Source organism: Salmo salar, chromosome ssa17 (genome assembly GCF_905237065.1).
Source record: "Salmo salar chromosome ssa17, Ssal_v3.1, whole genome shotgun sequence".
NCBI lineage: Eukaryota > Metazoa > Chordata > Actinopteri > Salmoniformes > Salmonidae > Salmo > Salmo salar.
In genome coordinates, this window is record NC_059458.1 from 63,794,744 (window position 1) to 63,866,832 (window position 72,089).

General features: G+C 47.1%; 3 protein-coding genes and 1 pseudogene across 18 annotated transcripts in view; 1 reads left to right on the forward strand and 3 right to left on the reverse strand.

The window, feature by feature from the left end:
* Positions 1-11,748: 11,748 nt before the first annotated feature.
* Positions 11,749-16,224, reverse strand: LOC123728084 (E3 ubiquitin-protein ligase TRIM21-like; annotated as a pseudogene).
* Positions 16,225-19,181: 2,957 nt separating this feature from the next.
* On the reverse strand, positions 19,182-55,234 carry LOC106576014 (inactive histone-lysine N-methyltransferase 2E). 16 transcript variants are annotated; one of them, XM_045699953.1, is made up of 23 exons: positions 54,913-55,233; positions 47,116-47,369; positions 45,279-45,463; positions 37,760-37,874; positions 34,860-35,089; positions 34,345-34,499; positions 33,432-33,640; positions 32,953-33,192; positions 32,670-32,800; positions 32,240-32,357; positions 31,967-32,076; positions 29,173-29,440; positions 26,042-26,146; positions 23,541-23,612; positions 22,846-23,019; positions 22,334-22,669; positions 21,876-22,169; positions 21,502-21,643; positions 21,127-21,362; positions 20,426-21,040; positions 19,956-20,320; positions 19,792-19,868; positions 19,265-19,406 (listed from the first exon to the last, which is right to left on the reverse strand). In XM_045699953.1, the coding sequence occupies exons 3-21, from the start codon at positions 45,347-45,349 to the stop codon at positions 19,976-19,978; spliced, it is 3,966 nt and encodes a 1,321-aa protein (XP_045555909.1). In that variant the 5' UTR covers positions 45,350-45,463; positions 47,116-47,369; positions 54,913-55,233; the 3' UTR covers positions 19,265-19,406; positions 19,792-19,868; positions 19,956-19,975. The 16 variants fall into 16 exon arrangements, with proteins under 16 accessions (XP_045555905.1, XP_045555909.1, XP_045555911.1 ...); XM_045699955.1 differs by lacking the exon at positions 47,116-47,369 and adding an exon at positions 53,890-53,943 and having other exon boundaries at positions 37,760-37,871; XM_045699951.1 differs by lacking the exon at positions 47,116-47,369 and adding an exon at positions 53,890-53,943.
* A 3,609-nt stretch (positions 55,235-58,843) lies between these two features.
* Positions 58,844-60,291, forward strand: ndufb2 (NADH:ubiquinone oxidoreductase subunit B2). Its single transcript, XM_014153479.2, has 4 exons — positions 58,844-59,064; positions 59,467-59,611; positions 59,748-59,848; positions 60,180-60,291. Exons 1-3 carry the CDS (start codon positions 58,979-58,981, stop codon positions 59,820-59,822), a joined length of 306 nt encoding a protein of 101 aa, XP_014008954.1. The 5' UTR covers positions 58,844-58,978; the 3' UTR covers positions 59,823-59,848; positions 60,180-60,291.
* The window catches only part of LOC106576355 (lysine-specific demethylase 7B), a 21,263-nt gene continuing 9,436 nt past the window's right edge, over positions 60,263-72,089 (reverse strand). The window contains exons 3-16 of the mRNA XM_014153477.2: positions 71,979-72,089; positions 71,572-71,732; positions 69,681-69,822; positions 69,140-69,326; positions 68,325-68,487; positions 66,077-66,271; positions 65,879-65,970; positions 65,518-65,604; positions 64,994-65,236; positions 64,452-64,743; positions 64,112-64,206; positions 63,852-63,994; positions 63,157-63,536; positions 60,263-63,020 (exon numbers count right to left, since the gene is read on the reverse strand). The exon at positions 71,979-72,089 is cut by the window's right edge and continues 7 nt beyond it. Coding sequence (XP_014008952.1) covers positions 62,932-63,020; positions 63,157-63,536; positions 63,852-63,994; positions 64,112-64,206; positions 64,452-64,743; positions 64,994-65,236; positions 65,518-65,604; positions 65,879-65,970; positions 66,077-66,271; positions 68,325-68,487; positions 69,140-69,326; positions 69,681-69,822; positions 71,572-71,732; positions 71,979-72,089 — 2,380 coding nt within the window. The 3' untranslated portion in view covers positions 60,263-62,931. The remainder of the gene's footprint in view (positions 63,021-63,156; positions 63,537-63,851; positions 63,995-64,111; positions 64,207-64,451; positions 64,744-64,993; positions 65,237-65,517; positions 65,605-65,878; positions 65,971-66,076; positions 66,272-68,324; positions 68,488-69,139; positions 69,327-69,680; positions 69,823-71,571; positions 71,733-71,978) is intronic.

Below are 72,089 nucleotides of genomic sequence, written 5' to 3' on the forward strand. Positions count from 1 at the left end.
TACACTGCACCTATCATACTACTATGGCTGAGACTGTAAAACAACACATTACACTGCACCTATCATACTACTATGACTGACCCTGTAAAACAACACATTACACTGCACCTATCATACTACTATGGCTGACCCTGTAAAACAACACATTACACTGCACCTATCATACTACTATGACTGACCCTGTAAAACAACACATTACACTGCACCTATCATACTACTATGACTGACCCTGTAAAACAACACATTACACTGCACCTATCATACTACTATGACTGACCCTGTAAAACAACACATTACACTGCACCTATCATACGACTATGACTGACCCTGTAAAACAACACATTACACTGCACCTATCATACTACTATGGCTGACCCTGTAAAACAACACATTACACTGCACCTATCATACTACTATGGCTGACCCTGTAAAACAACACATTACACTGCACCTATCATACTACTATGGCTGACCCTGTAAAACAACACATTACACTGCACCTATCGTACTACTATGGCTGACCCTGTAAAACAACACATTACACTGCACCTATCGTACTACTATGGCTGACCCTGTAAAAGAACACATTACACTGCACCTATCGTACTACTATGGCTGACCCTGTAAAACAACACATTACACTGCACCTATCGTACTACTATGGCTGACCCTGTAAAAGAACACATTACACTGCACCTATCATACTACTATGGCTGACCCTGTAAAACAACACATTACACTGCACCTATCATACTACTATGACTGACCCTGTAAAACAACACATTACACTGCACCTATCATACTACTATGGCTGACCCTGTAAAACAACACATTACACTGCACCTATCGTACTACTATGGCTGACCCTGTAAAACAACACATTACACTGCACCTATCGTACTACTATGGCTGACCCTGTAAAACAACACATTACACTGCACCTATCGTACTACTATGACTGACCCTGTAAAACAACACATTACACTGCACCTATCGTACTACTATGGCTGACCCTGTAAAAGAACACATTACACTACACCTATCGTACTACTATGGCTGACCCTGTAAAACAACACATTACACTGCACCTATCGTACTACTATGGCTGACCCTGTAAAACAACACATTACACTGCACCTATCATACTACTATGGCTGACCCTGTAAAACAACACATTACACTGCACCTATCATACTACTATGGCTGACCCTGTAAAACAACACATTACACTGCACCTATCGTACTACTATGGCTGACCCTGTAAAACAACACATTACACTGCACCTATCATACTACTATGGCTGACCCTGTAAAACAACACATTACACTGCACCTATCGTACTACTATGGCTGACCCTGTAAAACAACACATTACACTGCACCTATCATACTACTATGGCTGACCCTGTAAAACAACACATTACACTGCACCTATCGTACTACTATGGCTGACCCTGTAAAACAACACATTACACTGCACCTATCATACTACTATGGCTGACCCTGTAAAACAACACATTACACTGCACCTATCATACTACTATGGCTGACCCTGTAAAACAACACATTACACTGCACCTATCATACTACTATGGCTGACCCTGTAAAAGAACACATTACACTGCACCTATCATACTACTATGGCTGACCCTGTAAAACAACACATTACACTGCACCTATCATACTACTATGGCTGACCCTGTAAAACAACACATTACACTGCACCTATCATACTACTATGGCTGACCCTGTAAAACAACACATTACACTGCACCTATCATACTACTATGACTGACCCTATAAAACAACACATTACACTGCACCTATCATACTACTATGGCTGACCCTGTAAAACAACACATTACACTGCACCTATCATACTACTATGGCTGACCCTGTAAAACAACACATTACACTGCACCTATCATACTACTATGACTGACCCTGTAAAACAACACATTACACTGCACCTATCATACTACTATGACTGACCCTATAAAACAGCACATTACACTGCACCTATCATACTACTATGGCTGACCCTGTAAAACAACACATTACACTGCACCTATCATACTACTATGGCTGAGACTGTAAAACAACACATTACACTGCACCTATCATACTACTATGACTGACCCTGTAAAACAACACATTACACTGCACCTATCATACTACTATGACTGACCCTGTAAAACAACACATTTCACTGCACCTATCATACTACTATGGCTGACCCTGTAAAACAACACATTACACTGCACCTATCATACTACTATGGCTGACCCTGTAAAACAACACATTACACTGCACCTATCATACTACTATGGCTGACCCTGTAAAACAACACATTACACTGCACCTATCATACTACTATGGCTGAGCCTGTAAAACAACACATTACACTGCACCTATCATACTACTATGGCTGACCCTGTAAAACAACACATTACACTGCACCTATCATACTACTATGGCTGACCCTGTAAAACAACACATTACACTGCACCTATCATACTACTATGGCTGACCCTGTAAAACAACACATTACACTGCACCTATCATACTACTATGACTGACCCTGTAAAACAACACATTACACTGCACCTATCATACTACTATGGCTGACCCTGTAAAACAACACATTACACTGCACCTATCATACTACTATGACTGACCCTGTAAAACAACACATTTCACTGCACCTATCATACTACTATGGCTTAGACTGTAAAACAACACATTACACTGCACCTATCATACTACTATGACTGACCCTGTAAAACAACACATTTCACTGCACCTATCATACTACTATGACTGACCCTGTAAAACAACACATTTCACTGCACCTATCATACTACTATGGCTGAGACTGTAAAACAACACATTACACTGCACCTATCATACTACTATGACTGACCCTGTAAAACAGCACATTTCACTGCACCTATCATACTACTATGACTGACCCTATAAAACAACACATTTCACTACACCTATCATACTACTATGACTGACCCTGTAAAACAACACATTACACTGCACCTATCATACTACTATGACTGACCCTGTAAAACAACACATTACACTGCACCTATCATACTACTATGGCTGAGACTGTAAAACAACACATTACACTGCACCTATCATACTACTATGACTGACCCTGTAAAACAACACATTACACTGCACCTATCATACTACTATGACTGACCCTGTAAAACAACACATTTCACTGCACCTATCATACTACTATGGCTGACCCTGTAAAACAACACATTACACTGCACCTATCATACTACTATGGCTGACCCTGTAAAACAACACATTACACTGCACCTATCATACTACTATGGCTGACCCTGTAAAACAACACATTACACTGCACCTATCATACTACTATGGCTGACCCTGTAAAACAACACATTACACTGCACCTATCATACTACTATGGCTGACCCTGTAAAACAACACATTACACTGCACCTATCATACTACTATGGCTGACCCTGTAAAACAACACATTACACTGCACCTATCATACTACTATGGCTGACCCTGTAAAACAACACATTACACTGCACCTATCATACTACTATGGCTGACCCTGTAAAACAACACATTACACTGCACCTATCATACTACTATGACTGACCCTGAAAAACAACACATTACACTGCACCTATCATACTACTATGACTGACCCTGTAAAACAACACATTTCACTGCACCTATCATACTACTATGGCTGAGACTGTAAAACAACACATTACACTGCACCTATCGTACTACTATGGCTGACCCTGTAAAACAACACATTACACTGCACCTATCATACTACTATGGCTGACCCTGTAAAACAACACATTACACTGCACCTATCGTACTACTATGGCTGACCCTGTAAAAGAACACATTACACTACACCTATCGTACTACTATGGCTGACCCTGTAAAACAACACATTACACTGCACCTATCGTACTACTATGGCTGACCCTGTAAAAGAACACATTACACTACACCTATCGTACTACTATGGCTGACCCTGTAAAACAACACATTACACTGCACCTATCGTACTACTATGGCTGACCCTGTAAAAGAACACATTACACTGCACCTATCGTACTACTATGGCTGACCCTGTAAAACAACACATTACACTGCACCTATCATACTACTATGACTGACCCTGTAAAACAACACATTACACTGCACCTATCATACTACTATGGCTGACCCTGTAAAACAACACATTACACTGCACCTATCGTACTACTATGGCTGACCCTGTAAAACAACACATTACACTGCACCTATCGTACTACTATGGCTGACCCTGTAAAAGAACACATTACACTGCACCTATCGTACTACTATGGCTGACCCTGTAAAACAACACATTACACTGCACCTATCGTACTACTATGGCTGACCCTGTAAAACAACACATTACACTGCACCTATCATACTACTATGGCTGACCCTGTAAAACAACACATTACACTGCACCTATCGTACTACTATGGCTGACCCTGTAAAACAACACATTACACTGCACCTATCATACTACTATGGCTGACCCTGTAAAAGAACACATTACACTGCACCTATCATACTACTATGGCTGACCCTGTAAAACAACACATTACACTGCACCTATCATACTACTATGGCTGACCCTGTAAAACAACACATTACACTGCACCTATCATACTACTATGACTGACCCTGTAAAACAACACATTACACTGCACCTATCATACTACTATGACTGACCCTATAAAACAGCACATTACACTGCACCTATCATACTACTATGACTGACCCTGTAAAACAACACATTACACTGCACCTATCATACTACTATGGCTGAGACTGTAAAACAACACATTACACTGCACCTATCATACTACTATGGCTGACCCTGTAAAACAACACATTACACTGCACCTATCATACTACTATGGCTGACCCTGTAAAACAACACATTACACTGCACCTATCATACTACTATGGCTGACCCTGTAAAACAACACATTACACTGCACCTATCATACTACTATGGCTGACCCTGTAAAACAACACATTACACTGCACCTATCATACTACTATGGCTGACCCTGTAAAACAACACATTACACTGCACCTATCATACTACTATGGCTGACCCTGTAAAACAACACATTACACTGCACCTATCATACTACTATGGCTGACCCTGTAAAACAACACATTACACTGCACCTATCGTACTACTATGGCTGACCCTGTAAAACAACACATTACACTGCACCTATCGTACTACTATGGCTGACCCTGTAAAACAACACATTACACTGCACCTATCATACTACTATGGCTGACCCTGTAAAACAACACATTACACTGCACCTATCGTACTACTATGGCTGACCCTGTAAAACAACACATTACACTGCACCTATCATACTACTATGGCTGACCCTGTAAAACAACACATTACACTGCACCTATCATACTACTATGACTGACCCTGTAAAACAACACATTACACTGCACCTATCATACTACTATGGCTGACCCTGTAAAAGAACACATTACACTGCACCTATCATACTACTATGGCTGACCCTGTAAAACAACACATTACACTGCACCTATCATACTACTATGGCTGACCCTGTAAAACAACACATTACACTGCACCTATCATACTACTATGACTGACCCTGTAAAACAACACATTACACTGCACCTATCATACTACTATGACTGACCCTATAAAACAGCACATTACACTGCACCTATCATACTACTATGGCTGACCCTGTAAAACAACACATTACACTGCACCTATCATACTACTATGGCTGAGCCTGTAAAACAACACATTACACTGCACCTATCATACTACTATGGCTGACCCTGTAAAACAACACATTACACTGCACCTATCATACTACTATGACTGACCCTGTAAAACAACACATTACACTGCACCTATCATACTACTATGGCTGACCCTGTAAAACAACACATTACACTGCACCTATCATACTACTATGGCTGACCCTGTAAAACAACACATTACACTGCACCTATCATACTACTATGGCTGACCCTGTAAAACAACACATTACACTGCACCTATCATACTACTATGGCTGACCCTGTAAAACAACACATTACACTGCACCTATCATACTACTATGGCTGAGACTGTAAAACAACACATTACACTGCACCTATCATACTACTATGACTGACCCTGTAAAACAACACATTACACTGCACCTATCATACTACTATGACTGACCCTGTAAAACAACACATTTCACTTCACCTATCATACTACTATGACTGACCCTGTAAAACAACACATTACACTGCACCTATCGTACTACTATGGCTGAGCCTGTAAAACAACACATTACACTGCACCTATCATACTACTATGGCTGACCCTGTAAAACAACACATTACACTGCACCTATCATACTACTATGGCTGACCCTGTAAAACAACACATTACACTGCACCTATCGTACTACTATGGCTGACCCTGTAAAACAACACATTACACTGCACCTATCGTACTACTATGGCTGACCCTGTAAAACAACACATTACACTGCACCTATCATACTACTATGGCTGACCCTGTAAAACAACACATTACACTGCACCTATCATACTACTATGGCTGACCCTGTAAAACAACACATTACACTGCACCTATCATACTACTATGACTGACCCTGAAAAACAACACATTACACTGCACCTATCATACTACTATGACTGACCCTGTAAAACAACACATTACACTGCACCTATCATACTACTATGGCTGACCCTGTAAAACAACACATTACACTGCACCTATCATACTACTATGACTGACCCTGTAAAACAACACATTTCACTGCACCTATCATACTACTATGACTGAGACTGTAAAACAACACATTACACTGCACCTATCATACTACTATGACTGACCCTGTAAAACAACACATTTCACTTCACCTATCATACTACTATGACTGACCCTGTAAAACAACACATTTCACTGCACCTATCATACTACTATGGCTGAGACTGTAAAACAACACATTACACTGCACCTATCGTACTACTATGGCTGACCCTGTAAAACAACACATTACACTGCACCTATCATACTACTATGGCTGACCCTGTAAAACAACACATTACACTGCACCTATCGTACTACTATGGCTGACCCTGTAAAACAACACATTACACTGCACCTATCGTACTACTATGGCTGACCCTGTAAAACAACACATTACACTGCACCTATCATACTACTATGGCTGACCCTGTAAAACAACACATTACACTGCACCTATCGTACTACTATGGCTGACCCTGTAAAACAACACATTACACTGCACCTATCATACTACTATGGCTGACCCTGTAAAACAACACATTACACTGCACCTATCATACTACTATGACTGACCCTGTAAAACAACACATTACACTGCACCTATCATACTACTATGGCTGAGACTGTAAAACAACACATTACACTGCACCTATCATACTACTATGACTGACCCTGTAAAACAACACATTTCACTGCACCTATCATACTACTATGACTGACCCTGTAAAACAACACATTTCACTGCACCTATCATACTACTATGGCTGACCCTGTAAAACAACACATTTCACTGCACCTATCATACTACTATGACTGAGACTGTAAAACAACACATTACACTGCACCTATCATACTACTATGACTGACCCTGTAAAACAACACATTTCACTGCACCTATCATACTACTATGACTGACCCTGTAAAACAACACATTTCACTGCACCTATCATACTACTATGGCTGAGCCTGTAAAACAACACATTACACTGCACCTATCATACTACTATGACTGACCCTGTAAAACAACACATTGCACTGCACCTATCATACTACTATGGCTGACCCTGTAAAACAACACATTGCACTACACCTACCGGGTGTGTGACAATAAAACATATTACCAAGTCACATGAGGAAAGTTTTGTTTGTGAAAAAGAACATGAGATTCTGTCCCACCATTCAAGGCCCTACCATAGAAAAACACAAATTAACCCAGCATATCCCAAACTCAGTCCTGGGAACCTCAAGGGGTGCACGTTTTGGTTTTTGCCCTAGCATTTGACCCAACTGATTAAAATAATTAACAAATCATCAAGCTTTGAAAATTTGAATCAGCTGTGTAGTGCTAGGGCAAAAACCAAAACGTGCACCCCTTGAGGTCCCCAGAACCGAGTTTGGGAAACGGTGAACTAACTCATGACCACACATAACAGCTAGGCTACAGCATTGGATTGTTCAGACGTCTGATCAAACAGAGGAAACTCACCTCTGGACCACATGTACCTGACCTGTGGATTCCTTCTTGACTTGTGTTCCACTCTTTGCTCTTCATTGGACTCATCATTGTAAGACTGTTTACAGTGGGTGAGCATGGGCCATGAGAACTGTCTGGCTTGCTGAGCCACGTTACTGGACTCTGTGGTGGAAAGGTTAGCGGTACCCGGCAACCTTTGGATGTCCCTACCCAAAACCTTAACCTTTACCCTTACCTTAACCGTTTTAAATCTAATCTTCAACGGGGTGACATCAGAGTTGGGACGTCCCAAGGATCCCTTTTCCACACTGGAAGACAACGGCTGAACAGAGAATGATGCTCCACCGCTGTCACCACATTAAATGTGACTAAGTTGAAGGTAAAGAAGAAATCTTGTTGCTGTAATGAATGACTGTTGTGATAGAATCAGGGAGGTAGAGATCAGAGCCATGTAGGACCAGAGGTCTAGAGCAGGCTGCCAATCACAGTGTCCTCAGCAACCCAGGAGAAAACCACGCTGAAGAACAATGTATTAAGTAGAAGAATAGGCCTATTAACAAATACAAATAGCTGTTCTACGTGTTGGAATATTATCTCGTCTCGACTATGATATTTACAATCGATGCAGTATGTTAAAGTTATTGATTCACTTCAGATGTGTGTGCCATACAATGTATACCGACAGTATTGTAGTGTATTGCCATTTTACTATGGGAAGAAGTGTTTCCATAAAATGTGGCTCAGTGTCTTGAATTGTATTATCTGGGATTATAACCTTAGAATCCATCTGCAACTTTATCACTAGTAGAAATGTGTCGTTAACAGAAAGTCATTCTTGCTCTCTGTCCAGCACATTTTATCAATGAATGAAAATACAATTTCTTGAAGGTCAAAATGTGGATGTTATGGCCATTTTAAAGGAATAGAAGTGTTTGAAAAGATCAGTAGCCTCCAGAGCCCATGTAAACTCAAGTCACGTAGCTTTCCACTGCCACACAAACAGGGCTGCAACACAACTTTCTAACTAGTATGTCAGCAGTCTACTGCCAGCAGCATAGCTTCCTGCATCCCACTGCTGGCTTGCTCCTGAACCAAAGCAGGGTTGGTCCCGGTTGGAAGACCAGATGCTGCTGGAAGTAGTGTTGGAGGGCCAGTAGGAGGCACTCTTTCATCTGGTCTAAGGAGATCCAGGGCAGGGAAGGGGATGTTGCCCTGTGTAGGGGCGCTGTCTTTCAGATGGGATGTAAAATGGGTGTCCTGACTCTCTGTGGTCATTAAAAATCCCATGGCACTTATTGTAAGAGTAGGGGGTTAAATTCCCAACCTGGCCACCTGATCATCCTCCTAACTGGCATATATCACTTTCCATCTGATAGCTGGTGAGTGTAAAGTGCTTTATAAATGCACTCTCATTATGTCGTAAATGTGCCTAGTGTTCTTCTAGGGCTTCTGGGCTGAAACAAGCTCAACTTAACATGTGAACCACAGGAAGCTGCTGAGGGGACGGCTCATAATAATGTACGGAACGGAGTCAATGGAATGGCATCATACCATTCCTCTGATGCACTCCAGTCATCACCACGAGCCTGTTATCCCCAATTAAGGTGCCACCAACCTCCTGTGATGTGAACTAATCAACATGCGAACATATTCATTCAGTCCAAACCCCACGACCTTATTATACTGGCTAGTCCAAACCCCACGACCTTATTATACTGGCTAGTCCAAACCCCACGACCTTATTATACTGGCTAGTCCAAACCCCACCGACCTTATTATACTGGCTAGTCCAAACCCCACCGACCTTATTATACTGGCTAGTCCAAACCCCACCGACCTTATTATACTGGCTAGTCCAAACCCCACCGACCTTATTATACTGGCTAGTCCAAACCCCACCGACCTTATTATACTGGCTAGTCCAAACCCCACCGACCTTATTATACTGGCTAGTCCAAACCCCACCGACCTTATTATACTGGCTAGTCCAAACCCCACCTACCTTATTATACTGGCTAGTCCAAACCCCACCGACCTTATTATACTGGCTAGTCCAAACCCCACCGACCTTATTATACTGGCTAGTCCAAACCCCACCGACCTTATTATACTGGCTAGTCCAAACCCCACCGACCTTATTATACTGGCTAGTCCAAACCCCACCGACCTTATTATACTGGCTAGTCCAAACCCCACCGACCTTATTATACTGGCTAGTCCAAACCCCACCGACCTTATTATACTGGCTAGTCCAAACCCCACCGACCTTATTATACTGGCTAGTCCAAACCCCACCTACCTTATTATACTGGCTAGTCCAAACCCCACCTACCTTATTATACTGGCTAGTCCAAACCCCACCGACCTTATTATACTGGCTAGTCCAAACCCCACCGACCTTATTATACTGGCTAGTCCAAACCCCACCGACCTTATTATACTGGCTAGTCCAAACCCCACCGACCTTATTATACTGGCTAGTCCAAACCCCACCGACCTTATTATACTGGCTAGTCCAAACCCCACCGACCTTATTATACTGGCTGTCTGGTCTGCAAGCAGTGACAGGATCCAGGCGGTTTCCAAGTGTAGCTGGAGGAGTTGACTGCATGAAAAAGTGTATTTACGGGTAAACACGGGAGTGCACAGTCCGAAAATCTCTGCACACATCCCGTACATATCCGATAACAGACCACTTTTGTGTGTGGACATTTACGGACATGTATATGTAATCAGAGATGTACGGGACAATGTTAGACCCGTAAATGTGCCTTTTCATGCAGTGTGTGAGTGTGTATAAAAGTCTGGGATAAATGAACAAAAGGGGTGAGGAACCAGGGAAATGAGTTTGTCCCAACCATTCCCATGTACATAAAAACATGTAAATATTACCCTAAGAATACAAAACAATTTAGAGGGTCAAAACAGGGGGAAATAAATAAACTTTAAAACATACTCACTGCTTTTGTGTTTCTTTCAAATGTAATGACATGTGAGGAGTTTTTGTGTTACAAAGACAGAACAAACAACACGAGAAAGGCACTTCCAAATATAGTCGTGTGTTGTGTTGTAAAGCTTTGTCCCCATGCACGATGGGGACAGGAGAGCACTTGTAACCATGAAGAGGCTGCTAAATCATTGATATCAGAGATTACATGAAATAAATCACAATACAGTCACATCAGCACGACATTATTACATAAATACACCTTATGTATATGTACATCTAAGAAATGACCACATAGAAGAGACTGGAACAATTTAATCTAACATTAAACAAAATATTTGCAGGGCGTTTTTTTTTTAATATGTGATTCATGTGATGTATTTTAAACTTAATGGAATCAAGGTCTATGCTGAGTATTTGTCAGGATACCATTATGTTTGGCAACATCGCCACACTTCTGCAATGTCAAAACGTCATCCTCAGTCTGTGTGATTGACAGGAGAGATAATCAGAGGAGCAGAGTTTTCATCCCCAAAATGAGCACAAGGTCCTAAGTATGGATATAGTTTCTTAGCGAAGGTGCAGCCAGTGAAAGAGTAGATGTGAGACCTGGCCTCTACATCATAAAAGGACACCTGACCATCCTCATAATCCACAAACACCCCCACCTTCTGGAGCTTTTCCCTCAGGGAGAGGAGGACAGGTGTGGAGGTACAGGCTAGGTACTTATACCTCTCCCTCAGTGCCACAGTCCAGTATCCATCCTTAGGGCTCAGTGTGATATTTCCCTTCCTGTTGATGGACTCTCTAGCCACTCCTAAATCCCACTTAGTCTTTCCCTTAACAGTCACCTCATAGTAAAATCTTCCTGAGGAGACGCCTTTATTTCCAAGGACATAGGGACAGGTGGAAAACTTCTGGGTTGTCAAGGAGATATTGTTGTTTCTGTTGATATCTCACTTCTTTCCCACTTGTAGACAGGATGATATAGGGTTTTGCTGTATCAGGGTCCAGAGTCACATCCACTGCATCCACAACATGTTAAATGTGCAACCAGAGGGAAAAACAATTCTAGATCACCTGTACACCACACACAGAGATGCGTACAAAGCTCTCCCTCGCCCTCCATTTGGTAAATCCGATCACAACTCTATCCTTCGGATTCCTGCTTACAAGCAAAAATTAAAGCAGGAAGCACCAGTGACTCGGTCTATAAAACAATTGTCAGATGAAGCAGATGCTAAACTGCAGGACTGTTTGCTAACACAGACTGGAACATGTTCCGGGATTCTTCAGATGACATTGAGTACACCACATCAGTCACTGGCTTTTTTCAATAAGTGCATCGAGGACGTCGTCCCCACAGTGACTGTACGTACATACCCCAACCAGAAGCCATGGATTACAGGCAACATTAGCACTGAGCTAAAGGGTAAAGCTGCCGCTTTCAAGGTGCGAGACTCTAACCCGGAAGCCTACAAGAAATCCCGCTATGCCCTGCGATGAACCATCAAACAGGCAAAGTGTCAATACAGGGCTAAGACTGAATCATATTACACCGGCTCCGACGCTCGTCGGATGTGGCAGGGCTTGCAAACTATTACAGACTACAAAGGGAAGCACAGCCGCGAGCTGCCCAGTGACACGAGCCTACCAGACGAGCTAAATCACTTCTATGCTCGCTTCGAGGCAAGCAACACTGAGGCATGCATGAGAGCATCAGCTGTTCCGGACGACTGTGTTATCACGCTCTCTGTAGCCGATGTAAGACCTTTAAACAGGTCAACATACACAAGGCTGCGGGGCCTGATGGATTACCAGGACATGTGCTCCGGGCATGTGCTGACCAACTGGCAGGTGTCTTCACTGACATTTTCAACATGTCCCTGATTGAGTCTGTAATACCAACATGTTTCAAGCAGACCACCACAGTCCCTGTGCCCAACAACACAAAGGCAACCTGCCTAAAAGACTACAAACACGTTGCACTCACGTCCGTAGCCATGAAGTGCTTTGAAAGGCTGGTAATGGCTCACATCAACACCATTATCCCAGAAACCCTAGACCCACTCCAATATGCATACCGCCCAAACAGATCCACAGATGATGCAATCTCTATTGCACTCCACACTGCCCTTTCCCACCTGGACAAAAGGAACACCTATGTGAGAACGCTATTCATTGAGTACAGCTCAGTGTTCAACATCATAGTACCCTCAAAGCTCATCACTAAGCTAAGGAACCTGGGACTAAACACCTCCCTCTGCAACTGGATCCTGGACTTCCTGACGGTCCAATCCCAGGTGGTGAGGGTAGGTAGCAACACATCTGCCACGCTGATCCTCAACACTGGACCTCCCCAGGGGTGCGTGCTCTGTCCCCTCCTGTACTCCCTGTTCACCCACGACTGCATGGCTAGGCACGACTCCAACACCATCATTAAGTTTGCTGACGACACAACAGTGGTAGGCCTGATCACCGACGAGACAGCCTATAGGGAGGAGGTCAGAGACCTGGCCGGGTGGTGCCAGAATAACAACCTATCCCTCAACGTAACCAAGACTAAGGAGATGATTGTGGACTACAGGAAAAGGAGCACCGAGCACATCCCCATTCTCATCGACGGGGCTGTAGTGGAGCAGGTTGAGAGCTTCAAATTCCTTGGTGTCCACATCAACCAGAAACTACAATGGTCCAAACACACCAAGACAGTCGTGAAGAGGGCACAACAAAGCCTATTCCCCCTCAGGAAACTAAAAAGATTTGGCATGGGTCCTGAAATCCTCAAAAGGTTCTACAGCTGCAACATCGAGAGCATCCTGACCGGTTGCATCACTGCCTGGTACGGGAATTGCTTGGCCTCCGACCGCAAGGCACTTCAGAGGGTAGTGCGTACGGACCTGGGGCAAAGCTGCCTGCCATCCAGGACCTCTACACCAGGCGGTGTCAGAGGAATGCCCTAAAAATTGTCAAAGACCCCAGCCACAGACTGTTCTCTCTACTACCGCATGGCAAGCGGTACCGAAGTGACAATGTCTAGGACAAAAAGGCTTCTCAACAGTTTTTACCCCCAAGCCATAAGACTCCTGAACAGGTAACCAAATAGTTACCCGGACTATTTGCATTGTATTTGTTCTTAACTGACTTGCCTAGTTAAATAAAGGAAGAAAAAAAATAAAGATGTACATACTACCTCAATAAGCCTGACTAACCGGTGTCTGTATATAGCCTTGCTACTGTTATTTTCAAATGTCTTTTTACTGTTGTTTTATTTCTTTACTTACCCACACATACCTACCTTTTTTCCCCGCACTATTGGTTTGAGCCTATAAGTAAGCATTTCACCTGTTGTATTCGGCGCACGTGACAAATAAACTTTTATTTGATTTGCATAGCGCTGCACCCTCTTTCATGACTTTATCCATCTCTTTATTCAGTGTCTCCTCCAGTTGGGACACAACTCTCCTCCCAGTCCCCACATACAGATCACTGATCTTAGACCAGTCTTGGTGGGTGGAAGGGTGCAGAGATGGTAAGCTCTGTAGGAGGTGGTCCTCAGTGTGTGAGCTGCTCCAGCTTAGTGCTTCTCCTCTGTTGCTCATTCATTTCCTGCTCCAGCTCTTCAATGAGCCTTTCAGCCTGCCTCTCCACTTTTTTATGCTTCTCTTTGACCACCTCAATGAGCTCAGCCTGACTTTTCTCAATTGAGCGCACCAGAGCAGCAAATACCTGCACACTGTCTAATATCTGTCTCTCTGCAACTCTCTTTCTGAGCTCTACAGAGTGTTTGATCTCCTTAACCTTTCTAGATTTTGTATGCATCATCTGCTGTACTGCTGCCATCATCTTCCCCAGTTCAGCAAGCTTCTCTCCATACTCTTCCTCTAGAGGGACTGTGTTGTGAGCCTCAGTGCAGGTCTGACACACACACGTCTGATCACTCCTACAGAACAGCTCCAGGAGTCTGTCATGCTTCTTACACATCCTGTCTTCCAGGTTTTCCACAGGGTTGATCAGCTTGTGTCTCTTTAAGGCTGGGACTCTCTGATGAGGCTCCAGATGAGTCTCACAGTAAGAGGTCTGACACACCAGACAGAACTTCAGGGCCTTGAGCTTCATCCCAGTGCAGATGTCACAGCAGACTTCTCCAGATTTGGCAGTTGGTCTGAGTTGCTGGTGGCTTTCACTTGAACTGATTTCCTGAACTGAGCAGCCATCTCAGAAATATTTGTATTGATGAGTAGATCTGGTCTCCTATAAACAAATTTTTTTTTTTTTTTTTTACACACGGGACACTGGCACATGTCATTGCCATCCCAGTACTTCCTGATACAGGCCATGCAGAAATTGTGTCCACATTGAATAGAGACCGGCTTAGTGAACACATCCAGACAGATGGAGCACAGGAACTGCTCTTCAGCAAGGACACTGCTGGAAGACGCCATATCTAGACAGAGACCAAGGTAAAACCATAAAACATTTCCTGGAATCAGTCAGCTCTTGATAGTTAACGTTGGCCTACTGTAGCACAGAAAAAAAGGAGAATACACTTAATTTAGAGCTGATTTTCAAATGTCCATGTTAATCTCTACTCACCTGCATGTGTTTGTGGATAAGATTTGTGTTGTTCTTTCTGTTAGTGTGGTTAAAAGAGGTCCAAAGAAATAGGAGACTGAATTTCACTAACAGTTTTCGAAAGAGCTGGGGAGTTTGGTCTCATGCACAATTTACTGTGTTTTAGCTTCACTTCAGAGAAATGACGTTGAAAATGCACTTTATCTTCCTGGAACAATTAACTATACACAACCCAAGAGCACTCACTTGCCCAACCCTTATAGCCCTATTCTGATTGGACCATTTCGTTTTGCATGGCCCGGTGCCCCGGGTGGGCGGAGAATTCACTTAAGGACCGATGGAATGATCTAAAATATGCAAACTCCACCCACCCGGGGCACCGGGCCATGCAAAACGAACCGGGCCAGGCATTGAACTGCAGACTTCTCGTCAAACATGTCCTCTCTAGACCACATGTCCCTGAACTGTGGATTCTCTCCTTGTGAACATGGGAGAAACACTCCAAAGCCACGAGTGGTGTGTTGTTGTGAAGCTCATTTGTGCTGGTTAGTCATGCATAACGGGGACAGGAGAGCACTTGTAACCATGAAGAGGCTGCTTAATCATTGTTCATCAAGAGCGGAGTGTCCGCATTGATATGCACACAGCATCCCAGATCAAAAAGAGGTGTGTCGCACCATCTGCTTACCAGTGATGAACTACCACTACCCAACATGCACCCCTGTCAGGAAGAGAGGCAGGCACTCATTAGATGCAGTTACTATTGCTCTCCTGATGTTACTGTCTACAATCTGTTGTGATAAGTAAGATGGGAGGCAACCACTAAAGAAATATTCATTAATGGGCATATCTGTTGCTGGCATGATGGTACACGTTCCTTAAACCTGAAAGGTAATTCACTCGGTAAAGGAATTCTCAGGGGACATGCTGAAGATGGTTCAGGTCTCTATGGTTCCATGATATGGTGAAGTTGGTTTTCACAGGAGTTTTATTTGGAGGCGACAGGCAGCTTGCTGGTGGCTTGTCAGGTAGGTTAGTGCTACCCGGGGTTCCTTGGGACATCCCTACCCTAAACTTAACCATAATCCTTACCTAACCCTTTCCTTGACCATTTTCAACGGTAACTTCAATGGAGTAGGGACGTCCCAAGGATCCCGGATAACAAGAACCACGTCAGGTAGGAGGCATCCGTTAAACCGTTTGAAAGTGATGCCAACATATCAGCCTTCCTTCTCCCAGACAGACAGAACATACAGACAGAAAACACCACCAGTGGTATAAAACTGTCATTACAGTGATTTATTATAATGAACCATGAAAATAGCCAACCAGTGCAGTGTTTGAGTCTCTCTCCTCTGCACAAACATACTCACACACACACACAAATAATAAAAAAGACTACACTGAATAGTCCAGAGAGGAAAAACTAAATAAAAAGTGCTATTGTCACAGAAACATTCATCTTTGCCAAGAAGAGCGCTCGTATTTACAACCAGATTCCAAAATGGGATGGGAGCCAATTGTACAAGCATAGGAAAGAAAAGAAGCAAATATATACAACCTGTTTCCGGAGAAAGCTGGAGTAACCACCTATACATTAAATTACAATTTCTACAAATAACCATTGATATTGAAAAATAAACCGCTAACGTCCTACCTACCGGTGAGACCTCACTCTGGCTACCTCAGAAGACTACTGCACTCCTTTCACACTATCACTCCCCTTTCTCCCACTGACACACAGCACAGACACACACATACAGTCCATACACCTCCCCACACACACACACACAGCCTCCTGGGGCAGTGAAGCGGTCTCCCAGAAGAGCATTTTCTGAATCACTGCAGCGGTGCACAGATATTTGTTACACAGAGGAATAAAAATAACTCTGTATTTTTTCTCTATACAAAAAGCTTTCTGTTTGCTATAATGAGCCACTAGATAAAACAAATAAACGGTGTAGAAGAGAAGACAATAGACAAAGAGAGGAAGAAGTGAAAGGCAGACTAACTGACAAAGGGGGGTGGAGGCTGGAATGTACATTGATACAGAAAGTGCGGGACCTTACAATAGAAGTCCAAAACAGACAGACAGACGGTCAGGCACTCTCTCCGCCACAGGAGGGAAATTGAAAAGAAAACGGAGGGAGGGAGGGACGTCGGAGAGAGTGGGATGAGCACCGGGGGAATCGTCCATCTTCATTTCAAACACAAAGTCTCTTAATAAGATTGTTTCACAGTCCTTGTTTTCAGTTTGTCCTTTAAAAAGCACCCCTTTATCCCACGTTCTCCTGTTTTTCCATTGGCCATGTGTTCAGGTACATAGAAAATATTTACAGCTTTTGTTGCTTGTTGTGTTCCGCTGTCTGTCGGTCTGTCGTCAAGCTCCTCTCAGAGTGAGTTCACAGGGGCTGGCAGGGCCAAGCCTGCATGGAGGCGGTCAGTGCCACCCCGTGCCCAGGTACCCAGCGTTGTGAAAGGGGGCGGGGGACGCAGGGGCCCCACGTGTTCCGCTGGGCATCTGAGTGGCGGTGGGCACGGCCAGGGCCGGCTGAGTCTGCTGCTGGGGAGGGGGAGGAGGGGGGGCAGTCCAGTCTGCTGGTGGGGAGGGGGGTAGGTGGAGGGGGGCACAGAGGGGTTAGCTGTGCCGCCGGTGTGCATCAGCGGGGTTGGAAAGCCCCCCAAGTTCTGAAAGTGGTGAGGGGCCTGCACTTGCATGGGGACACCGGTGGAGGAGGCAGGAGGAGGGGGTGGGGGTGGAGGAAGAGGCAGGCCATGGTTGAGTGACAGGAGGGTGCTGGCACTGGGCTGCTGCAGCTGGTGGGTCTGGCCCTGTGGGGAGGGGGCGGAGGGGGAGGGAGGGAGGATTGGGGGGCTGTGGTCAGGAGGAGCTGGTGCTGCTGGACAGGAGGAGGCTGCAGGTTAACGTGCAGCAGGGCTGGGCCGGGCCCAGGGTGTTGTGGTGGGGGAGGGGGAGGAGGAGGGGGAGTGGTAGAGCTCTGGTAGTGCAGGGCGTGGGGAGGAAGAGTCTGCAGGAGGGGCTGGGCTCCAGGGGGGAATGGGGACGTCACGGCAGGCTTGAACCCAGGGAAGGATCCCACGGCGGGGGCTGACTGGCTGGGGAAGTAGGCCGCTGAGGCTGGAGGTGCTGGTGGAGGAGGGGGAGGCGGAGCGGACTGTGGGCTGTACTGGGAGAAGGGGGGCGGCCCTGGTTGAGCCTGTGGCTGGGACTGAGGAGGAGCAAAGAGGAAGGCCCTCTGGCTGCGGTAAGGGGAGCCCTGGGCCTGGGGGTTGGGGGAGTGGAGGAGGGAGGGAGCAGCAGGGTGCAGCTTGGTGGGGGTCAGGTGGGTTGTCTTGGGTACGGCAGGCTTGCTGGGCTGCTGTGGGGCGGCCTGGGAGGGGGTCCGAGGCCGGCTGTCACTCTCCTCCTCCTTCACTGGGCGACTGCCAGGCTGGGACGGGCTGATGGGACCAGGAGAACACGGCTAGGGAGGAGAGAGAGACTGAGCGAGGGAACGGGTAAGTCATGAACAATAACAGCCTACATCAGGGGTAGGCAGCTACATTCAGCCGCGGGAGGATCTTTGTTGGAACGAATGGTCAGGGGGCACACTGCAAACTGACTACAAAAAGAGATTGTATTTGAAAAGAACAATCATGTCATACCTTGATTACATTGAGACACCATCACGTCTCTTATTCTTTGTGGGAATACTTGAGAACAGATTTCCTGAATTAAACACATTTTTTGCAGAATTTTACAGACCAAAAACTAAAATCAAAACTTTGCTGACCCCTGGTCTACACTATAAGCTGTGTGATGGCTGTGTTTGGCAGCAGCATGTACTTCACACTACTGTTTGAGCCAGAAAGCAGAATGTTTCTTACCGTGTGGGTTGGGGTCCTCTGCAGGCTAGGAGATGAACAATCTCTGACTGGGGCCTCACTGCCCTCGGTCTCTCCATCTGTAACAAGCACACATTATTACAATTAAACTACCATCAGTAAAGAAGTTATGTCCAAGTGGTGTGTGTGTGTGTGTGTGTGTGTACCTTTGTCCTTGCTGTGGTCACTAAGCGACAGGGCTCTGTGGTAGCCACGCTCTCTTGCCTGCTCCACCGAGGTGGACGAGGTCCACTGTCCCTCTCCCCCCCTCTCTCTCCCCCTCGACGGGGGGCTCTGTGTCCTCGCTGGGCTGGAGGGTATTTGACTCAGGCGAGGTGGGGGCCACTGCAGCAGGGGCCACTGGGGCTTGGGCCGGAGCAGGAGCCAGGGGTGGGGGCTCTTGGGTGGTCTCCAAGGGCAGAGGGATCATCTCCACCAGGGTAGGTGTTGTAGAGACAGGCGAGCCGCATTCCATTTTGGAGCCACTGCGCCGCGCCTCGCGCTGACGTTTCCTGTACTCCAGCAAAGATACCTGGGAAAACACATGACATCACACGAAAACAGACATACCTTTATCAGTCCAGCAACCGTAACACAGCTTGAATGGGCAGGCTGAATAGAGAATATAGCAACTCACCTTTTTCTTCTGTGGGGGATTCTGTCCTGACCCTCCCTCTCCGGTGCTGTCTCCACTCAATGAACGAGAGAAGGCCAGGGTTCCCCCCTCCTCAGGGCAGGGGTAGAAGAGAGACCCTGCAGCCTCTGTGAAGGGTCCTGCTGCCAAGGGTACTGGTACTGTCACTGCCACAACACCAGCCCCAGCCACAGCCACCGCCTCAGGCCTGAAGGCCAAGATGGGCTCCAGGGTGTGTGAGGGGGTAAGGTCCCTCAGGTTAGAGTTGATGGGGGAGAAGGACAGACCCCCTGGCCCTGACAGACCCACTCTCTCTGGACTCTTCATCCAGGGGGGGAGGAGGGAGGAAGAGGCTGGATCTGTGGAGGAAGAAGGGGCCTCGCTGCTGCCCTCGGCCTCCGTCTCTGGCCCCTCCTCTCCCCCACAGTCCTGGGACTCGGCGGTGGGGGGCTGGGGGCTCAGGGGGGCGCTGGTCTTGGCCTCGTGGGGGGGCAACGCGTCCAGACTGGGAGCCCTGACCGCTACACAGGGGGAGGAGAGCAGCGAAGGTGGCCACTCAGCCTCTTGGGGGCTGGGTCTGCGACTGCCCTCTGGTGAGCTGTCCAGAGAAGACTCGCTCTGTGGACACAGGAACAGGGATATTAACACATCGTTCACTTCCCTCTATGAGTGTGGGTGTTTGTAGGTGAGAGTGTGTGTCTTACTTCCTGCGGGGCACTGAGTGTGTGTGTGGGGGTGCTAGGTAGAGGCTCGGGGCTCGGCTCCTCCGTACGGGTGATGCGGGGTGGCGTGGCCAGCAGCAGGGGTGTACCCGGAATCTCTGATAGGTCGGCCCGGGTTGGCGTGGCGCAGGGAGAGCCGTAAGGGGTGGAGCTCTCTGACATGCAGGCATCCAGCGGACACAGACCCAGGCGCCGCTTCTTCAGAGGAGTGGGCAACTCTATCACACACACACACACAGAGAGAGAGAGAGAGGAAGGGTTACTCACATGCAAAAAACCAGACAAGTCTTGCATACAAGACAACAGACAAGTCTTGCACACTTCTAAGTGATGAGAAACACATTCCTGAGTCCTCACCTGGCAAGGTGCAGCTGCCGTTGTAGGGGAGGGGGCTGTCAGAGTCCCCGTTGATAGGGGGGCTGAGAGGGCCCTCGCTGGGCATGACCAGGGTGGGTGGAGGGGTGGTGGTCTCCTCCTCTAGAGCCTGCTTCAGCCAGCGCTGTGGGAGAAGACAGGGAGGGAGAGGACTTAGACATGTCAACCACAAATACAAATCACATTCACTGATCTCCAAGGCAGCTACATCTTAGAAAACCTAAGTCTCTTAGAAAACCTAACCCCGTCAGCCTGTCCCTCTGCCGGTTAACCCCGTCAGCCTGTCCCTCTGCCCTGCAGCTATACCTGACAGTTAACACTCTCTCCATTCCCCTGTGAGCTGGTGAACAACATACCTTCTTGCAGGAGCCTGAGGTGGGCGGCGTGTCGGGCAGCTCGCGGGAACGCCGGCGTCCGGTGGGCACCCCAGGGGTGGTGGGGCTGCGGTTGGCCAGGAAGGGTGAGGAGAAGCGGACGTAGTGTTTGGGCGTGCTGTAGACATGTGGGCTGGGGCCCATGCCGGGCAGGGCGTTGAGCTGGGTGGCCAGCACCTCCGGGTCGCTGCTGATCCTCAGGGGCCTCTCCGGGACCGGCTCTGGGGTCCGCAATGACCGCTCCTGCTTGTCGACGCACCACTCACTCACTAAGTGCTGTAGAGAAACAAAGAGAGCGAGAGAGCTTAATCACAAGCACACTGCATTTGACTAAAGTATTGAGTAACATTTCACTAGAAGGAATAGAACATTCCTATTAGTCTAAATAGAATAGTGACTAGACGTGTTTAGGGGTGAGCACTGAGCAGTGGCTAGGGTACCTTTTTAGTTTTGGGGTACTTCTGCCCGGAGCGGTTTCTGTCAGGGGCCAGGGAGCCACTGTAAGGGGGGCTGGTGTCGGGGGCATGGGAGGAGAGGGCCTCTGGTTCAGGGTCCCTGGAAGCCTCTACGTCTGGGCTGTCATTGGCCAGGGGGTCCAGGAGTTCCCCGGGCGAGCCAGGAGGTATGTCAGAGCAGGTGCTGATGGTGCGCGCTCGCCGCCGCTGCTGCCCGATGTGGGTGCGGCTCCGCGAGAAGCTCTTCCTCTGCTTGCTGCCTCGCAGCTTGGCCGGCGTGGGCTTGTTGAGACCCGGCTCCTCCTTCACCTCTAGCAGGGGCTGGGAGAGACAGGGTTAGGATAGTACAGTAGCGTAGTTTTGGATGGGTTTATAGTCACCTTCTGCTAACCCTTCAGATTATTGACAACATCCTCTTTTATACTAACGACCTGGTGGAACCAATGTGTCAGAGAGAGTGCAGGCATAAAGAACATGTTGAGTCAACTATCACTTACCGTCATGATACCAGGAGACTGCATGTCGGCCTCGGGGGTGGCAGGGGGCTCCTCCTTGATGCCCCCCTCTGACTTGGTGCCGATCTTCTCCAGGGCCTGCTCCCGCCTCTTCTCCCTCTTCTCCATGCGGGCAAAGGCCTGCAGGATGGCCTCCATCTTCCTCTCTTCACGGGTCTGTAGAGGAGAGGAAGACAGAGCGGTAAGCGTTAGTCCACGTGGCCTAGTCTCCTGCCCCACTGGGCCTAGAGGGGGAGGGACACGTATTGCAACACAGGACAGGCAAGAGGCAGTCTGGCTGGCTAGCTGGCAGAGAAAAAAACAGCGGCGGTGCAGAATGACAGAAAAAGGACCACCATTTCCCCTTCCAGTGGAGGGAAAAAACCAATGGAGATGGAACAAGTAAAAACCCTGTTGATGTGAGACCAAACTAACTGAATCTGGGAGGTGGGAACGTAACATTAGCCCTTACCAAACCATTCAGGGTGTGTGGTTTATAACACCACGGCTGCCCCCACCAGACTAGTTTTACCACCCCCAGCAGCAGAGACACACTGGGGTCTGCCACAGGGCCGGTCAGTGGAGAGCAGATGGAGGTGGGGGGGGGTTAGTATGTTTGTCAGTCAGTGGGGTCCCCTATGAGGTGGAGGGGAAGGCAGGCAGTGGGGTATGTTTGGGGGTTGGTGGGTCAGGTTTACCTCCGGTTTACTCAGTCCCAGACAGCTGGAGGCCCCCACGCCTTGCAGATGGGACTCCTCCGCTGGGCTGGCCTGAATGGTTTACAGAGAGACAGCCTGGTTTAGAAGACAAGAGGCCCGGCCCCCCCCCAATAACACACATAGAACATACACACTCCACCACGGTTCCCCACTCTAGGGGTGTGTCGCCGACCCTCAGGGATCCTCTGAGACAGGTGGGGGTGTGGAGAGGTGACCTGGCCACTACAGGGTTATGAAAGAGGGGAGAGAAGAGGGGCAGACAGGGAGAATGGCTGCCTTATGCCTGTAGACGCGTGTCAAGTCAGGGCTTCTTCACCTTGTCTGCTTACACCAGCATATCCAGTAGGAAGACTTTATTTGGGCTGAATGAATGAACAGTGATTTCAACACAACCCACCACCACTGGAACTCAGCCACATGTTCACCACCTCACCACAGTGTCATAAACCACATACTGAACCCACGACACATGGAAAGAAAACAAAGACAATAGCAACCAACCCAATCACCAACTTTCACCAAGATCGATGACAAGCAACTGCATACCATCTGCAACACCCAAACCAGACCTTAGTGCAACCTTCAACATATTAACTGTGTGTTCCATGCCGTGTCTGTATCTTTAACATGAGTGTGGGAGACATACCATGCCTAACACACAGACATCACCAGTGTTAGGAGCCCATGGGGACAGGGCATTGTTGTGGATGTGTGGTTGAACACCGTACATACACCAGACCAGAGGGCGACGGTTACGCCCGCACGCCAGGGGGCGACGGTTACGCCCGCACGCCAGGGGGCGACGGTTACGCCCGCACGCCAGGGGGCGACGGTTACGCCCGCACGCCAGGGGGCGACGGTTACTCACGCCAGAGGGCGACGGTTACTCACGCCAGAGGGCGACGGTTACTCACGCCAGAGGGCGACGGTTACTCACGCCAGAGGGCGACAGTTACTCACGCCAGAGGGCGACAGTTACTCACGCCAGAGGGCGACAGTTACTCACGCCAGAGGGCGACAGTTACTCACGCCAGAGGGCGACAGTTACTCACGCCAGAGGGCGACGGTTACTCACGCCAGAGGGCGACAGTTACTCACGCCAGAGGGCGACAGTTACTCACGCCAGAGGGCGACAGTTACTCACGCCAGAGGGCGACAGTTACTCACGTCAGAGGGCGACAGACACTCACGTCAGAGGGCGACAGACACTCACGTCAGAGGGCGACAGACACTCACGTCAGAGGGCGACAGACACTCACGTCAGAGGGCGACAGACACTCACGTCAGAGGGCGACAGACACTCACGTCAGAGGGCGACAGACACTCACGTCAGAGGGCGACAGACACTCACGTCAGAGGGCGACAGACACTCACGTCAGAGGGCGACAGACACTCACGTCAGAGGGCGACAGACACTCACGTCAGAGGGCGACAGACACTCACGTCAGAGGGCGACAGACACTCACGTCAGAGGGCGACAGACACTCACGTCAGAGGGCGACAGACACTCACGTCAGAGGGCGACAGACACTCACGTCAGAGGGCGACAGTTACGTCAGAGGGCGACAGTTACGTCAGAGGGCGACAGTTACGTCAGAGGGCGACAGTTACGTCAGAGGGCGACAGTGCATCCAGAAGCTCTTTCTTCCACAGTAGAGGGGAGGGTTCCTCCTCCTGGACCAGCTTGCAGCTTCCCTTGGAGGGAGGCAGGCCATTGGATGTCCCAGACTCAATAAGGCCCTGGCAACAGAGAAGTGTCCCCCCCCCCCCAGGGCTATTTAGCAGAGAGCAAGCCAGTCCATTGGCCAGAACGATGAGTCAGCGCTTTACAGCTTGGGCCTCGTCGTGTGAAAGGGAGCTGACAGCAGGGTAATTTCCAGAGTGTGTGTGTGTGTGTGTGTATATATATGAAAGAGGGAGAGCGTGCCAGAGTGTGTGTGAGCCCAACTCTCTGGGTCACCAGAGCGCTTTAGCAGGGGAGAGGAGAGTAATTGGTCATTTCAAAACAGTTGGCCAATTCTGTACGTGAGGGTCATACTCAGACACACAGGGAGTGTTCCAGTGCTTACGTGTGTTGAGGCTAGGGCTCTTGTTTACTCAGCTAATAAGAGGGGAGGAGGAGGGGGTAGGGGGGGCCTGTGGCTCTGGAGGGCCCGGAATGGTGCAATGTGTGATGGTTTAGCAAATTAACTATTAAATAAATGAGGAAAATATGTATAATGATGACCAAAACACAGAGCCTCAGTGTGAGGGCTCTGCCAGAGGAAGTGAGTGAGCGACAGAGAGCAGGGGGGGGGCGGGCTAGACTACACAGCAACAGGATGAGGCAGAGACAGCAGCAGAAGCGGGGGGGGGGTCGTGGGGAAACCACCACCACACAAACAGTGACCCATACCAGCAAGGATGAGCTTTTTCCTATGGGGGGGGGTTATGGGCTGCACACAGCAGGGCGCGCTGCAGCCCTGGCTCACGGAACTTACCATCTTCCTCTTTCTCTCTGCAATGGTCTCCTCTGACTCCATCTCTACTTCACTGTTAACGGAGTGATCAGGCTGGTCTTCTACACCCTCTAACTCTGTAGGATCCTGTTAGAGGGGGAGAGGCGCTTTATCATGGCACTGACCAACCACAGGCAGTCTGGCTACAGACTACAGGGTCTAGAGTAGTGAGGTGGTAGGTGGGGGGGGAAGGGGGGGTCTGGGGGAGAGTGACAGTTGGGGGCACTGACTGGGGACGTTGTGGTTTTGTCTGTGCACAAACTTGCTCAGAGCTTATATTCGGTCCTAGGCAGTCAGAATAACAGCGAAATGCAATCGTACCCCTTATCAAAGAGGAGCGAGAGACCAGGCTCACTTCTGTAGTGCCTTGTGATATATTGTTTTGAGCCCACTCCCAACAACTACCCAGTCGCCAACAACAACAACAACTACCCAGTCGCCAACAACAACAACAACAACAACTACCCAGTCGCCAACAACAACCACCCAGTCGCCAACAACAACACACCCAGTCGCCAACAACAACAACAACCACCCAGTCGCCAACAACAACAACAACCACCCAGTCGCCAACAACAACAACAACCACCCAGTCGCCAACAACAACAACAACCACCCAGTCGCCAACAACAACAACCACCCAGTCGCCAACAACTACAACCACCCAGTCGCCAACAACTACAACCACCCAGTCGCCAACAACTACAACCACCCAGTCGCCAACAACTACAACTACCCAGTCGCCAACAACTACAACCACCCAGTCGCCAACAACTACAACTACCCAGTCGCCAACAACTACAACCACCCAGTCGCCAACAACTACAACCACCCAGTCGCCAACAACTACAACCACCCAGTCGCCAACAACTACAACTACCCAGTCGCCAACAACTACAACTACCCAGTCGCCAACAACTACAACTACCCAGTCGCCAACAACTACAACTACCCAGTCGCCAACAACTACAACTACCCAGTCGCCAACAACTACAACTACCCAGTCGCCAACAACTACAACTACCCAGTCGCCAACAACTACAACTACCCAGTCGCCAACAACTACAACTACCCAGTCGCCAACAACTACAACTACCCAGTCGCCAACAACTACAACTACCCAGTCGCCAACAACAACTACCCAGTCGCCAACAACAACTACCCAGTCGCCAACAACAACTACCCAGTCGCCAACAACAACTACCCAGTCGCCAACAACAACTACCCAGTCGCCAACAACAACTACCCAGTCGCCAACAACTACCCTGTCATATGTCAAGTTGTGGCTCGTGGTACACGAAGGTCTGTTTGCGCACAATGACAGATGTGGACAGCTTCCCTATTCAGCGTGTTCAGTTCATGGTTTGTGCGTGTTGTTCCGATAGAGATGCCTCGCACTTCATCTCTGACGTCAGAGCCTCTCTTCACCGTTCCTCATTCTAGACCAGGCCTGAGCAACTCCAGTCCTCGGGGGCCTGATTGGTGGCACACTTCTCCCCCATCTTTAGCAAACACACTTGATTTAAACTAATTGCATTCTAAACTGAAGATCACGATTAGTTGATTATTGGAGGCAGGTGTGTTAGCTGGGGGGAAAGTGTGACACCATATCAGTCCCATGAGGACTGGAGTTGCCCAGGCCTGTTCTAGACCATACATCAGTCTAACCAGTCTCCATAAACCATGCTTCTGTGTGCTTCCCTCAGATCAGTCCTTAAAAAGGGAACTAGCAGTCCCTACCACAGAAGCAACATGCTTGCCGATCAGACCTATGGCCTGGGGTTATTAGACAACGCAACAAAATGTTTTGCAATGGAATAGGACAGACATTTCTTACTGGACAGGTTCAGATTGTTCCTCTCAGTTTCATCTAGTGAACACAACGTTGGGGACCACCGTAGAGACAGAGGGCTTTCTCTGTGTGTAACACTGAGTAGAGGGATGCCTAGTGGTGCATTCAGGAGCTACTGCAGCAGGACACAGTGTGACAGCATGTCTCATCTGCCACTAGCGTGACACGGCATGGTGAGAGATGGCTGGGTGTAGGAGTGGGCTTTGGGCCAGGGAGAGGGGGAACCAAGATGGATGATAAAGGAATACAAGTAGTCTACTAATGGATAACACAAATAAAACAGAAACGCAGCAAATATAACAGAAACATTGAAAAACGGCTACACGCATGGACATTGGACGCTAACTAAATGGAAAACAAGCTAAATATGATAACACAATGGTCTTTAAGGGGAAAGCCAACTTATAGACTCCTATGGGGCAATCCATCACAGAGAGAGTGATGGAGAAGTGGGAGTGGGTGAAGGGTATGTGATGGGGACGGGGGCTGTGTGTGATGAGGACGGGGACGGGGGGCTGTGTGTGATGAGGCGGGGGGGGGCTGTGTGTGATGGGGGGGGCTGTGTGTGATACGGGGGCTGCGTGTGATGGGGACCGGGGAGGCGGCTGTGTGTGATGGGGACGGGGGGAGGGGCTGCGTGTGATGAGGACGGGGGGGGGGGGCTGCGTGTGATGGGGACGGGGAGGCGGCTGTGTGTGATGGGGACGGGGGGAGGGGCTGCGTGTGATGAGGACGGGGGGAGGGGCTGCGTGTGATGAGGACGGGGGGAGGGGCTGCGTGTGATGAGGACGGGGGGGCTGCGTGTGATGGGGACCGGGGGCTGCGTGTGATGGGGACGGGGGCGGCTGTGTGTGATGAGGATGGGGGAGGGGCTGCGTGTGATGAGGACGGGGGGGGGGCTGCGTGTGATGAGGACGGGGGGGCTGCGTGTGATGAGGACGGGGGGGGCTGCGTGTGATGAGGACGGGGGGGGCTGCGTGTGATGGTGATGGGGGGAGCGTGCGGTGATGGGGGGGAGCGTGCGGTGGCGGGGGGAGCGTGCGGTGGCGGGGGGAGCGTGCGGTGGCGGGGGGAGCGTGCGGTGATGGGGGACGGGGGGGAGCGTGCGGTGATGGGGGGGAGCGTGCGGTGATGGGGGACGGGGGGGAGCGTGCGGTGACGGGGGAGCGTGCGGTGACGGGGATAGGGGGAGCGTGCGGTGATGGGGATAGGGGGTGCGTGCGATGGATTGAGGTGAGTTGTGTTGCCAGGGAAATCTTACCTGGTTGTTGGAGATGGAGAGGCGGAGGGGTGATAGCTTCCTCTGCTTGCCGTCGGCCCCCAGGCCCTTGGCCCTGCCGTCACAGTCCAGGGTCATGTTCTGATTCTGGCCCAGGTCCAGGTGGTCCCCTCTCTGCATCATGGGCTCCTTGTCCTTGCGGCCCCGCCGGCGGCTGCTGGCCTCTAGGTTCTCGGTGGGCTCCAGGTTGTGCTTCAGCACCGGGCACTCTGGGTTCCCCCTCACACATGCACAGTCCACCTTGTATTTACTACAGAGAGGGGAGAAGAGAGAGTGAGAAGGGGGGAAGACGGAAAGAGAGAGAGGGGTGGAAGGATCGAGGGAGAAAGAGAGAGGGGGACAAAAAAGGTAGGAAGACAACATGGTTGAGGTTGACCAATCTTGTCGTGTGTATATATAAACTCAGCAAAAAAAGAAATGTCCCCTTTTCAGGACCCTGTCTTTCAAAGATAATTCGTAAATATACAAATAACTTCACAGATCTTCATTGTAAAGGGTTTAACTTTTTTGGGATAGGGGGCAGCATTCGGAATTTTGGATGAAAAGCGTGCCCAAAGTAAACTGCCTGCTACTCAGGCCCAGAAGCTAGGATATACATATAATTATTTTGAAATGGCTGTTTTTCCATTGAAAGCCTATCCACCATACAAAGACTTATGACCCAGTTCACGATCCCTATGGCTTCCACTACATGTGGCCAGTCTTTAGGCATTGTTTCAGGCTTTAACTCTGAAAAATTAGGGAGAAACACCACTTTCAATGAGAGGACAGTGGAAATTTCCAGACATGAGTCCAGCGCGTGACCGGGAGCATGCCTTTCGTGTTTTTCCTTTTCTTTTGATGAAGCTATTGTCCGGTTGAAATATGATTGATTATTTATGACAAAAACAACCTGAGGATTGATTATAAACATCGTTTGACATGTTTCTACGAACTTTTATGGTACTTTTTAGATTTTTCGTCTACCTGCTGTGACCGCGCTTTGTTCCAATGGATTACTGAACAAAAAGAGCTAACAAAACTGAGGTTTTTGGATATAAAGAGAGACTTTTTCAAATAAAACAAACATTTATTGGGTAACTGGGAGTCTTGTGAGTGCAACCATATGAAGATCAAAGGTAAGTGATTAATTTTATCGCTATTTCTGACTTTTGTTACTCCTCTACTTGGCTGGTTACTTACTGTTTAATGTTTTGTGTGCTGAGCGCAGTCCTCAGATAATCGCATGTTATGCTTTCGCAGTAAAGTATTTTCGAAATCTGACACGGTGGCTGGATTAAGAACAAGATAAGCTTTATTTTGATGTATTGCACTTGTGATTTTATGAAAGTTAAATATTTATAGTAATTTAATTTGAATTTGGCGCTCTGCAATTTCACCGGATGTTGTCCATAAGAAGTTTTAAACACTGTTTCCCATGCTTGTTCAATGACCCATAAACAATTAATGAACATGCACCTGTGGAACGGTCGTTAAGACACTAACAGCTTACAGACGGTAGGCAATTAAGGTCACAGTTATGTAAACTTAGGACACTAAAGAGGCCTTTCTACTGATTCTGAAAAACACCAAAAGAAAGATGTCCAGGGTCCCTGCTTATCTGCGTGAACGTGCCTTAGGCATGCTGCAAGGAGGCATAAGGACTGCAGATGTGGCAAGGCCAATAAATTGCAATGTCCGTACTGTGAGACGCCTAAGACAGCACTACAGGGAGACAGGATGGACAGCTGATTGTCCTCGCAGTGGGAGACCACGTGTAACAACACCTGCACAGGATCGGTACATCCGAACATCACACCTACGGGACAGGTACAGGATGGCAACAACAACTGCCCGAGTTACACCAGGAACACACAATCCCTCCATCAGTGCTCAAACTGTCCGCAATAGGGTGAGAGAGGCTGGACTGAGGGCTGGTAGGCCTGCTGTAAGGCAGGTCCTCACCAGACATCACCGGCAACAACGTCGCCTATGGGCACAAACCCAGCGTCGCTGGACCAGACAGGACTGTCAAAAAGTGCTCTTCACTGACGAGTGTTACACCGAGGCCTGTACTCTGGAATGGGATCGATTTGGAGGTGGAGGGTCCGTCATGGTCTGGGGCGGTGTGTCACAGCATCATCGGACTGAGCTTGTTGTCATTGCAGGCAATCTCAACGCTGTGCGTAACAGGGAAGACATCCTCCTCCCTCATGTGACACCCTTCCTGCGGGCTCATCCTGACATGACCCTCCAGCATGACAATTCTACCAGCCGTACTGCTCGTTCTGTGCGTGATTTCCTGCAAGACAAGAATATCAGCGAAGAGCCCGGATCTCAATTCCATTGAGCACGTCTGGGACCTGTTGGATCAGAGGGTGAGGGCTAGGGCCATTTCCCCCAGAAATGTCTGGAAACTTGCAGGTGCCTTGGTGGAAGAGTGGGGTAACATCTCACAGCAATAACTGGCAAATCTGGTGTAGTCCATGAGGAGGAGATGCAGTACTTAATGCAGCTGGTGGCCACACCAGATACTGACTGTTACTTTTGATTTTGACCCCCCCTTTGTTCAGGGACACATTATTCAATTTCTGTTAGTCACATGTCTGTGGAACTTGTTCAGTTTATGTCTCAGTTGTTGAATCTTATGTTCATATAAATATTTACACATGTTAAGTTTGCTGAAAATAAACACAGTTGACAGTGAGAGGACGTTTCTTTTTTTGCTGAGATATATATATATATATATTGTGTGTATGTATGTGCGATACTAGGTGATCAATTCCACCCTGCTTACCAGCAGCCATAGTCATAGTCGAAGCCTATGGTGATCTCGGTGCCTTTGCTGATGGACCTCAAAGAGTAAATGTACAAATGGAGCATACCATCCTCTATGACATGTCGCACCTGAGACAGAGACAGACAGAGAGGTGGAGAAAAGGGGAGAGAGAGAGAGAGACACCTCTTGAAACTCATGAGGTTACATTAAGTTGAAGTTAGTGGCTCTGGGGGGTGTGGTCAGGGTTTAGAGCCGTAGATTTTGTATCGTGGTCTGCGATTGGCCACTCACCTCAGAGTTGGGGGTGCAGGAGCGTCGGATGAAGCGGGCCTCGTTGCCAAAGCTGCGGGCGTCCACACACATCTCCAGCCCGTCAAACTTTGAGTAGAACAACACAAAGGGGTATGGCCTGGAGAGAGAGAGAGAGAGAGAGGAATGAAATGCAGTGCTGGGCACAAACATAGTAACAGAATGGGGATGTCCATATGGTGACCAGGGGAAGATAGCCAGGAGCTCAACAGGAGCTGAGAAAGAGAGTGAGGGACTTCACTGCCCACTGCCAAGGAAGGACCACAACAAACACACCCCTTCCTTCTATCGCTTCCTCCCTCTACCTCTCAAATGTCTCAGACAAACGACTATGAAAAGGAGTAGAATTCCACTTTTAAATTTGAGCTGAGGATTCTACTTGAGCTCAGGTTTCCACCAGACGGGACCTCACCTCTTGAAGAAGCATCCGTTGGCCTCAAACTGCTGTCGCAGCATGAACTTGCCCCTGTACTCTATGATGAGGGAGTCTGGAGCCAAGTCCCTCACTGCCTTCAGGATCTTCTTGTTCTTCTGAACCTGGCTCTGGAGAGGGGAGAGACAACAGGACATGAGGAAAGAGGCTGGCTGACACTGATATTTGCAGAGGCAATATGTGTGTACAAACTGTGTGTATGCTGCCTGCTCAGGCAATTTGAGGACAAATGTTTGTAGGTCACTGTGTCGGTTCCAGCTACCTCCACGGGCGGTTTGAAGGTGGCCGTGTGTGTGTTGTAGGCCAGGGTCTTGCCGTCGCCGGCCTCCTTGACGCGGAGCAGGATCTGGACGTCCTCGCTGTACTGGTTGCTGCCGGCATCCTCATAGGCCTCCATCCAAGCCTTCATCTTGTTCTCCCACAGAGACGGGTGCTCCCCGGGCTCCATTTCTGGAGCTCCACCCTTCACTCTGGAGGACTTCCTGGAGCCCTCGCGGAACGCCTGTTAGACAACAGACTCCGGTAAGCAGACAGCATAAAACAACAAGGTTTACCATCCGTTTAAGAGCGTTACAGAGTGCATAACAAATTGACAGATTTCTGTTCAAATAAACATGCCAAAACTTTTTGGGGGGTGAGTTGCTCCACATACAAATACATGTAACGCTCAGAGGTACAGTTGGGGTCAAGATAAGAAACTATTGAGTGTCAATAGGATTGAATGGATGTTTGAACACAGACCTTCTTGGCTCGGGCCGAGGAGGCGACAGGCTCCTTGTCTCCGCTCCTCTTGCGTTTCTTGTCGGCCTGCTTGTTGCCCGCCAGGCGGCCGGTGGTGAGTGTGATGCTGGTGGGCGTGTGCTGAAAGGCCGTGTACAACTCCAGCGGCACCTCGTCCCCACTCTCTGTGGCACTGGTGTCCCCGTCTGCAGAGATACATACCGGTATGCCTTAATAAAGCATTGGTAATAAAGGTTTATTTGGGCATCTTGTACAGAGGGTCCAACCAAAGCAAAGTGTTCCTGGTTCTAACCTATTTAGACAACTTATTTAAAAAAACAAGATTTTCCATAGCAGTCTGCCATTCTAAATGTCTGCAATGTAGTATTACTCAATGTGACCAGCAGGTGTCAGTGTGCAGCCAAATCAGAAATGTGGTCCTGGGGGCCGTGTACATTTTGTTTCTTGCTCTAGCACTACACAGCTAATTCAAATAACCAACTCAGCATCAAGCTTTGATTATTTGAATCAGCTGTGTAGTGCTAGGGTAAAAACCAAGTACAAATTACCTTGACTAACCTGTACCCCAGCACCCCCTGTATATAGCCTCGTTATTGTTATTTTATTGTGTTACTTTTATTACATTTTTTTACTTTATTTCAGTAAATATTTTCTTAACTCTTTCTTGAACTGCATTGTTGGTTAAGGGCTTGTAAGTAAGCATTTCACATTAAGGTCTACCTGTTATATTCGGCGCATGTGACAAATAAAATGTGATTTGATTTGTGGCCTGGGTCTCTCCAGACCCACAGGGGGAAGAGGCTGCAGTAGTGAGCAGAGCAGCCTGACTTACACAGCCTTCATCACACTGCCATCTGATCTGAGAGCTGTTTACTGGAGCGCACTGGGAGGGACTGGAAAAGGTATATCTCACCATCTCTCCACTCACCGGACATGTTCTCCCTCTTCCGGGTCTGCAGCACGATGGCCCGGTCTCTGTCCAGGATGCGCGGCTGACAGCGCTCACACAGGTACGTCTCAGGAATGTGCTGCCTGTCGATCCCCATGCAGTCTATGTGCTGCCACACACTGAGAGAGAAGAGAGAGGAGAGGGCAGAGAGTCAGTAACAGCAGCCATTCACAATGCAACAGGGGATCTAGACAGGGGTCACTAATCCCAAAGAAACGTTGAGATGAGACATGGACACCGTTTGATGGCTAGAATGTTCATAAATCACTGCCAGGACAGTATGGACTCTGGTCTAAATCACTGCCAGGACAGTATGGACTCTGGTCTAAATCACTGCCAGGACAGTATGGACTCTGGTCTAAATCACTGCCAGGACAGTATGGACTCTGGTCTAAATCACTGCCAGGACAGTATGGACTCTGGTCTAAATCACTGTGACCTGTGACCTGATGAAGGAGAGGGTCTATCCCAGTTCCTACCTGCACTTGTCGCAGCAGATCATGTAGCCATCGTCATGGGTGAAGCCACAGATGCAGCGTGTGATGTCGGCCCCGTAGCTGCCGTCCTCCGAGGTGCTGAGTGTGGTGCCCCTGGAAGCCTCGTCCTGCAGACCCCCCGGCACAAACAGCCCCTCGCCTGGCCGGATCAGCATGGAGGGGGGAGGGGAGGCCGGGGGAGTGGGCGGGGGGCGCGCCCCATAGTTGTGGTCCTGGGGAGGAGGACAGAAAGGTGTTTAAGGTGACACATACAAGCCCCAAAATTAAAGAGAGTAGCACACTATATATAAACTCCCAGTAAATCACCAACTTTTCAGCATCACTGTGCCTTCTTCAGGATGACACACACACAACAGGTTTATACCAGAGAAAACGAAGGCGTTCTCTCATTCTCTATGGTTTATAGTATATGTTAAACATTGAAATTCTGATTCAACAACTGCAAACGGCCACTTATTTCCAATATGAATTGTTCAATTGACTTGAATTGGAATTTCCTTTTCGTTATTCACTAAGCTAAGACTGCATTGTGATTGACCCTAACCCATATCCACAGTCTCCTCTCCCAAGTGAATGAACTAGCCTGGAGGAAGCTAGCTACCCTTACTGATGATTAACCAGGAGGGAGAGAGTTCAGGTATATTAGGTCTGGTAGCGAGTGAGACAGAAAGATAACCAGAGAGAAGTATGCTGTACAGCCAGTACTGTAGTCTTGTAGCACTGTATTATAGTGTACGGTAGTGTCAGTGTATTGCATTATAGTGTACGGTAGTGTCAGTGTATTGTAGTGTACAATAGTGTCAGTGTCCTTTATTATAGCATACGGTAGTGTCAGTGTACTGTATTAGTGTACAGTAGTGTCAGTGTATTGTATTGTAGTGTACGGTAGTGTCAGTGTATTGTATTATAGTGTACGGTAGTGTCAGTGTATTGTATTATAGTGTACGGTAGTGTCAGTGTCCTGTATTATAGTGTAGTGTACAGTAGTGTCAGTGTCCTGTATTATAGTGTAGTGTACAGTAGTGTCAGTGTCCTGTATTATAGTGTATCGTACAGTAGTGTCAGTGTCCTGTATTATAGTGTATCGTACAGTAGTGTCAGTGTCCTGTATTATAGTGTATCGTACAGTAGTGTCAGTGTCCTGTATTATAGTGTATCGTACAGTAGTGTCAGTGTCCTGTATTATAGTGTATCGTAGTGTCAGTGTCCTTTATTATAGCATACGGTAGTGTATTATAGTGTATGGTAGTGTCAGTGTACTGTATTGGTGTACAGTAGTGCCAGTGTATTGTATTATAGTGTAGTGTACAGTAGTGTCAGTGTCCTGTATTATAGTGCACGGTAGTATACTATATTATAGTGTATGGTAGTGCATTATAGTGCAGTGTACGGTAGTGTCATTGTTTTAGTGTACGGTAGTGTCTGTCTACTGTATTATAGTGTACAGTAGTGTCAGTGTATTATAGTGCATTATAGTGTACGGTAGTGTCCGTGTACTGTATTATAGTGTATGGCAGTGTACTGTATTAGTGTGCAGTAGTGTCAGTGTATTGTATTATAGCGTACGGTAGTGTATTGTAGTGTACAGTAAAGTCAGTGTTTTGTATTATTGTGCATTACAGTGTACGGTAGTGTCAGTGTACTGTATTCCACTGTACGGTAGTGTACTGTATTATAGTGTACTGTATTATAGTGTACGGTAGCATCTGTACTGTATTATAGTGTACGGTAGTGTCCGTGTACTGTATTATAGTGTACTGTATTATACAGTACGGTAGTGTACTGTATTATAGTGTATGGTAGTGTCCGAGTACTGTATTATAGTGTACAGTTGTGTACTGTATTATAGTGCACGGTAGTGTACTGTATTATAGTGCACGGTAGTGTACTGTATTATAGTGCACGGTAGTGTACTGTATTATAGTGCACGGTAGTGTACTGTTATAGTGTACGGTAGTGTAGTGTACAGTAGTGTCAGTGTATTATATTATAGCGTACGGTAGTGTATTGTTTTATAGTGTATGGTAGTGTCCGTGTACTGTATTATAGTGTACTGTTTTATAGTGTACGGTAGTGTCAGTGTACTGTATTAGTGTACAGTAGTGTATTGTACTATATTATAGCGTACGGTAGTGTGTTGTAGTATAGTGTACGGTAGAGTCAGTGTACTGTATTATAGCGTACGGTAGTGTCATTGTACTGTATTATAGCGTACGGTAGTGTGTTGTAGTATAGTGTACGGTAGAGTCAGTGTACTGTATTATAGCGTACGGTAGTGTCATTGTACTGTATTATAGCGTACGGTAGTGTGTTGTAGTATAGTGTACGGTAGAGTCAGTGTACTGTATTATAGCGTACGGTAGTGTCATTGTACTGTATTATAGCGTACGGTAGTGTGTTGTAGTATAGTGTACGGTAGAGTCAGTGTCCTGTATTATAGCGTACGGTAGTGTCATTGTACTGTATTATAGCGTACGGTAGTGTGTTGTAGTATAGTGTACGGTAGAGTCAGTGTACTGTATTATAGCGTACGGTAGTGTCATTGTACTGTATTATAGCGTACGGTAGTGTATTGTATTATAGTGCATTATAGTGTACGGTAGCGTCAGTGTCCTGTATTATAGTGTACGGTAGTGTCAGTGTCCTGTATTATAGTGTACGGTAGTGTCAGTGTCCTGTATTATAGTGTATGGTAGTGTATTATACTGTACTGTAGTGTCAGTGTCCTGTATTAGTGTCCTGTATTATAGTGTACGGTAGTGTCAGTGTCCTGTATTAGTGTCCTGTAATATAGTGTACGGTAGTGTCAGTGTCCTGTATTATTGTGTACGGTAGTGTAGTGGTGTGTACTGCAGTTTAGCGTTGAAGTGGAGTGTACTCACGGCGTAGGGCAGCCCAATGTAACTGTGGGAGTGGTGAGAGCTAATGCTATAGATCTGGTGCGGGTAGCTGGACTTCTCCACCACCACAGGGCTGGCCTCTACCGATTCTGGTCTGCTGGACAGAGAGAGAGAGAAACAGAGTTAGGAGGGGGATCCCATTCATAACGTAACAGAGATCTGTGTGTTGTAAAATGAAAGATAAACATACAAGTGGGACAGAAACAGTATGAAGGGGGGTTCCATTTACAACAGTGGGTGAGAGAGAGTGTGAGTGTGTGAGAGAGAGAAGACATAGAGAGTAGACACCGAGAGAAGACAGAGAGAAAAATGAAAGCTAGACATGAGAGGGAGAGAAACAGGAGGGAGATGAGTGTAGCGTTAAACGACAGGTAGCGAGAAAAAGGGTAGAATAGGAGAGCAGAGAGAACCTCCTCATAAGCAGTGAGTGTATTGTTGTGCTTCATTGATTCTCCTCTTCCACTGGCTTAATGAGGAGTGTTTATTTGGGAGGGCTTTAGGGGTGCTGACAGAGGTTGTGACAGAGTGGAAGTTGCCTGCCCCCATATCATCTCAGCTAACTGGACAGAGCTGATAGCAGGGCCAATAACTAAAATGGGGGGCCTAATCTCTCCACAATATTTAAACCTGAACCCCATTTCTGGAGGACACAACCACAACATTGACACACACAGAAACAATAACAGGCATTCACTTCCGTGAGATAATTTATCAAACTGGTAAATCCACTTTTATTCTATGACATTGCAGTGGTGCAGAGAAAGCCTGTCTGGCTGTTTGAACATGAAACCGAGGAAATGGGGGTATGGTTAACTAGGCTACTTCTCACTGGCATTGAAGGAGGGAGGAGGGCTTCAAAAAGAAGACAAGTGGGATTGGCAAACAGACAACAGAGAGGAGATGAAGGAGGGAAGGAGAGAAGGAGTGATGGGAGGAGTGGCACTGTCAGGAGAGAAGAAAAGAGACCAGTAACAGCCCAGGCAGTTGAGACTCCAGGCTGATGTCATGACAAATCAGAAGGCTAGCTGATGTTCCAACAACTAATACTGCAACTCCTACACACAGACAGTCATGAGGAAGAAACTCCAAAGAAACTCCACCAAATCCTCCCCTTCTCCTACAGGATAGTCCAGACAACTGCTACAAGGTCAAAGAGAGGGAGAGTGAAGGAGAGAGAATAGAGATGCCCCCAGGTGTATCCGAGGCTGGCTTTGCACATCCACAGTCATCTCAGAAGCTAAATGAAACCTTGACAAGAGGCCAACTGCCCTTCCAAGAAGTTAGGCTAACAACGCAGATTACAAGAGAAAAGCCCACTAAACAAACTGGACAGCTTCAAAGGTACCGTATTACAAAATGTGTATGTGGTCTGATGGTGTAGTAGAATGATATGGCTACATGGCTCAAACAGGCTATGTAGCATATTTGGACATCAAGTACTGGGAACAGCTGACACACAAACCCTAAATAATAAAGAGAAAACATGTCAAACACCACACACACTGCCCCGCAGAAACACTTCCAGCCAGTAACTGGAATACATGACAAGCCAAGACAGTTAGTAGCAGCACAGTAGGGTAGCAAAACTAGGCTACTCAAACGAATGGACGTGCCACGTGTCAGCATGTTAAAGTACACACACACACACCTCTCCAATGCTCCAACCCTCCCTCTCCTTCTCTCTAGACACCCCGTCCCTCCAAGGGTAAAGCAGCAGTACAGTACCTGGTGGAGTCAGTCTTTCCCCCCTAGTCTCCCCGCGTGCTGCACACTGTGACCTCTCAATGCTCGCTGTGCAGCACTTCCTTAAACATGGTATTGGCGCTCAAGCAGGCGCTTTGTGTCAAACTGAAAACGTAAGTGCCTGTAAAAAGGTTTAGGGGCGGGCCCCGGGGAAGGTGTGTGTACATCTCGCTCACACACACACACACACACTCCCCAGAGCAGAGAAGTAATCCAACCCAAGCCAAACCCAAATAAACTTTAAAGTAGGCTACTGAAAACTGTGTGAATCATTTACTTGGGTAAAAATGTATACTTCATAATCAGGGATTTGCAGGGATGCAGCATGCATCATTCAGTGGTGAGAGAGAACATTCATGTATTAAAATGAAATCAGTGATCGTATGAGGAGTCATTAGGATGGGTTTATTGGGTTTTCCTGGGATAGTCCCTCTGGTGAGAGAGGGGGATGATAGACAAAGGAGAAGAGAACAGACTTGTGATGAGTGAGTTTGTTTGACGGATGGTGAGGGGCCATGTTTGGTTTCAGTGTGAGTGGCCAAAGGGACTGAGACTGACTGCATCAATCATGTCTGTCTCATAGGAAGTCAGGGACGAAGACAGAGTACCTGACGCTATAGTCAATCACAACACGTCTAGGGGGAAGCTATGTGATGCGAGACACTGGGAGACTCAGAGAGCAGAGACAGCAGAAAGACAGCAGAGATGGAACAGAGGTTTCAATTAAACAGACAGCTAGGCTAGGCATGTGCTAATCATAGCTCACAGCTCAAGAGAGCTTAATATGGAGCAAGAGATCACACACACACACACACACACACACACACAGAGAGAGAACACTTTCTGAACAGCCAGCCAGCCAGCCAGCCAGCCAGCCAGCCAGCCAGCGTGCGCACACGCGCACACACCCCCTTCAGAGGGAGGTGGAGAGGCAGTGACTGCTCCTCTGGGAGTAGTACTGCTGTTCCTAGGGTTAGCAAGTTAGCACAATAATGCCAACCTCTGCCCTGTGTTGAGAACACGAGGGCCTCGAAGAACAACAAGGATCTGTGACTTGTTTTATCAGCAGGGTGGAAGGAAGAGGGCTAGATGAGAACTACCCTGGTCTGTGGACACAGTGGAGGTAGGTAGTCCTGTGTGTGTTTTACAGACAGCTATACTCTGTTCTCCCTCACAGTGGAGGTAGGTAGTCCTGTGTGTGTTTTACAGCCAGCTATACTCTGTTCTCCCTCACAGTGGAGGTAGGTAGTCCTGTGTGTGTTTTACAGCCAGCCAGCTATACTCTGTTCTCCCTCACAGTGGAGGTAGGTAGTCCTGTGTGTGTTTTACAGCCAGCTATACTCTGTTCTCCCTCACAGTGGAGGTAGGTAGTCCTGTGTGTGTTTTACAGCCAGCTATACTCTGTTCTCCCTCACAGTGGAGGTAGGTAGTCCTGTGTGTGTTTTACAGCCAGCTATACTCTGTTCTCCCTCACAGTGGAGGTAGGTAGTCCTGTGTGTGTTTTACAGCCAGCTATACTCTGTTCTCCCTCACAGTGGAGGTAGGTAGTCCTGTGTGTGTGTTTTACAGCCAGCTATACTCTGTTCTCCCTCACAGTGGAGGTAGGTAGTCCTGTGTGTGTTTTACAGCCAGCCAGCTATACTCTGTTCTCCCTCACAGTGGAGGTAGGTAGTCCTGTGTGTGTTTTACAGCCAGCCATACTGTGTTCTCCCTCACAGTGGAGGTAGGTAGTCCTGTGTGTGTTTTACAGCCAGCTATACTCTGTTCTCCCTCACAGTGGAGGTAGGTAGTCCTGTGTGTGTTTTACAGCCAGCTATACTCTGTTCTCCCTCACAGTGGAGGTAGGTAGTCCTGTGTGTGTTTTACAGCCAGCCTATACTCTGTTCTCCCTCACAGTGGAGGTAGGTAGTCCTGTGTGTGTTTTACAGCCAGCTATACTCTGTTCTCCCTCACAGTGGAGGTAGGTAGTCCTGTGTGTGTTTTACAGCCAGCCAGCTATACTCTGTTCTCCCTCACAGTGGAGGTAGGTAGTCCTGTGTGTGTTTTACAGCCAGCCAGCTATACTCTGTTCTCCCTCACAGTGGAGGTAGGTAGTCCTGTGTGTGTTTTACAGCCAGCCAGCTATACTCTGTTCTCCCTCACAGTGGAGGTAGGTAGTCCTGTGTGTGTTTTACAGCCAGCCAGCTATACTCTGTTCTCCCCTCACAGTGGAGGTAGGTAGTCCTGTGTGTGTTTTACAGCCAGCCAGCTATACTCTGTTCTCCCTCACAGTGGAGGTAGGTAGTCCTGTGTGTGTGTGTGTTTACAGCCAGCTATACTCTGTTCTCCCTCACAGTGGAGGTAGGTAGTCCTGTGTGTGTGTCTACAGACAGCCAGCTATACTCTGTTCTCCCTCACAGTGGAGGTAGGTAGTCCTGTGTGTGTTTTACAGCCAGCTATACTCTGTTCTCCCTCACAGTGGAGGTAGGTAGTCCTGTGTGTGTGTTTTACAGCCAGCTATACTCTGTTCTCCCTCACAGTGGAGGTAGGTAGTCCTGTGTGTGTGTCTACAGACAGACAGCCATACTCTGTTCTCTCTCACAGTGGAGGTAGGTAGTCCTGTGTGTGTGTCTACAGACAGCCAGCCATACTCTGTTCTCTCTCACAGTGGAGGTAGGTAGTCCTGTGTGTGTTTTACAGCCAGCTATACTCTGTTCTCCCTCACAGTGGAGGTAGGTAGTCCTGTGTGTGTTTTACAGCCAGCTATACTCTGTTCTCCCTCACAGTGGAGGTAGGTAGTCCTGTGTGTGTTTTACAGCCAGCTATACTCTGTTCTCCCTCACAGTGGAGGTAGGTAGTCCTGTGTGTTTTACAGCCAGCTATACTCTGTTCTCTCTCACAGTGGAGGTAGGTAGTCCTGTGTGTGTTTTACAGCCAGCTATACTCTGTTCTCCCTCACAGTGGAGGTAGGTAGTCCTGTGTGTGTTTTACAGCCAGCTATACTCTGTTCTCCCTCACAGTGGAGGTAGGTAGTCCTGTGTGTGTGTTTTACAGCCAGCTATACTCTGTTCTCCCTCACAGTGGAGGTAGGTAGTCCTGTGTGTGTGTCTACAGACAGACAGCCATACTCTGTTCTCTCTCACAGTGGAGGTAGGTAGTCCTGTGTGTGTTTACAGCCAGCCAGCTATACTCTGTTCTCCCTCACAGTGGAGGTAGGTAGTCCTGTGTGTGTGTTTTACAGCCAGCTATACTCTGTTCTCCCTCACAGTGGAGGTAGGTAGTCCTGTGTGTGTTTTACAGCCAGCCAGCTATACTCTGTTCTCCCTCACAATGGAGGTAGGTAGTCCTGTGTGTGTTTTACAGCCAGCTATACTCTGTTCTCCCTCACAGTGGAGGTAGGTAGTCCTGTGTGTGTTTTACAGCCAGCTATACTCTGTTCTCCCTCACAGTGGAGGTAGGTAGTCCTGTGTGTGTTTTACAGCCAGCTATACTCTGTTCTCCCCTCACAGTGGAGGTAGGTAGTCCTGTGTGTGTTTTACAGCCAGCCAGCTATACTCTGTTCTCCCTCACAGTGGAGGTAGGTAGTCCTGTGTGTGTTTTACAGCCAGCTATACTCTGTTCTCCCTCACAGTGGAGGTAGGTAGTCCTGTGTGTGTTTTAGACAGCTATACTCTGTTCTCCCTCACAGTGGAGGTAGGTAGTCCTGTGTGTGTTTTACAGCCAGCCAGCTATACTCTGTTCTCCCTCACAGTGGAGGTAGGTAGTCCTGTGTGTGTTTTACAGCCAGCCATACTCTGTTCTCCCTCACAGTGGAGGTAGGTAGTCCTGTGTGTGTTTTACAGCCAGCTATACTCTGTTCTCCCTCACAGTGGAGGTAGGTAGTCCTGTGTGTGTGTGTGTTTTACAGACAGCCAGCCATACTCTGCTCTCTCAGTGGAGGCCCAATTCAAGCTTGTTAACTTCTTTTGACAAAATCTGCATCAGGCAGGGGGCAGGCAGACGCAGGGCGTAGAGAGAAGGATAGAGAGAGAGCTTAAACCCTGTCCCTACGAACAGAAGGGCCCTGGGCTGAGACGTGACCATAAAAAAAGCTGACTGGAAGGGGGGAGGAGGGGGAAAGAGGTGAGCGCGACGGGAACCATTTAAGACGCCTTAACCACAAGAGGGCCACCTGTCATTCAGCCCGGTGACCATGGCAATGGCCCCTGCGCAGTGCGGAAGGGAGACATTGGGGAGGTTTCTATGGCAACCAGCTGTGGCCGCCTGCAACAGCTCTTAAGGCTGGGGGAGAGTGACACGGCCCCATTTAAAGAGACAAGCCCTCTAATAGCAGACCTTTCTATTCTTCCACCACAGGAGCACAGAGGAGGTCTCTCTTATTTGTCTATAATACTTTGCCAGTATCCCAGAGGAGAGTATAGGGAATACTGTGAGGGTGGTAATGTTGTTGCCATGGCGACAGGCTCCACTTCCCTAACAAGGCGCACAGCGTACAGACAAGGATCAGGTGCGTCATTTTCAGAGTAAAATTCTCCCTCCACCTGGTGGTGTCAGGTTGGTAGGAGTCATTCTAAATCATGACATTGGCTACACTGACATTGTATTACACAGAATCAACAACTCAGAAATAGAAAGTGAACAGTAAGTGTGTGTGATGATAGATAGTCATAAGCACAGCATATGTTGTATTTAAGTGACAAGCTCTTTTGCCTCATATCTTCTCTACAAAGTGTGTTTTGTCATATATGGAACTTGGGTGGTCTGGTCAGATTAGGGCATTGAGAATGTCTATGGGAAGTGATGGGTGTGAGACGGTGAGTAGTGCTCTGTATGTGATCAATGGCAGTGATTGACCAGGCCTGTCCCTTACAGCAGACAGCAGGGCTATGGCGCTCCTCAGCAGGGCTAGAGCAGAGAATGTAGCACACACACACACAGAGAGAGAGAGACACACACACACAAACACAGAGAGAGACAGAGAGAGAGAGAGCGAGAGAGAGAGAGAGAGAGAGAGAGAGACACACACACACAAACACAGAGAGAGACAGAGAGAGAGAGAGAGAGAGAGAGAGAGAGCGAGAGAGAGAGAGACAGAGAGACGGAGAGAGCGAGAGACGGAGAGAGCGAGAGACGGAGAGAGCGAGAGACGGAGAGAGCGAGACGGAGAGAGCGAGACGGAGAGAGCGAGACGGAGAGAGCGAGACGGAGACAGAGAGACGGAGAGAGCGAGAGACGGAGAGAGCGAGAGACGGAGAGAGAGAGACGGAGAGAGAGAGAGACGGAGAGAGCGAGACGGAGAGAGCGAGACGGAGAGAGCGAGACGGAGAGAGCGAGACGGAGAGAGCGAGACGGAGAGAGAGAGACGGAGAGAGCGAGACGGAGAGAGCGAGACGGAGAGAGCGAGACGGAGAGAGCGAGACGGAGAGAGAGAGACAGAGACAGAGAGACAGAGACAGAGAGACAGAGAGAGAGAGACGGAGAGAGAGAGAGAGAGCGAGAGAGAGAGAGAGAGAGAGAGAGAGCTTTAGGCCGTAAGGGGGAGATATGGAAGACAGACACAGGCCGATAACAGGGCCAATTAAAGCGAATGAGGAAGCGGGGGAGAAAGGATGAAATAAAAGAGAGAGAGTGGGTGAGAAAGAGATAGGAGGGGGGGATGACAGCAGCAGACAATGGAGGAGAGGCAGAGAATGAGTGAAAAGGAGAATAGAGAGAGTAAGAGAAGGGTGAGATGAATCATGAGATGCTGGGTTGGGTCTGAAGACGTTGGTATACTCACTCTGAGCCTGCAGCCATTTCCAGGTATGAGGTGTCTGCTGTGTCCACCCCTACAGGGATCACTATGCTCATGACGTTCTTTGCTGATCAATTCTTGTCCTACTGAGTCCAGAGCATGGGAGTCCAAAACACTGAGGCATGCCAGCCACAGCACTCATTGCAGACATCTAAGTGCATCCACAAGGCCTGCCAACACACACAGAGAGAGAGACAACAAAGGAGTTAGCATGGTGAAAAGGGGACAGTCACCTATGTGAAACTAGATCAGACACACTGAAAACTGGGGTATTTCCAGGAATCACCATGATTCATAAATTCAGCTGTGTGAGATGTAGGTACTAGCTAACTGCTACTAACACAGAAAATAAACAGCACGATAGGAATTTCCCTAGTAAAGCTCTCAAAGAGAACCCTCGCCCACCTCACTGGCTACCTGAGACATTAATGGATGCAAGGGGGAAGAGAAGCTATAGTAAGGCGATGCCTGATGTCAGTAAACTGGTCAAATGCTACCTCTACGTAGACTGCCAGGAATGCAGGATGCTGCGGTGGCAGTGTTCCACCACAAGGGGGTGTGAGAGAACACAGAGCTCTGTCTGGCGGCCATTAATGGAGGAGGAGAAAGAAAAACGCAACACAGAGAGGCCATCTTTTCACCGAGCAGGATTGTTCTATTGAGCAGAACAGCACCCACACACACACACACTCTCTAAAAAAAAACACACACACACACACACACAATCCTTTAACGCTGTAATTAGAGCTGTCACAAGCCCCTGGCTGTGTCTGCATGTGAAAGCCAGTGTTAAATAGGCATATTGTCTCTCTCCCCTCTCACACTGTTTGTTCGGCATTGCAGGTGGACAGGAGATGCATAGAAAGACTAAGTCAATAATGAAGTCCATTAGGTGTCAGACAGACTGCAGCCTCTCGGATGAAGAGAGAAGTAGGATGAGGGACTAAATGGTAGGTTGACCGAGAGGTAGCCACTCCCGCTAACAGGCAATAACAATGCTATGTACATAGATTAAATATACCTGTCCCAATTAGCCTATACACAAACAAACAGTGGGTGGTAATGTACAGGCTATTATAGCTTATAGCCTACGTAATGCAATGCATGTGTCCAGACAGGGGCATATGGCCCTGATACTGAGAGCGCAGCATTGTTGATAAGTGGGATTAGTGGGAGGGACACATGCCTAGACAAAATAGGCTGGAGTTCACACCTCTGTGTGTGTACCAGCCCAGGCATCCAGCAGAGAGGGCTCATCTCTGACACACTGCTATAAAAATCTGGACATTTCAGGTTTACTAGACCGCTGAAACATTTTTTACAGTCCCTTTAAACAGCAGGGTCCATATCACAGCACAGCTTTGTGTGCCTCAATTAACAATAGAAACCAATTGTTGGTGGAACATTTCCCCGTAACAGGGCACTTAGCCAGAACACTGAAATGACATAAAACCTTTTTGTGTTATCTCAAAGGCTCACTATGTTTTGGTGTAGTAAAAATCCCCTCCTTCAGAAACAGACCGTCTGTTTCCAAGCGTTTTGCTTTGATCTTCTCTGCCTGTCTAAGGGAATCCTGCTGTCACTGCTCAGGAATGCACACACACACACACACACACACACACACACACACACACCCCCGCACAGAAAGATAAACCACTCCCCCCCCCTTCTAGACCCTTGCACACATTCCTTTGCTGGGAGGCACCCAGGGGCGCGCGCGCGCACACACACACACACACACAGCACCAGCGCCAGACACATTCAAGACACACAAAAGGGGGGTTGGAAAAAAGGCTAACGAGTACAGTACAGCATTCCTTACTAAATCTGAGCGCTGTGACTGCCTCCGACGCTCCTCCCACTTCCTCTAGCGGAGCTGTCTGTCACACGGGACCAACATGCCAAAAAAAGCAGAGGAAAAAGACAAACACTCCCTCGCTCTTTCTCCACCTCGCTCCTTCTGCCCTCCCTCGCTGTGCCCCATCCACCCCAACCGGATGTCTCTCTCCTCTTCCTAAATAAACCTCAGAGCATGGAAGGGGAGTGCCGCAGACAGGGCTCCTAATTACAAAGAGTCTGGAAGAGAAAGACAGAGCATGGTGAAGAAGGGGAAAGGGGAGAGAGAGTACAGGAGGGAAAGGGGGAGAGAAAGACAAAGCAAAAAATGATGACGGCAGAACACCAGTTAGTCAAGCGAGGAGGAAAGCTGTGGCACTTTTGTCCCCAACTCCCCCTTTCGTTCTGTCTGATGTTCTCTCATCACAGATCTCACAGCGCTGCAGGGAGCCTTCCAAATGATCAATCTACCCTCTGTTTGGGAGAGGGGTGGGGGAGGCGCCCAAACTCCTGTATAGGCACTAGGGTTCCTCTAGCACAGGCACAGCAGCCTTCTGAGACTATGTGGGAGAGTAGAGCAGAGACTAGAGCTGAGCCCACTCTCCCCCCTCTTCTCATTTGCCCCCCTCCCTTTCCCAATCTCCCCTCCTCACTAACGCCACAGTCACGTCATTGTGTGGGGGAATAACTTTCCTTTTCAGACAGACCAGTCACTGAACTGCATTCAGCAGGGAACACACACACACACACACACACACACAACCTCGTGCTAGGCTAGTTGGAGCTGCCGTACGTCAGAGCTTGTTTTCATTGAGGCTCTTTGGGCCAAGTCTCAGTGTTTGATTTTGAGCCGGGAGAAGAGAACGACGGACATAAAGACGGGCTTCTAACGGACGCCCAACAGAAAGCTGAAGTGACTTCACACCATCCTCATAGGCTGAGTCATCGCAGCAGCCAGCCATGAGCGCACACACACACACACACACACACCAAAATAAAGACACTCCTATACACTGGAAAAAGGCACCATCAGAATGTCACAACCCTTCCTTTCACAGTGCCCAAACAGGGCTACTCTCTGCAGCAGCTGTCCTTCATTAATCACTGTGCCCAAGCTGCCAGGGCTCCCTCTGTGCTTTACCTCTGAAGGTGAAGCCATACATCAATAATACAGGACATTAGAGATGTAGGCCTACATTGTGTGTATGCGTGTGTTAGAGATTGGGTGCCACTAGTGGCGAGAAGATAAGTTCTACTGTAATGTTTACCATTGACCACCTATCGCGCAGCAGCAAACTGCACTGTGTCCAGACCCACTAAAAGGCATTGGAGAGAGAATGATGTTGCTTTGTCCACATCCACACTCTGCAGAGCACACTAACCAGCAGACAATGGCCCCAGGCCAGCACTCTCTGTGTGTGTGTGTGTGTGTGTGTGTGTGTGTGTGTGTGTGGAGAGAGAGAGAGTGAGTGAGAGACAGTGGGCCCTAGAGGCTACTCTATACACATCAGCCTACACACTTTGGGCTTGTACCCTGTCAAACAAACACACACAGAGGGTAAATGAGGGATCTTCAAAAACAGGGATTTTTGCATCTCCCATCTCAGTGCAGGGTACAGCCAGCCAGCCAGCCAGGGTTTTCAGTGCAGTACATCCAGGTTCTGACAGCTGGTCTGGGGCAGACCTGTTCTGGCCTACTCTCCCTCCGTACACCCTCCTCTTCTCTCTAACACAGCACGGCTCCATTTGGCATTCTTAAATTTGATAAGGATGACCGATGACAAACAAAATCATTGATTTGCGTCGAGCTCGCCTGTCAACCTGAGTGACTCAGTCTTGTCTATATTAGGAAAGAAAGGTCAACTACTCAAACCAAATAAAAGTGAGACTTTTAGGCTCAAATGTAGCTTTTCTGTGCCTGGTGTTAATCGTAGGCCTAGATTTTTTTGCTCACATCGTGCAGCGCTACGTGGCAGTGTTGCAATTATCTCAAATGAGTGCAGGAAATGCAGACATTTATAAAAATGCCAGAAAGTATGTTTGAATGAGGTTGAAAACCGTATAAAACAATCAGAATGGAGAAAGACTCATTGAAATCACCCTAGGGCCTCGCACTACTCATAAAGCTAATTTACAACATTTATTAAAAAAACATTAAATACCATCAAAAATGTGAAAAATAAAGTGATAAGATATTTTGGCCATATCGCCCAGCCCTGGTCAGAGACACTCACCCTCGCCTCCACTGAGTCTGCCCAGTACCCAGCGTGCCTTGCATTAAGTAAGTAGCGTTAGCATGTAGAATAGCAACAGGAAGTGGGCAGGGCTAGGGAAGTATCAGGATTGATGTTGCAGCAGCCCCAGCCCAGGGGCACCTATTTGGGAGGTAGTCTAACTAGCGAAAGGCCCATTTAACAAGGGATCCATTACAGCCCAGCACCGCAAAATACAGGTTACCTGAACCCTGTCTCCCTCTCCTCCTCGTGAGTGACCTATGCGACTGTGCTGGGCCTCAGAGCAAGGCCAGCCTCCCATGAGCTACTAAAGGCCTGACTCTAGCTCTACACAGAAAGGGAGGACACTGGAGGCTTAGAACCACAGAGCCAGGCAGCCCCTCAGGGTAAAACTCCCTAGGCTGGCAGTGTACTGCTGTCAGCCAGCTATATCTATACAGATGATACAGTTTCAGGATGGAGTCTGTTGTTCTCCAGGGACAGAGGGAACAACACAAACCCAAGTGGCACTCTTTATAGTGGAGGATGAGGCAGGCAGAGAGGAAGTCAATAGATTCTCACCAGCTCCATTGAGCTATGGCCTTCTTCTGTCCTACCCAGCGCTGCTTTCGATACAGCAGACTAGCAGTAACCATCCTGTATAGTGAACTTCTTCACTTCTTCCCTCTGTGGCCCACTGTCCTGGCTATTGGCCGCTGGAAAAGCCTTCATAGCTTCTCTTATTGAGCCCTTCATGGATGTGTGTGTGCGCCTGGGGTTGAGGTGAAAGGAAAGGTGTCACCCGAGACAGCAACGAAAGCTCCCTGCCACGCACTCCTCTGTCCCCCAGGGGGGAGTGGCAGGCAGGCAGGCCACCTCTCTCTGTCAACACAGCCAGCGAAACACACACACCATATCAGGTATTTACAGCTGTTTAAGAGTGTACAGAGAGGGGGTACCCACCAGGGGGAGCGAGGAGAGGGAACCAGAGAAGGCAGTGTGAGTCAGTGTGTGATGCAATTTGAATATGGTGCAGTTAGGGAGACTGTTAGAACGCTACGAGACCGTGACATGGTTATAGTAACATGACTGCCACGAAGCAAGAAGCGCTCCAGCCAGTACATGGCGTCTAGCACCAGGACAGAGCAGAGGCCACGGTCCCTTTAAGAGGAAGAAGAGGTAGGTGACTGGGGATTGTGTATTATATATCAGCTTCTGATTAGACACAGCAGGCCCGCTCTCATCCAGTATTTATAACATGTCCACATAAAATGGAGACATTTTTGCTGTATTCAGAGAGGCCAACATTGAGGGAAACAGTCGTTTTTTTTTTTACTGTGCCAGCTACATCCATACATCCTCATTACTTGTCAGAGGGTTCCAGCCTGCAGCGGTTCAAACCGGTGTCTATTTTACTTCCCGGCAGAGGCCCAAGTCTCCCAGGGCCTCTCTGCATCTAGGTCTACACTGCATGAGTGACATCACAAACGTATCATGACATCATTCCTTTGGTGGAGGATGAATCCCACTATGCAAAGTGAAGCTGTGGAAAGACTAGAGGGAGCAGAGTACAGCAGTCTGAGGCCTTACTTTACCCCCACTGTTGACAGGCATTTGTGAAACAAGCACCTGTGTCAGTGAAAATAAAGATCAGGAGTCACAAGCAAATGAGTGCCTGTATCAGAGTGTCAGTCAGCTGTGGCAGCGACGATAGCCTACACAGCCCTCTCACTAGGCTCCTCTAGAGAAAGAGAGCAGCTGCACAGCCTCACTGTGGGGAAAACTGAAAACACCTCTGCCTCCAATGATTTGTCCTCCTGTCCTCAATTGGCAGAGGGGGAATTAACATAACCCTCGCCTCATAAGGACACAGAAGACTAATTAGTGCCGTCCTGGAGAACCAAAACAGAATAGATTAATGGCAATCTCTCTCGGCAGCCTCCATCCAAGATGGCCACAAATCCAGATAATTTTCTGTTCACGTAAGGAGGAGTCTCTTCTTACAAGGCTATGGCAACATGGGGTCATGAGGAAAAAGGAGGAGAAAAAAAAATAAAACATTGGGCGACTGTCTAAAACTGGCATTTGGACAGAGGCTGACAAAGTTTGCACCACAGAGAAGTATCCAGCTTCTTCGGTTTGTCTCACAGGCCATTAGGGAGGAGGTAATGGAGCGGTGTAGAGCTGCCTGCCTCACACCATCCCAAAGCTAGAGCCACCATCAGGGGACGGAGCCATACTACTGTGAATGGGGCCTGAGCTGATGGAAAATTGTCACAACACATGAAAGGAAAGACATGCACTGTCAGGAGAAGATTGTTTGGGCAAAGTGGAGTCATGTGTGTATGTGTGAGGTGTAGCCAGGCAAGTTTAAAAAGCCTTGTTGGGGGACTGGGGGTCCTTGTTATTTCAATAAGGAGTGATATAGAGCTCCTCGCTGGTCAGCTGGGTGTTATGAATTTTCAACACTGTCACCAAAACAACAAAAAACTGGCCATTTATTTTCATTGTTGGGTTATTTGATGACGGGCATCTGTTCTGAGCCTGTGAGGAGCTGGGGGGGGGGCAAGAGGAGGGCAGCAAGTCTTTGTCAATGTCAAAGGGAAATAACCAAGTCACAGCTGCTGTTTCATTCCCCCTTAACAAAACTCAACGCCTCAGGCCACCAGGTAGGACTTCAGAAACAGCCTGTTTATCCATTCATGAATTTAATGTGAATTAGACAAATTTTCCGAATTGGAAAATATAATTGAGACAAATTAGCCTATGTTCCAAAGAGCTAGGCCAAACCACACTGAAATCTTCCTAGCTAATTTAATGACTAAGTTTCTAGTACTAGTTATCCCTGAACACTGGTAAATATTACACAGGAACATAGTTCCAGCCATAATGACACAAATCATGTTTGTGACCTGCTTGTTCTATGGTTCATATCCACAATCAGTATAATGCTTTCCTCCTCAGTCGAGCTGACCTTCAGATAATCACTACTTATTAACTACATATACATGCTTACCCCATAAAATAGCATTGATGTTTCATGAACCTACTATTCTACCACAGTAAGAGAATGGGTAGGTAATGATAGTGAATTATGAGATATTAAAAATGCCAGTCTAGTGCTTTCTACAAACACATGAGTTAGACTAGTAGCCTACTAACTGTTAAATGCGGTAACTTGGTCCAACTTGCCAGAAAAGGGTGGGAATGTTTAGTGTTGGACAAAGCATGAGGTCAAAGAAGAGTGGGGTGGCAATAAACCTCATATTGTTCTTTATACAAAGTGCTGCGTTTGTATCTTGTTATGCAACTCCTCAATATGACAACCTGCTAATAACATAGCCAAATTCAGCAACTACAATAAATCTGATCTGATGTATATTGCGTTGTAGTACAATCTGTATATACATCCTGCTCTTCAAATACAATGCATCACGAAACACAATATTAGCAAAGAAATGTGATTGAACGACATGAGGGGGGGAACTATTAGCTAACTTGACAGTTGGCCAGCGAATCTCTAACGATTATGACCTGACAAGTGTATGTTTGCATCAAACGCGGACATTGTCATTATTTTAAATGTACGACAGAAAGCGGTCCTTATTAATGTATCCCATTGTGCACTAGCTTGCCCGTGAGTGTGTCGGCGCTGCAGTCAGCTCAGCCGATAGGGGTGTGGAGGGCTGAACACAGCTATTAAATTACCACAACATCAAGCCAAGCCGCCATTTTCATAGCGCTTTTCTAAGGACAGCGAGAAAACCGTGTAACTGGGGGACGGACCCTCGCCACGAGAAGAAAATCCCCAAGAAAGCAATCAATCGTCTTTCAGACATTCTTACTTAAGTATCAATCTGTCGATGCCGTTTCTGTGTAGTTATTATTTGAAAAATGTAGAATCTCGTCGATAATTTAGCCAACTGATTAGCTAACTAGCCATGCTAGCTAGCTGCAATGGCTTTCAAAGATACAAAACGTTGGCTAGCGCTTCTCGGCAAAGGAACCATTGTCTCAAGCTACGTAGCTAGCGGCTAACAAATTACATTGGGCCTCTCTTGAAAAAATACATAAGTGAGTTATTGTATCAATATTTGAAGCTTGTACTACTACCAGACTGCTACATCAGTTGTCGTACTTAGCTAGCTAATATTAGCGTTCGAACTGCGGTAAACGTCGTTACGCTGGCCAACGAGGGCTTTAACATGGAAAGATTAGCTACCTAAGCTAGTTAGAAAGGCAACTTTGCACGTCATGGTGTGAACAATGCGCAAAGTTAACACGCTTGCTGAATATACATTCTCGCATTTAATGATTTCCCTTTGAAATAACATTGTCTCAATCTATTGTAACCAATCGCACAACTTAAAGTCAGAGGCTACATTGTCAGTGGAGGCAAGATTCCCCGATTTGAGTATGCCCCCTCCACTGAGGTATGGTCCCCTCCCCCCACGTTTGCAGCAGTTAAACCACATACCCTCTGAATCTAAATTAAGGGATATAATGCATTTGTCAGCTAGCAACAAAATAGAAGGGTGGGAATTTACCGGTCCAATAGCCGTTTGTTCATCTCGTGACTGAGGAGGCCTCTAGTTTTATATCTAAAAAAAAGCATTTACACAATTATGGACATGCGATTGAACTTTGAAAATAAATATAATTCAACTACAATTTCCAGAAATAATTATACGTAGTCTTTAGTTATCTAGCTGTATATGTAAACAAAAGCCTGTCAATGCCCTCTGCGCAACACCACATTTTGTGGACTAGCTGGCTAGTTATTCATAAACGGAAATAAACCTTCCTTGGATCAACAAGAAGCGCACTTCCAACCACATGAAAATGTAGCTAGATAACGAGTACGGATGTGTTAAACCAAGCCAGTCGAACAAATACTGCAATACAATTCATGATTTACTTGTTCTGTAAGTACATTTTTACCACTCGCCTATTGCATGGGAGTACATTGGCAAACTGACCATCCTTTGGGGACTGGTTGAAAAAGAGAGCGGGGTAGTTCTTCATGCCACCTAGTTAGCTAGTTAACGTTACGTTCGACTGCAAAAGCATACTGACATAGCTAACTAGCCAAAATAGTTAATGTTTGATTAAGTATTGAGTCCCTTTCTCTTCATTAACAATCCAATGTGGTTATTCAACTGCATTAACTAAGTAAACATGCTAACGTTTCAGAAGCAGCAGGTTAAATCTAAAATTCAAACGCGCTAACGTTAGCTAGCTAAACACTGCACACTGCACTGTCTAACTAGCAAACGCTAACAGTTGTTAGCCAGCTAATACCAGCTAACGTTACACCAAAACAACTCTAATTCAGGACTAACATTCTAAATAAGTGGCTCACTTATATTAAAAACCAACTGATTTGCTACCAGAAAGTTAGTTATTATCAACTAACAAACTATAGCGCCATCAGCATCCACGTAGCTAACGTTACTAGCTACAGTAGCTAGCCATGAGAAACCAAGTCTGTAAGCTGGCTAGCTAGACTAACTTAATGAGCTCTTGAAACTAAGACAACGTATGAGGTAGTTTTAAAGCGTTTTACTTACAGTTAAAGTCCACTCACTGTAGATACCCTGAATAAAGAAACAGCGACCTGGGTGAGACCCCCGTCGCTAGAGCCTCGCTCTCTACACAACCAAAACAATAGCTACTTCACTCCACACTGCGGCTCCATAAGGTTTAAAAATATTTACACTGATAGCAGTCTTCTTGAGACTCCCCCTACTGTAATTAATTTTCGCTGGTAGTTATTGGAACCCAATAATGACAGTCAGTTCCTAACCGTTAAAATTGTGTCCTACCTACGCCGACTGTTAGAAATTAGATCCCCTCTACCCTGTCTCTTTTCCCTTTGCAAAAATGGCGGCCCTGGCAGGACTGCCGTGACTCCGCCTCCTCCAGCCCCATCAACCCCTAACCCGAGCCCCGCCCCTACACTCTCCGGGGTCCACCGGCCCAAGATTACAGGGGCGCGGTGAAAGGAGATGGCTACATGCGCGTTCACGCGTCCCTGCCCTGCCTGTTCTGTAGTTTTGTGTCTGTAGTCCAATTCTTGCCACTGTATGATGCCACCATGCAGGATTTATGAGTTCAGTTGCAACGAGTTGGTTCTAGAAAATGACATAAATATTTCTTATAATCCTAATTTATACAATATCTCCAAACTTAATTTATAACAAATGTAAACATTCATAGGATTGGTAAAGAAAGAACATCTCAGATTGTGAGCACAGCATCTCATGCGTTCAACAACTCATTAAAAATGAATCAATTTCCATGAATAGAATCTCTTTATTGTCAATTAAAACGTTTCATAAAAATGTACAATTTCCTTCAACTGCATGAAAGATCAAGCAACACAAAATTACAATACATGACAGACACCACAATACAAGGCATAGACTAAACTCATGTACAACTCCTGTATGTAGTGTTTATTTTCAGATCACATGTGTTTTCTTTTCAACATGTATCTGAGAACAATTTGTACACTTTGATGTGTGAGGGGGTAAAATTAGGGTAGTCAGTGCTTGACTTGGCCAGAAGTTTACCGGAGCTGAGTACCGGCACTTCAAATGATCTACCGCTTGAGCTCCTGCACCTCCTATAGAATATTATCTCAAAAGTATTGTGGAGCTCCTGCACCTAAATATAAACAGTACCCAAAATGAGCACTGGCACCTACAGTATTTCAGTCCAAGTCAAGCACTGTGTGTGTGTGTAGTCAATGACATTTCTTAGCAGCCAAGGACAAAGTCCTGTTGCTTTTATTACTTCCTCTGGAGGAACTTGTTGAATTGTCAGCCCTTTCCCTCCTGTTTCACACTTCTCTTAACTGCAAAGCAATCTGATGTGCTTTTGTCAACCATATGACCATGATGTCCCGCACAGAGACATACCATGTTCTACATCTATGGTCTGCCATCTCACCAACACTCATGTCTCAAAGATTCCTTCATTCAAGTGCTCTTTTCACTTTTATCCTACCGCAAAATGTGAAACTTTATTAAAATAATAAAACAAACAGAAATATATTGTATTGTCACTGAGGTCCATGACACGCCTTCTGTATCTGCTACAGATAAAACAAACTCACAAATGGCAATTATTAGGCCCTAGTTACCAGAGTTTGAAATTAGCACCTAAATTTACTGCCCAAGGCAGTAGGAGGAAACAAATATCTTATGTAACCCACTTACACACGAGCCCATTCTTTCTTTGATTTAACTGAAGGCAAGGTGGGTGGGTGACAGGCAATACTGACCAACTAATACCAACACAATCTACAAATATAAGCATCATGTGCTATTGTTAACAAGTACATTTTCCTCATAATTGCTGTTACAGTATTCCAGTCTTTCAACAACAACAAACAAATCACTATTATGAATACATGTTACATGTAGGCCTAGTTCAATAATACTGACAACAATGCGTATAGGTTACAATGAAGAGGTCAAGGCACATGTATCGTTGCAAGTGTAAAGTAAAATGTCTCCATGTCCAAAAGAGGTGCGTCCAACTGTGCAACAATGTATCTAAAAATCCGTTGGACATCAGGGTACGTGTCGTTCGAATTAAGGAGAAGATACAGTGGCTCCTGCGAATCTTCCAATCCTGTTGACATATACAGTCATTGCCTGTTCACATGACATTACAGTTCGACCTCCCCTCCCCCACTGAGATCTAGCCAAACCGCATCCCCGCGCGCACGCGTAATACTGAACTCGCAGTTTGCAGGGCTTTCTCGTCTGTTGGTTGTATCAGATCGTCTTGACAGAGTAGATGAGCCTTCATAACTGCTACAACTACAATCATTTTCGGAAATCTTATAGCGAACGTAGGTGATATTGTACAACAGTCGTTGGGCTATAATACGGTATATATCTATTAAAAAAATATTCAGAGTGTAGGGTTTTCATTATTACAATATTTGGAGACGTTATCAAGAAGTAGCCTATTCGGTTTCCGGGCAGTTTGATTGGGATGAGATTCGGTGGTTAAAATCTAGGGTTCTCTCGTTTCGCAAAATGGCGTTCCTGTTTTGTTAGATTGACATTGCTCTCAGCCAATGATGCATGAATTGGCCTGTTTTTGCAGAAATGGTTGGCTTCTGATGACATCATTCGGACATCGGTTGTAGGCGGGTTCTGAGCTGTGAGGGGAGAGTGGCGCAACCGGAGAACTTGCAGAGCCAGGCGCCATTAGGGATGAGTCAAGAAAAACAATGCATTGAAATGCAAAATAAATATGGGATGAGCAATTTATTGCTGTTCGACCATAGGAATTACTCTAATTAACTCGCCATTCAACGTATTGTATGCAGAAAGCTATAGATCACTTTCCGTATTTTTGTGAAATTGCAACAACGTAGCTGGTGGCAAATAAGATGGCGCCTGCTGTTAGCGATCATGAACGTGCATAAAGCGCACTGACTAGGCGGCGGCACTGCGCGCACTCCCGAGAGGAGCGCGGAAAGCATAGTTTCTAAACCATACTGTACTGTCTTGTTATAGTTTATACTGTATTGTTTATGTATTTCCTATTTGGGTATTTAAACCGAGATGCAGACTATGAGCTGACTTATCTTCAACTACATAAGTCAAAACATGGATGGATAGAATTACGGTCATTGTCTATGAAAATGTAAAAGTGTCCAACAAAAGCTTAACTGCAACTGGCATGAAAGGGAAGAAACGTCACATTTTCGCAGGACTTTAAAGTAACAATTCGATTAAAGCTGGATACATTACAACTGATGGAACGCGAAGTTAATTGCAAATTTGATATTTTAGTAAGATTTTCCCCAAGGACAAAAGCAACTGTCAAACCGTTTAGCTGTTGATAGGGAGCTTAGAGCTTTCCGCCATGTTGTCCCACTCGGTTCTCCGATTCATTAATCAGTAAATGGCGAATAGACTCTCCACAATTACCCCAGAGATGAATTGCTCTCGTAATTTAAATGCTCATAAACCATTTGTACCTGTTATGCCTGTATTTTGTCACTTGATTATTCATTCAACCTGGTTGCCGTCCTATAATTTCCCTCCACCTGAATTTACTATACTGGATACAAAACAAATGCACTGCATTTTCTGCTACTGCGCACCACTCACCCATGTCATGGAAGACATGTAAACAAAGGAAGGATGTGCATGACGTTCCAACATACAACCTGTAATGAAGAGGAAGGAAATTGGAAGGACTGCCATGACCACCAACCGTCCTTGCTCAGTTGTCAGTCTCTGAAAGTTTGCACAGAAGCACGCATGCATTAATTCAACATGCCACAACACAATCTTCCAGCATTACATTTTCATATGAAAAATTAAATACACGTTTTCCCCAATATTTCCAATACGATTCCCTTTTAAGAGTTTCATACATGCATAAAAAAATCAGCTTCTGTAACTACCTAATATACATATACACGTATATAAAGGGCTTTGTCTCCATCTAGTGTGCAAAAGTGGAAACGACACAAGTCGATCCATTTTCTGAACAACCCTCCATCTCGACCAACCATAGCGCTCGTTGTTGGTTGGTCGCCCTCTGTGTCAAGGTGGAACGACATTTTGAGAAAACAACACCAGGGGAAGAGAGAAAAAAACGATGTCTTCTTTAGGAAGGGCCATGGGTGTCCTTAGGGCCGGGACGCAGCTTCTTACACGTGGACCTCAGAAAATAGTAACCCGAAAGTAAGTAGCTTAACTGGTGTTATAATGTAAACGTTAGATAACAGCGAGCTAGCGACGAAAGGTTGACTTCAATATATATTTTTAAAAAGGTTGACTTCAATATCGTCCTTAATATTTAAGGAAACATTATCAATCACACGTCAGCTGTAAATATATTCGTGTTCACATACATCACTGTCTTAGCTTTAAACAGTAACGTTAGGCTATAGCTTATAACTAGCTAGCAGTCTGACAGTAGGCATACCAAACAAGTGTCCAGAGGTAGGCGCCATGATCAGATGTTAACCCATTGGGTTGTTGGGTTTCATCAAATGTGTAGAGCGTAGCTACATTATACTGGTATACAGTGATGGGGTGTAAACAGTGATACCCTCAGTGCTCTGGTTTTCTGTTTCCTTTCAGAGCTGGTGGTGGACCACACATAGAGGCCCAGTACAGGCAATTCCCACAACTCACCAAGAGCCAGACGTTCCAAGCAGAGCTCCTCAGCAGTGCCATGTGGTTCTGGATCCTGTGGCACTGCTGGCATGACCCAGATGCAGTGATGGTGAATTAAATGTAGCTTAGGCTCCAATTATAGTTATGCCCTGTCCAATCTAGTTTTGCCAGTTCATAGAGGAAAGGATGGAGAGAAAGCCGGTGTCTGTCAGGCAGACTTAACCCCATGATGCCTCTTCTCTCAGGGTCACTTCCCATGGCCTGATGCATCCGCATGGACAGATGAGGAACTGGGGATCCCAGCTGACAATGAGGAATGAGGTGCCCTCTACCCCACTGACTCCAGGTGTGCCTTTTGTCCTGTCCAGTACTGCTGCATCAGTCTTCACCACAGGATCTGTGACACATCCTCAAGGGATGTTTGTCAATGAGAATGTCTTGTCCTCTGATGAAAGATTGTGTCCATCACAACAGATAGTCATAAATTGTTGGTTTTATACGTATTTGCATTAGGATGGGAAATAGAATGCTTATTCAGTTAGTACAGTAATGATTGTTCATGCACTATGGCCCATCTGTGTTAATATGCCCATTTCAATTAGGTTCTATACTGTAGTAGTGGTATTATTTGAAACCATATGTGTAAGTATATTCTAATAGTACTTTTCTATTTCTAGACCTTGTGTGTGTGTGCCCGGTCGCTACCCAAGTCTACCTGGTGGTCACAACGGTGTCCCAAGAGGCTTTGTTGTACATAGACCAAGAAATAAAATTCAATTTATTCTGAAACATCTTTGGGGTGTGTACATATGGAACTCAATGACTGTTTTTGAATGTGTATAATAACTCCTTTCTAGTTGTTTCCTGTAAAAAAACAAAAAACAATCAGTTCATTTTTATATTTACAGGTCATTTTTGAAATGCTGAAACATATTCAATGCATCAAGTAACAGTGTCACAGTAAGCCAGTGTTTGTATGGTTCAAATCATGATAAATCAAACCATCGTAAGGACTAATGCACAGAGAAGAAACATGACCATTGATAGAAAAAACACGTAAGAGTTTACGGTAAATACTGTACAATGAGAGAACTGCTGCTAATAACAAACCCTGCCTGCAGGCTAGCTGTTGTGCTTATTATTACACAGACGAGGGGTGAGGACTTGAACATGCAATAAGAGTTAAAAGGTGAACGTGTAGAGTTCATGGAAATGTCTGGCAATAGGATTAAACACTATTCCATGGAGGAAAAGACATGAAAGTGTGATCTTTGTGTCATTAGGTAAAATCTCATTAAGGGCTGAGCAATAGACCACAATTACACCAAGGTTAGGTGCACTGCAAGTTGATCTCATAGCACAGCTTTCAAGTCAGATGCTGTTCAAAGGGTGCTATTAAAGTTACTTGGTGACTGAGTAAGTCTGGATGTCATTTAGTGAAATACTCTAGACTAGAGCGAGGGTGTTTAAGGATATTGGGACAAGTGGTGTTTTTTTGGGGGGGGTGGGGGGTCTGCTCTGTCAGAAGGTAGATGCTGGAAGATTTTGAATGTCTTGGATATTGAGTTAGATATTACATTTGATACAGTGGAGTTAAACTTGTTTAGTAGCTAGGCAGAGCTTCAGTATAGATGGTATCATCTCCAAATAGAGATGACCATGTTGATTTCTTCAACCTCGTCAATTCCAAAGCACAACTGCTTAGTTCGAGAAAGAAGTGGAACAGGAGTCTGGTTGGAAGAACTTGCCTTATACTGTACATGATGTAGCTGGTGATTAAATCAGAGGTCATATCTGTGGCATCATTCCCTGAGAGTGAAGAACTACAAATGCAAATCAAATCACACACCTCACTTCAGCACCATGTCATAGGAACCCCTCACCCATAAAAAAACCTCACCTATTAAAATTCTTCAAAATGTATTTTTCGTTATACAACGTCAAGTAGGCTATAGGTGTAGCAGGGCAGGGGTGGAGTCACATTATTACCCATTCTCTTAACACACAACCCCACTAACCCCTGGTAACTAGGAGAGGAAACCGGAAGAGATATGTTCAAGTTAAGGAAGTCTACCTGGACAGAAGTGGAGAAAAAAGATTGTGTTAGAAATTCTTACTGACCTGCACAATATCATGACCACATGAAGTCTGAAATGTCCACATATACAATAAGCATGAGAGAGAAAAATAAACCTCTTGAGAAGAAAATTCCCAGAATAGACGAGGTTTAGGGCCAAAATATAATAAAATCAATATTCACCTCTTTCAATTAATAAATACATAACTCAGAATCCATAAAAAATAACATTAAAAATCACGTAACAAAACTTGAAATAAATTAAGCAAGATATTATACAAGTTGTTTTTCAACCAAGTAAACAACTTACACTATAAAACATTTCTTATTGAGGCAGCACTCTCTGTGTTAGTCTCCCTTTGACCATCAGAGGGCAGCAAAATCATATAAATTGTATATAGAGGAGTATGGCTTTCATATGATCGATCAAAGCATTAAAACGTGAAATTCAAATAGAGAGACTTATGATGAACTAATGCAGACAGGTTATAATGTAATTGTTTTAGACCTGATGGGTTTTTACCTTCCCAAAAAACAGTGCAATGATAAATTAGGCAATCGTCTTTAAATAGATGAATGACACAATGTGGCAGGGAAGGCTAACCAAGAGTGCTGCCTCAAAACTTCTCTCTCCTCAACGTCATTATTGCTGGTGTGATTGAGATAAGGGGAGTTGGGAGCATGGAGGACGTACAAACATTAAGCACCATTTCGTAAAATTAGCTTAGCACTTTTTTCTCAGGGCCAAAAAGGACCCTGCTAGAGAGAGCCCAGACACGGAGCCAGGTGGGTCAATGCCAGTCTGTCTATCCCAACTTCCATCTTGTCCTGGGTCTCATCCAGTTCATAGTGTTGCAGATATTCAAGGAAGGCAGCGCTGGGAGATACAGATGGTGGGACATCAAGCAGCCTACATTGGCTTATGCGCGTCATTAACATTGGCTGAAGAATTGTCTTCAATGTTGCGATGTACTGTAGACCTCATTCCTACCTCATCCGGACATCTAACATTTCCCCATGGCACGTTAATGCCCACTGGAACTCTCTAAGTTTCCCTGAAGTTGAGTAATCAACATGCTTTTTTCCCCTTCTTCTCCATTACATTTCAGCGTGCTTGCAGTGAAGCTGTGCGCTTGATTGGTAGCCTGCTCATGTAAATCCAATACCCTGTGGTCCTAAGCATGCACAGTAAAGCCTGTTTGTGTGTGTGACAAGTCTCTCAGATGGGCCCTTTCCCCAGGCAGTGATTTCTCCAGGACAAAAAGGTGTGTCGATTAAATGTACAGAATAATCTGGATGTGAGGACAGGGGTCTGTTACCCTCCTTTAGCTTTGCCTGTGGCCCTCGTCGCTCTATACAAAGACGCCATTGTGTCGGTTCATCTTCAGGATCTTCCCCAGTCTCTGCTTGGCCGTGGCCATTCCTTTCTTGGGCCGCTTGCCTGAAAAACAAAACACAACCCCACATGAATGGCTGACGTGCTGAATAAAGAGAGTTGTGTCACAGTAGCATCCAATCCCTGAGAACATCAACTAATTACTAGACAAATGGAGAGAATCAAATATTTGGTTGCGTACCTTTCGTGGCCTGGTTGCTGACGGGAGGGGAGTTGGAGGCATGCCTTTTGGAGGGGTGTAGAGGGGGAGACATTGAGGGATCACAGTACTGGTAGTTGTCGGCCTCTGGGCTGGCGTCGTGGCTCAGGGCCCCAAGAGAGAGGGGCCCCTGATTGTCCCAGGCCTCGCTGCTGCTGTTGCCCTGGCTGTCCATGGGGCTCTTGTCCCCTGCCACACAGCGCTGGTGCTGCTCTCGGCACTCCGGCGAGCATCGGCTCGGGCTGGACCACCACGGCTCCTGGGAAGTGGCGACCTCGTCTGACTTGGAGGGGCACAGCAGGCCAGCCATGGACAGCATGCCTTGAATGGCCTCCTCTGTGCTGGGTGAGGTAGGACGTTCTCTGCAGGGACACAGAAGAGACACACTCAGTCATTTACAGCCCATCGCCAGACTCCACAAAAGCCAACTGTGCTGATCTTTACCAGTCAAAAGGGAAGTTCTAAATATAATCTTTGTATGCATAATTGGCACATCCTTCTGTTTCAAATCCAATTCCATCGTTATGAGATTACTAAACCGATGGCGTGAACTTCTAGACACTTCTACAAGAAATTATCCCTTAATAAATAACTCAATTGCTAAAATATTTTTGTGATTCCAATAACAGGAGCTGTGTTTTAGCTCGCTCACACACACAACAGGTCAGACCACCCACCTTTTGAGTGGCTTGTGTTTGTGCCGGAGGTTCAGGTCTGTCTGGTCCAGCTCTATGGTGTGCCCCGCGGCCCTCTGGGATGAGCCCCTCTCCTCATCTTCACTCTGGGAGCTTCCTGAATCTTCCTCAGAAGAGGTGTTTTGCTGCAGAGGGAGAGAGAAGAGAAACTGGTTGAGGGATGATGCACAACAGACAGTGTTAAGTGCTATATTCTCACTTACAAAACCACAGTGGGGGTAGACCGTGTTAATATCAGGTACCTGTGTGTTGGAATCACTGTCTGAGTCCATGTCTGACACGTCGGAGTGTCCTGAGGCGTCTTCCCTGAGTTCAGTCTTAACCCTCTCAATACCCCCTGGGAAGGCACACAGACATCATTAACCACAGATAATGGTAGGAACCATTCCCTCTCTGTGTCCAAGTCAACAGGTTACTAGACCTAGTCTGTGCCAACAACATGACCCTTTAGAAAGCATGGTGTGTCTGGGACAATGAGGTCAATAAACTGACAAAGTTGAGTCAGATTATAAATCATACAACGTATGATATAGATAGATAGATAGATATATCTATATAGAACTGTTCAGCATCATGACTTACCGAGGTGGCCTGGTTTCTCCTCTCCTCCCATAGTGCTGTGCTGCTGTTCCTGGTCTGACTCCGTCTTCATCTCCCCTCTGCTCTTCAGTTGGCCCACGGACGACCTCCCACTCTCCGCCGGGCTGCTAGCCGTGCTACTAGCCGTGCTACTACCTGGTCTCCTCGCGTCTCGGATGATCCGTCCATTGTGCAGCGTGAGACGCAGGTGTGTGTCTGGGTTCTCAGCAGCAGCGGCAGAGGCGGTGGACACCATGTTGAACTTCCCATGCACCGGGGGACAGAAGGTAGGGTCCTGTGGTAGAGACAGAGTTATAGGACTCATTCAACACAGGTATCAGACTTTTCTATTGAATTGTATTACTCTGTATAGCATGGGAACAGTATTGCTTTCGGTAGGAGTAATGCACGGAAAATACTAATGTGGTTTATTGATTGATCTAATGATTATTTCCAATAATAACAAAGCATTTAAATGTGACATATGCCAGAGAGCGTGTGACATTCAAGTTTTGCGTTGTGGGAGTTTGACATGTTCCTCTCACCTCCTCCAGAGGGCCCACCTCCAGCCTCCTGAGCACCTCTCTGGTGTGCAGCTCCAGGATCTCCAGGTTAGAGGGAACCTTAGGGCCCTGCTCCTGCTGCTCCCGGAGCCTCCGGGCTGCCCGCCGCGCCTGACGGGCCGGGCACACCCTCTCCAGCGTGGCGCGCGTGGCCGGACACTGGCCTCCACCGCTTCCCTGAGATTTCACTGGCTTGTTGGTGCCACCACTGCTGCCCTGGTCTTCCTGTTGGAACACACACACACACACACACACACACACACACACACACACACACCACCATTAGAGGAGAGAGGGGTTTGAACACAACCTCAATATTTAAATCTAATCTACGTCTATGGACAAGGAAGTCATAAGAGAAAGATTACCAGTTACAAATAAGGTGCAACAAATCCATCACATCAGCGACAGATGAATTAGAAGCACTTCTCATACAGCCCCTCAGATTGAGTGCTCTTCCACCTACACAGACTGATGGCCCTTCCCCCTGTGACCCCAGACCTTACCTCCAGGTAGCGGATTTCCTTGGTCAGCTCTTTAATGAGACGGTTGGGCCTGATATGGTCCGGGACCTCGCTGGTGGGCTCCGTAACCTGCAGTCAGAATGTTCCACACACAATTAGGGTGGAGTTGAACAGAGAGGCTCTGTTTCCACCACTGGCACAGTGTCATCAGATCCAGGTGAAACCACTATGACCCCCCCCCCTTCCATCAGAGCTCAGCTGGGAGATAAACCATTCAGTCTAGAGATTCATCAACCAACATTGTAGAGTCAGGTGCAGTATAGAGAAGGTGAAGCCAGGACCTTCACCCATAGATACAATGGAAAAAGAACACAAATGTTCCATTTCATTCTGTGCCCCTCACCTCTCTCTTCAGCCAGGTTTTCAGTGGACTGATTAAAGCTTTCACTCCCTCCACTAGGTAGGTCTGGGGCGGGCAGTTGTCTTCTCGCAACTCTGAGAAAGAGAACAAAGGCATTACATTTGTTATGATGCTGGTGAAATAAAATAAAAAGCCAATACATATATTGTAGTATCATGTGGATTTTACAGCTTCACTCACCTTTCAGCGTCTCCAGCAGGTTCTTGGCCACATACCAGCAGATAGCCTCAAAGTAGGGAAACTTGAAGAGGTCTGGAGTCTTCAGACGACGCTCCATCTCGTAACACCTGAGCTGCATGCCAATGTTGAGGTTGTGGAGGAAGTTGCCTCCGAACGCCATGCAATCCTGAGACGTGAGGACAGCATGGATCCATCCTGCAGAGGGCAGCACACACAAACACAGCCAATGTTTGACTCACTGACTGTGGTAATACAAGGACACTGGCCAGGTGTTGTATTTGTCAAATCGGTAGCCAGGCATCGATCATCATGTCACCAGAATAAGACCCTCGATATTCATTGGGAAAAAAGCATCAAGTTCATCACCTTGCACTTTCACCGCCCTGAGAAGGTCATCATAACTTATTTCATCTGTAGCCTAATAAACTGCATGCTTTCCCGATGAGTCGTAGCGGGATGACCACACAACACATCATCGCGTGACTAAGTTTACTTCGATATGATGGTTATTATATCATCAGTTCTATCGCATTATTCATTTTATCGACACAAAAAGATCCCACCTTGTCCAGCGTATTTTGTTTTGACAACAATTGGAAAGTTTATAGACAAATGTTTCCATCAGGTCTGTGGTCACAGTCCCTCTCCGACATCTACTTTACTAGAATAAAAAGGTTGGATGTAAACCTGGTGTGTGACACACAAACACCAACCTGATAAAAACCGACACACACACTGTTCGCACACACACTGACCTGATAACACAAACATACAGGGTCATATCAGGCCTGCCTGACCTGGTAAAGATAAAGCAGTGCTCTTTATACCTCCGGAGATGACAGAAAGCAGAGACGCAGCACTGATACTGCAGGCACTGACGCGGTTACCGCGGTTACGGGGTTACCGCGGTTGAGCGGCCAAGTATGTTGTGCTCTACCCCCTCCCCAAATATCCATCCCACCTCTCCACACCCTCTTAACCCCCTGGAGAAAACACAGCTGCAGTCCTTAACCTTTGGGAGCATTTTAAAACATGTGTGGGGTTTCTTCTTGTTCCTATGGGAGTACTGACACAGAAATGGATGGATACACTGAAGTTGTGAAAAGTCTGTTGAGTTGCACACTATTGCTGTTCTGAACCAATTACATATCCTGTATAGTTTTACATCATCCTCAGGTGATCTCCACAGGCAAAAAAACATGGAATCCTGTGATTTACAAATGAAATACGACCCCCCCATTAGGTAAGCTTATGGAAGGATCCTTGTGGTGATAACGGAGACGGTGTGAAGGGGATAAATCACTAAAGGACATGAGTGAAACCACTCTAAAAGCCATCTGGAGTTAATGAGGAGAACAAGGAGCATGTGTTAACCATGAGGTTCTGCTTACTGCGGTCGCCCTTTCATGGCTCTCTACACGTGTTACGTCATCAAGACATGGGGTGGAATGTGAGAGGTGAATTACAAGTCACATGCTATAGCAGAGGCTTGGCTGAGGATAATGTAGGCCCAAGAGCTTCTAATATGGTTGCTTTCACGACATTACTGGTGCTGTTGTTCCATTAGGGAACTTCCTATTGTGTTACGACAATATAGACGGGTGTGTCTAATGTCTAGGCTGTTGCTGAGCAAAGAATCCTTTTCCAAATTCTCTTGGCAATGACATGTCAGGGTTTAAATAAAGGGAGTCATTTTCCAGGCAGGCACCCTGGGAAACTAGACTGTTTTGTTTCTGTCGACTTTGAGGATATAGACAGGTTTCTCTACGGAGGGGCAGACAAGACTACCAGATAGTCTATTTATAGATCACCAAAAGCAGGCGTGTGAGAGAGGTATTTAAGGACACAGTGGAAAAGGTATTTTAGGGACACTAATTCCAGAGGGGTTTCTGTGGCACACGCTCACAGGGCCAGTCCACAGTGGTAACCTCTCTTCATCTACACTGTCGTTCGAGGAAGACAAGCATAATGTAAGCTATTTAGCTCTTCTCAGGAAAACTAAATACATGGCCTGTTAAAAGAGAAGGCAAATAAAGACCAAATGCTTACGCACGCACGCGCACACATACACCCCCGCCAGTGGAGGCTGCTGAGGGGAGGACTGCTCATAACAATGTCTGGAATGGAGCAAATAGGATGGTATCAAACACATGGTTTCCATGTATACCATCCCACCTTTTCCGCTCCAGTCATTACCACGAGCCCGGCCTCCCCACCTAAGGTGCCACCAACCTCCTGTGATACACACCTGTGGGGATGAGCAGTGTGGTTCCTTGCTGCACGACACACTTGTAGCACTTGTCCACCTTGTCCCCGAAGAACACCTCACTCTGGTTGGGAGAGGAGCTCCACGCCTCGTATAGTGCAAGGTTGGCCTGGGTGGGCTTGATCATGTAGAAGATCTTCTCACCCTGGAAACACAGAGAGAGTAGAGTTAACCAGAGTTCATTAAAAATAAAGCATTTTTACCCAAGAAACGTCACAATGTGACTGTAAAACGAGGAGCTCTCAGAGATGCAGAGGTTTCATTTCAGAGACACACACGTGGTTGACTTTCACACACCAGGGGATTTTATTCTTCCATTTGGGTGCATTTCCCAGCCCTCTTTTTCACAAGCTGAGCTGCACATTGCTTCTGTAGCTAAGGAGAGTGCTTGCCTGCCAGCCTGGTGATGTCACCATGAACACAAAGCATAGTTTGTGATCAGCAGCGGCTGGTTACTTTGTTGCCGTTGAAAGGATAATTTATTACCACGGCGGGGACAGAATTCCCCCTGGAGCTTGCCGACGACAAAATGTACTGCTGAGGTGAACTTCTGCCAGGGTACCAATCAGCCTAGATTGCTCTAAATAGCCCCCCCATGTACAAACATACTTGATTAAATGTCAGCACGCATTACAAGTGGTGAGAGGAATGCCAAAGAGCGAGCCAGGCCATCGATTTATCACCAGATAATGTTGTGGACACAGTTGATTTTATTGACTTGACAAACTGCCCTCAGCTCACTGCTAGGATTTGACAGCCTAGTGTACATGTAGGACTTGTAACTAACACCCACTCACCCAGAGAACGTGGTACCACACAGAGGTGCCCCCGAAGTCTATGTGGAAGTCAGTGTAGCTGTTCTTGACCCCCATGAGGCAGTACTTCTGGACAAAGGGCTTGGGGAAGAAGGAGTCATCTGGCCAGTAGTTCTCCACCCAGGACATGTTCTGAGCTACGTCAGGTACCACCACCTGATCTGCCATCCTGGGGGGAGGAGAGTGAGCGGTAAGAGAGGTATGGCTACTTAAGAGGGTCAAATCACAGTAAAAGTGCTGAAATGTACTAAATAATGATATCATTGATAATAAGTAGTTTGATCACTTTCCATGAGCTGTACATAATGTATTGTTGAATGTTTGTGTTCATTCTCGTTTTTCCCTTTGTGTTGCATGTGTTTTTGAAGCACCCGAAAATGAATCATGAAGAACTTGACGGCAGTCTGGATGCTCTTGGTGTCTGTTTGCATGTCTGGTAAATAGCATTCATTTCAAAATGTATCCATTTGAATGGAGAGAGTCAGCAGTGGATTATTGGAAGTAGGACCACATCACAGCTTACTTGGTATCAGAGAACTCCAGGCTGATCACGTTGAGCACCTTGGGTCGATGAGGCTTGTAGTAATACTTGATAAACTCTTTCAGCTTCATCTTGCTGTCTGCTTGCCTGGCCACGTCGATGACGTCAATGACTTTGTCACCGCCTGTGGACGACAAGAGAACGATGACCAAGCCGTCATATAGTTGAGCAGACAGCAAAAAGTGTTCTCAGTCTGCCCATGGAATCATCATCATTTTGTGTCTACAGTCTAACAGTTGCACCATTCAGTCAGATATAATACATCTGGTTAAGAGAAAGGACCATTCCTACTGAAGTGACAGACACCAGGGATAACCATTTTAAATGGGAGTCAGTGGGCGAGAGGATCTGAACTCTGAAGCTCTCTGGCATTTCCATGTCTCTGTACAACTCCTAAGGGAGAGACTGGCACAGCCAATACACCATAGGAGTGGATGGAGTGGGGGCGGGCGAGGGACAGACAATCTGTCCAGTCCATATGAGTCCCAGAGGTGGAGACTGGGGAAGGGGCCACTGTCTTTAATGGGTGTGTGAGGGTAAAAACCCACCAGCACTCACACAGCTGGGAGACAGTGAATCAAACGACACAGTGAAGGCCGGAGAGAGAGAGGGCTGGAAACGGGGGCCTGTCGGCAGTGTGGGGACAGGACAGCTGGTGCTTGTGTGATCCTCCCACCACCAACCCACACACCCCTAATGTTCCCCAACCCCCTACACACACGGCGGGTCCAGCTGGCCAGCGTCTGATGACAGTGAACAGCTGGAGTTAGGGTAGCTAGCCAAACAGAGAGAGCAGAACAGAGATGTTCAGTCACTACCAGCCAAAAACACACCATAGTAAATACTCCACACTACACCTTTATAGTGGCTGGTAGCACATGGCCAAACTATTCCTGTGTTTTAAGCAATGCACTAACACCTGGCATTCACTCCAGCTAGACCCTGTAGGGTTCTTCCAGACTCCATCCTTTTACATGATATTTACACAAAACTTCCCCTACCCCCAACGAGGAGGAACAACATTAAGTACTGGGAGGTGACAAATGCCAGGAGGTTTATCCTAAGCTGCCCGCCCATAGTCTAGGCTTGGGTAACCCCAGGAGACAGCAGGTTCCAGGCCTGTCCCCCATTGTGTCCCAACTGTAAGGAGGTAGGTAACCTGATCCTGGTTGTGTTCTGTCTCCACCCAGTCACAACACCTGTGCTGCTTCCCATCAGAGCAGCTTAATGCTCAACGGAGCATGACATTGGGTGGAATATGAACTTCCATGATAAAAACACAAGCGGGTTTGGGTTGCGTTGGGCGTCCAGTCGGTCCAGATAGCTGTGGGTTAGTAATGGGCTTGTAATAGGAGCCTTGTGGTACCAGGCCTTTCTATGCTATAGAGAGCAGAGGTCCTGTTGGGGGGCTGAGGAAGACCTCCCCTCCTGTAGGGCTTATTCAGCCATTGGGAGATGATTGATAAAGGGGGTAAATACCCTCTGAACCTGGCAACCCTCTGAACCTGGCAACCTGTTTGTTTGACGCACAGATGGCGTCCGCTCAACGTTAGGCGCTCATTATCTGACAGAGAATGCATTCATTAGCTTTTAATTCTATTCTATTTCAAAGCAATAGGTGTAGGTAACATATGTCCTATCAAATAGGCATCCCGTGCAGTACACAGGCAGTGAATGGGTTGTGATCAGTCTTAGCTGTGCTACATGCTAAATGTCTGCCCTACTACCCCATTTACTTACTTAGACCCTGGGGATGTTTGCAAATAGACAGAGCAAATCTAGCCCAGGATGCTTGAGCATGCCCCCCCCCCCCCCCACACACACACACACACAAACAGTACACACACAGTATACACTCTCACTCTGTCCTTACCGACAACTTGCTCCACATCTTTGACAGAGAAGGATGGTTGAGGCAGCCTGAGTCCCAGTCCCTCCATGTTGGACACAGCGATGGGGTACTGCCAGCCGTGGCTTTCCAGGTACCTCTGGGTCACCTGCTCCCCAGGCATCCACTGCAGGATCTCATCCCCACTGCAACACACACACCGACAGAGAGACAATGGTCAATGGCTAATTCCTGTTGATATGTTCAACTCTATGTAAATACCCAATGAGAGAAGTTAAGAACATAATACACGTTAAGCATTGTGACTAAAACAAAGATCACAGTCTTGTTCATAGAAACACGACTGCTGAGGAAACGTGTGTTTGTTGTGCAGGTGTGAGAGGGTCTAGCTTGGCATCAGAGTCCTCGTGGTAGGTGTTCTGGGCTCCTACCTGGCAAAGGTCCTGTTCTGGAGCTCCTTGACAAACACAGAGGTGCCAGCCTGCACTGGCTTGGTGCCATCGTCCTGCTCGGTGTAGTCATGCCTGTGCCAGTTGTTGCGC

What these genes read in the sequence shown, in the direction of transcription:
- LOC106576014 (XM_045699949.1), bottom strand. Translation starts at nt 45,349, where the DNA reads ATGAGCATAGTGATCCCTGTAGGGGTGGACACAGCAGACACCTCATAC. An exon ending in TGGGACTGAGTAAACCGGAG is followed by an intron (nt 23,020 to 23,540) that starts GTAAACCTGACC and finishes TCTCCTCTACAG; the next exon opens with ACCCGTGAAGAGAGGAAGAT. An exon ending in CCTCAGGCTCCTGCAAGAAG is followed by an intron (nt 21,644 to 21,875) that starts GTATGTTGTTCA and finishes CTTCTCCCACAG; the next exon opens with CGCTGGCTGAAGCAGGCTCT.
- ndufb2 (XM_014153479.2), top strand. Translation starts at nt 58,979, where the DNA reads ATGTCTTCTTTAGGAAGGGCCATGGGTGTCCTTAGGGCCGGGACGCAG. An exon ending in CAGAAAATAGTAACCCGAAA is followed by an intron (nt 59,065 to 59,466) that starts GTAAGTAGCTTA and finishes GTTTCCTTTCAG; the next exon opens with AGCTGGTGGTGGACCACACA. An exon ending in ATGACCCAGATGCAGTGATG is followed by an intron (nt 59,612 to 59,747) that starts GTGAATTAAATG and finishes CTCTTCTCTCAG; the next exon opens with GGTCACTTCCCATGGCCTGA.